Source organism: Sapajus apella, unplaced genomic scaffold (assembly GCF_009761245.1).
Source record: "Sapajus apella isolate SASKATOON/1434 unplaced genomic scaffold, GSC_monkey_1.0 scaffold2, whole genome shotgun sequence".
In the NCBI taxonomy this organism is placed as follows: domain Eukaryota; kingdom Metazoa; phylum Chordata; class Mammalia; order Primates; family Cebidae; genus Sapajus; species Sapajus apella.
Genome location: NW_022436942.1, coordinates 21625143 through 21680761, shown reverse-complemented (window position 1 = coordinate 21680761; position 55619 = coordinate 21625143). Strand labels below are relative to the sequence as shown.

General features: G+C 37.0%; 1 long non-coding RNA gene across 1 annotated transcript; it reads left to right on the top strand.

Annotated features, from left to right (window-relative positions):
* Positions 1 to 8165: 8165 nt before the first annotated feature.
* LOC116560329 lies at positions 8166 to 29508 on the top strand. The gene is made up of 3 exons (XR_004272918.1): positions 8166 to 8176; positions 10035 to 10037; positions 29404 to 29508. It is a non-coding gene; the product is annotated as an uncharacterized LOC116560329 (long non-coding RNA).
* The last annotated feature ends 26111 nt before the right edge of the window (positions 29509 to 55619 follow it).

Genomic DNA, 55619 nt, shown 5'->3' with positions numbered 1-55619 from the left:
CAGCAGGCCAGCCATGGCTCCTGAGGGTTTCACAGCTCTGCCTCCACTTGCCAGTGGCCTGTGGGCCACAACTGACCACTCAGAACCCTGTGGAGTGTTCTATCTCTAACACAAACAAGGACCCACTGAGTAGGGTAGACTGTCCATTGGGCAGGGGGGAGGAGAGGCACCTCATGTTCTAGAAAACGATGTCCTTGATTTTGCTAAGTAAATAGAAAGTGGCATTACTTATGCAATGCCTTGAGGGAGTGGAAAGAGCTCATGGCAACCCCTAGCTCAGGCTACTCCAGGCTCCACCCCAATCTACAGCACAGATAGAGGGTCAAAGAAGGGCTATGCCATTGATCCAGGTTCATGTCCAATTCTCTTGGTGCAGTGTGGTGACCTGGTCCTGGTGAGGCTCTATCCTGATTTCACATTTCCTTCTGCTGCAAGGAAGCCTGCTTTTGCCTACAAAGAGTCTGACTATCTTGCTAGATTGAGCTCTTTGATGAAGGGATCATGTTTTCTTCATCTCCATGTTCCCAAAGGCTAGCCAATGCCCAGCATACACTAGAGGCCCAGTCATTCTCATGTTTTCTTTTCGACTCTACTCTCACTTAGGACATGTTGCTTTCCCCTCTTGACCTCTATATGAAGATCTGTGTATAAGAGTAAGTGGGTAAAGGCCCCTCTAGCTTTAAGATCGCTCCGATATAGAGAGAACTCAGAACAGAACCAGAAGCTAAGGAATGATGAATAGATCGTTTTCCCTGGCATGACGGGTAGGATCTATAGATCTGGCTATTAGGGTGATATCTTGGCCCTTGAATTTGGCCCTGATTTTCAAATCAGACTCAAGAATGATCTTTAGAATTGGTGGTTTTGTGATTCTTTTTTTTAAGACTTTGTTATTGACAACAGCTTCTGGAAATGTTTTTCACAGAGAATATGGGGCTTCTTTGGACAAATTGGGTGGATGCGGGTTCTATCTGCTGGACAGCCGCTGTCTGGGCCACATCATGTCTGCTGCATCCTGCTCCTCTACAGAGGTTTCTTCAGACATTATAGTGTGTCTGACCCTGTCATTTGTCACAGGTGTAGAAACAACAACTGAGAACCTGAAACTGCTGGGATAAGTGCCTGCCACCGAATCCTGTCCCCCCGCAGGCATATCTATCAGGTGCCCCTGTGATCTGGCCCTCTCTTTCCAAGAAGACAGACCATGGGAACTTCCAGAATCATGTTGCCTTGGACACTACAGTCTGTGTGAACAGCAGGACCAAAGTTGTGAGAGTTGCCATGATGGTGAGGGCTGAGAGCAGGACAGTTGCATTAGAAGGGCAGCATCCTAGCTTTCCATGATGAGCTGAGTGACTTGGCCTCTGTCTCCCCATTGGAGCTGCCATCTTATTGCCAGTTCCCTGAAGAGCACTGTGAACTCTTCCCCAGGACCTGCTTCTTGGCTTCCCTTTGCCTCGACTCCCACTGGGCTGTGGTGGCAGCTTCTCTGGCCCTGCAGGGGAGTGGACACAGGGAGGGGAGGGTTAACTGATGAACTTGAGGCCAGTGGGTGGTCTGCTCTGGCTGGGGCACCTCTGTGGGCCTGCCCTGGCCTGGGTCCAGGGCTTCCCCTATTCCACCTCTGGGATCCTCAGGCTGCATCCTGCTGGCACTGCATCTTCCCCCAACTCCTGGATGTATTTTGTATGTGAAAAGAACATGAGTTTTGGGGAACCAGGGGTGGTGTGCTATGGTTTGAATGTCCCCTCCAAAACTTATGTTGAAATTTAATTGCTTTTGGGATAGTACTGCAAAGTGAGACTGTTAAGAGGGTTGTTAGGCCAAGGGGGCTCTGCCTTCATGAATAGATTAATGTCATTGTCATGGGAATGGGTTCGTCACTGCAAGAGTGAATGGTCATAAAAGCGAGTTCAGCTCCTTTTTGCTCTCTCACTTGCTCCCTCTTTTTCTCTCTGTCATTGTTCCTGGGAGGATGCAGCATGAAGGTCCTTACCAGATGCTAGTGCTATGCTCTTGGACTTCCCAGCCTCTAGAACCACAAGTCAGATAAATTTCCATTCATTATAAATTATTCAGTCTGTGGCATTCTGTGATAGCAACATTAAATGAACTAGGACAACACCTATATTCTTAGTTTTCTGAGAATTTCGATCATGATTAGATATTGAATTTTGTCAAATGATTTTGCTGCATCAATTGATGTGATCACATGATTTTTATCATTTAGCCTGTTGATGTGGGGGATTACATTAATTGAATTTCAAATGCTGCACCAGCCTTGCATACCTGGTATAAGCACCACTTGGTATTGATATGGGAATTAAAAAGAAATTATTTAGGCCGATAGCGAGGGTAAGGAAGTCCTTGGTAAGGCTTTCCTTTGAATGAAAAGCAGCCCCCAAATCACTTTCTTTTCTAACAAAGAGCAGCCAGTAAAATTGAGCTACAGACCTGGACAAGTAAGCTGGAAGCATGCATGGGTGAATGACGGCAGTTGTGTCAATAGGAAAGGGGCTACCTGGGGGCTAGGCATGTCCAAAATGATGGTTCCATCTCCCCTTTTCCTTGCCAAACATGTGTGCTGTCAGGAGCAAACAACATGGTGCTCACCAGGCAAAGACACCATTTGCATAATATCGGGGTGGGATGGCCAGCTTCTCCTTGTGCTATGTAAACATCACACCTTGTCCAACCAATCTTTGGGCCTTACGTAAATCAGACACCACCTCCTCAAGCCTGTCTATAAAATCCTGTGCCCTCCACTGTGGGCTGGAGGTCCCACTGTGTGCTCCTCTCTCTGGCAGGAGAGAGAGAGCTAATCTCCTTTTTTTTTTCTTTTTCCTATTAAACCTCCACTCCTAAACCCACTTCTTGGGCATCTGTGTACTCAATTTCCTTGGCATGAGATGACAAACCTCGGGTATTTACCCCAGACAAACGACGCTGCTTCAGTATGGTATATGATTCTCTTTATATGGTTTGGATTTGATTTGCTAATACTTTGTTGATAATTTTTGCATCATGAGAAATATTAATCTTTATTTTTTACTTTAGTTTTTATTACACTGCCTTTGCCTGGATTTAGCATCACAGTAATACTGACTTCACAAAATGAGTTGAGAAGTGTTTCCACACTTTTTATATTCTGGAAGAGATTATGTAAAATTGTTGATAATATCTTTAAATGTTTGGCAGAATTCTCCAGTGAAACCATTTGGACATGGAGACATCTTTAAAGGATATTTTAAATTATGAATTCATTTTATTTAATTGTTATGGCCTTATTCAGATTACTTGTTTAATCTTAAGTTTGGGTAGTTTGTGTTTTTAAGGAATTGGTCTAATTTTTCTAAGCTGTCAAATTTATGAGCATAAGGTTTTTCATAGTATATTCTCTTATTATCCTTTTATTTATTTTCTATTTTATTGTATTTTATATGTGTATATGTATATATACTTTTAAACCTCCCTTACAATGTCTGTCTTTTAATTGGCATATTTGGGCTATTTACATTTATGGTAATTACAATTACATCTGCCATTTTATTATTTGTTTTCTCTGTTTCTTGTTCCTTTATCTCCTTTTTCTTTTCTGTAGATTACTTGAATGTATTTTAGAAATTCATCTTGATTTATTTATTGTAGTTTCCAGTATATCTCTTTGGAGTTTTCTTAGTGGTTGCTTTGGGTATTACAGTATGCATATATGACTTACCATAGTTTAATAGTATCAGCATTTTACCACTTTGAGTAAAGTGCAGAAATCTTATTTCCATTCAGGTCTCTTTACTACTTTTCTTGAGTATCAGATGGTGTTATATATATATTCTTGGTCATCTAGTATGATTTATAATATTTATGCAGAGAAGGATGGTCTATTTTATGTACCCACATTTCTACTCTTTCCATTGTTCTTCCTTCTTGATGCTCCAAGATTTTCTTCTTTTATCAATAGCTTTTTGTTTGAAGAAACCTCCTTAAGGATAGGTAAGTCTGCTAGTAACTTTTTTTTTCTTTATCTGAGAATGTCTTCTTTCTCCTTTATTCGTGAAGAACTGTTTTGCTGGCTATAGAGTTTATAGTTGATGGTTCTTTTTTTCTTTTTTTTTTAGCACTTGAAAAACGTTCCTCTTTCTGTCCTAGCCTTCATAGTTTAGTTTCAGGTGAAAAATTATTTAGTATGTGTCTTTTTCCCTTCTAGATAATATGTCATTTCTCCCCAGCTGCTTTTAAAGTTTTATTTGTCAAATTTTGCTTTGTTTCCAAAATTTTAATTAAAATATACCTTGACATGGATTTTTAAAAAGATTTATCCTATTTGGGGTTCACTCAGCTTCCTTAATCGCTAATTTTATGTCTTTACCCAATTTTAGAAAGTTTTGTTTTTATTTGTTTGAATATGCTTTAAGATCCACTTTCTTTCTCCTCTCCTTGAACACCAGTGATGTGAATACTGGATCTTTAGTTATTGCCCTATTCTCACAAGGCTTAGTTCTTTTCTTTCAGTCTATTTTCTGTCTGTTGTTCAGATTGGATAAATTCTATCGATCTGCCCTGAAGTTCCCTGATTTCATGCTCTGTCATCTCCACTCTACTATTGAGCCCATACACTGAATTTTTCATGTGTTGTTGTATTTTCTAGTTCCATAATTTAAATTCAATTTTTTATAACCTCATTTTTTGCTAATATTTATTTTTCTTCATTTGTGTTAGAAAAATTTTTATTTTTTGAAACATTTTTATGATGGCTTCTTTAATATCCTTGTCAGATAATTCCAACATCTGATTCCTCTCAGTATTGGCATCAATGAATTGTTTTTTCTCATTCATGGTATGATTGTTCTGGTTCTTGGTATCATGATGATTTTTAATTGCATGCTAGATAGTTTTACTATTATGTTAGGAGACTCTGGGTCCTATTTAAATCTTTTATTTTAGCAGATGGTCACTCTGTTTAGGTGTTGCACACAGATTCTGTTTTATTTTTGTGAGTTGTAGTTCTAATTACATTGAATTTCCAAAGCTGTTGAAGAGCTGTTTTGGTCTTCTTGGGTTATTTGGTACTGCTGTGGCTCCCTCTGGGTCCTGCTGGCACTGTCTCAGACCAGTCTACCTGGTACCTGTAAGTTGGGGGAAGAGGGTCTCTGGTCTGTGGGGACAAAGAAGCTTCTAGGCCACTTGTTGTGGAAAGATTCCCCTTGATGTTGTCTCCCAAATACATGGTCTCTTAATAGCAGAAGAGAGTCTAAGGGCTAACAGAAACAAAAGCACAGGTGAGCCAGGTGACTGTGTAGAAGGATTGTCTCTTCCCTCTTCACTGTGAGGTACAAAGAGATTTTTTCTAAGTTGTGATGCTGATTGTGGTGGAGTATTTCTTGCTGCTGTTCTCTGGATGTCAAGTGTCTCTTGGTTACATGGATTCTCAGGTCCAAAAGGAAAGGAGAGCACTTTTCCTGGCTACTGATTATCAGTGGGGATTCCAACAGATTTTTATTGCCAGACCCAACTGGTATTTTTGGGATATCTGGGGGGCTTGGACACCATCTGTTGCTAGGTTTGAGACTGGGAATCTTTAGGCCTGGGTCACCTTTTTCTGTTGGGTGACAGGTGAATGTCCTAAGATGCCTTGACACTATATTGCTTCTCCAGTAATGTGGTCTCTAACCTGTCTAACTTTCCCTTTTTTCCCATTTCAGAGTTAATTGTCTTTTGGTGCCTCTTCTATTATTTCTAGGGGTTACAGTTGTATTTAGCAGGGAGGAGTAGAGAACAATTGTACATCGTATTGTCTGAACTGCAAACTTCTATACCATCTGTTAATCTGTCCATCTTCTTCGTTTGTCCTCAGAATGTGTTTATTGAGCACTGTATTATGCCCTGATATACATTAGTTTAAAAAGAAATATATAATCTCTTCTGTCAGTTCTAACTCCTTGCTGCCTCTTACATTCTGATGGTAGCTCTGTCTCTCATGCAGAGGTAAGGTTATCTAAGATGTGATGGTCAACCTGTATTCTAGAGTTTACAGATCATTCTCTCAGGATATCCATGTGCCTTGCTCAATTTATCTGATGGAGACCTGCTAGCACCTCTTGATAATTCCAGTGTCTGCAGTTGCCTGATGAATTCTCCTGTGAAAAAAAGAAGAGACTTGTTCAGTGTTGCTTCAAAGGGCACATACCACCCAGCGAGTGGGCATTATAAAGTGAGTTTTTCCTTCTTTTTTTTCTGAAAAAGAAGAAACTTTAAGCTACCAGAGTCATCCAGTTGCAGACAATGCTTTTTTGTAACAGGTAAAAAATTCTCTACCTGTTTAGGTGTCTCAGGAAATGTAGGGCAGCAGTTTCTCTGTCAAGCACAATATAGAAGATATTTTACCTTGAGGGCTGTTTATGGTTATGATATGGACATGCCATCTCATAGTTGGCCATCCTGGTGTGTTGTAGCAACTTAAATGATTCTTCCTCTCCTCTTCCAGTGAAGGACATGTTACTTATATTATGGTGCAAAGCTCGATCTTAGCTATTGAAGAGAGACTGGAAACACTGGAAGGAGTTTTTAATGTTATTTTTCCTCTTCCTGGGATACAGTTCCTCTAGACACTGCATGGTAAATTCCAGCTTCTTCAAGTCTTTGTTCAAATGTCACCTGATCAGTAAGGCTTGCTTTAGCCACTCTAATCATTCATTCTTCCTATTTCTTTTTTTCTATATTATTTTTCTACTTATTCCTTATTGCCACTGAATCTACTATGCACTATGTATGTTGTTTATGGCATTTCCTGGAATAGTATCTACATTTTTTGAGGGCAGGAATTTTTCTGTGTTTTCTTTTGTTATTGTTTTTCTATGGCCTAGCACCACAACTGGTACATGATAATGCTTCATAAATATTTGTTGAGGGAGCGAATTAAATGATTGTGAACTAACAAATGTTAGTTAAGTATTGCCATCTTAACAATATGAAGTCTTTTGATCCATAAATCAGGGATGTCCTTTCACTTATTTGGATCTTTTAAAATTTCTTTTAATTATGTTGTTTAGTTTTTAATGTACAAGTTTTGGACATTCTATTAGAGTTCTCTAGAGAGAATGAATCACTCTGGAGAACTCTTATATCTACATCTATAGCTATATCTATCTCTATTAGATATAGATATAGAAGATATAGCTAGAGATAGATATAGCTATAGATGTAGATATGAGAAGGGATTTATTAGGAGAAATGGCTTATGCAGCTATGGAGGCTGAGAAGACCTATGATAGCTCTCTGCAAGCTGGACATCCTGGGATGCTGGTAGCATGGCTCAGTCCAAGTCCAAAAGCCTTGGAATCAGGGAAGCCAATGGTGTAATTTTCAGTTCATGGCCAAAGAAGTAACTAGAGGGCTGGTAGTCTAAGTTATAGAGTCCAAAAGCTGGAGAGGATGGAGTTGTAATGTCCAAGGGCAGGAGAAGAAAGATATCTCAGTTCCAGTAGTGAGTGAGTGAGAGAAAGAGAGAGAGAGAGAGAGAGAGAGAATGGGAGAGAGAGAATGGGAGAGAAAATGGATTGACCTTCTTTCTTCCTTTTAGTTCTGTCAGGTCCCCCAGCCAGTTGGGTGGTGCTTACCCACATTGAGGATGGATCTTCCCCACTGAATCCACTGACTTACACACTAATCTCCTCTGGAAACATCCTCATAACACATCCAGAAATAGTGCTTTGCCAGCTATTTGGGTATTCCTTAATCCATTCAAGTTGACTCCTAAAATTAAGCATCGCATACTTTTTCGGTTAAATTTAGGTATTTCTTTCCTTTTGATGCTATTATAAATGAAATTATTTTCTTAATTTCACATTTGAATTGTACATTACTGATGTTTACAAATGCAACTGATTTATTAATATTTATTCTATTATCCTCAAACATTGCTGAACTAGTTTATTTGTTCTTTTTTATTGTTGTCATTTTTGAGATAGGGTCTCATTCTGTTGCCCAGACTGGAGTGCAGTGGCACAATCTTGGCTCACTGCAATCTCCACCTCCTGAGTTCAAGCAATTCTCCTGCCTCAGCCTCCCCAGTAGCTGGGGTTACAGGTGTGTGCCATCACACCTGACTAATTTATATATTTTTTAGTAAAGATAGGGTTTTACCATGTTGGCCAGCTTGGTCTTAAGTTCCTGGCCTCAAGTGATCTGCCTGCCTCAGCCTCCCAAAGTGTTGGGATTACAGGTGTGAGCCACCACGCCTGGCTAGTTCCTTAGTTCTAATACTTTTTATTTTTTTTTTAGTAGACTCCTCAGTATTTTATGTATACAAGGTCATATCATCTGCAAGTAAAGATAGCTTTACTAATTTCTTTCCAATCTTGATACCTTTTATTTTTTTCTTGTGTAATTGCCCTCACTAGACTTCCAAAGCAATAAATAGAAGGAGTGAAAAGAGACATTCTTGTTTTTTTCCTGATATTAAGGGAAAAGCATCCAGCTGTCACCATTATGGCGTTAGTTGTAGGTTTTTTTGTAGGTGTCTTTTTATCAGATTGAGGAAATTTCCATCTGTGTCTATCTTATCCTCTGTGTGTGTGTGTGTGTGTGTGTGTGTGTGTGTGTGTGTGTGTGTGTGTTTCAATCAATAAAGGGCACAGGTTTTGTCAAATGCTTTTTCTGTGGTTATTGGGATGATCATGAGGTTTTTGTCCTTTATTCCTTTAACATGGTGCATTACATTGATTGACTTTTTCATGTGTTGAAGAAACCTTGTTTTCTGGAATAAGTCTTATTTGGTAATTGTATATCTTCTTGGTTTTTTTCCCCCCCAGCAGTTATGTGCTGGAATTGGAAGTACTTTCTTTTTTATATGTTGTAAAATCCCATTGCCATGAAACATACATTTGTCATGATATTCCCCCTTGAAATAAAGTCTGCTTTAACAAATGCCATAAATATTTTCTTCTTTAAACAGCCATGGTTCCTGTGACTCAGAATCAGAGTCATCATCATTGTACCCTGACCTCTCATCCAGGACCTTACATGTGTACCTTTGAATCCTTTGTCTTCAATCCCAAATGACTGATCAAGAATCCATTGGTGAGTCAGATCCCTGAACCATTGCTCTGGATGACAGTTCACTGAAGCTAAGGACAGATTTTGATTCTTTAGATTCTGAGTATACTACAAAAGCTGGATTAGAGTCTCAGGGCAACAGAAGCTGAATGAGAGGCCCAAGTTTCTTTGTTTGCAAGAAGTTGGGCTATAAGCAGATATTTACAAGAAACTATGTTAGTCCCAGGTAAAACAAGGTGGGTTAGAGCCCTAGGCTTCTTTGCTTGAAAGGTACCTGCTGGGCTAGAAGTCTCTCTTCCTGGCTCTTTCTCTCTGTCTTGAGTGATGATTGATCCCTGACTTCCTGGGTTGGTAGTTTTTCTTCCTGGCTCTCAGTCTTGAGTGGGAAATTTTTCTTGGCTCTTTGTGAGGCCTCCCTGTTCTCTCTATTTTATCCTGTCTCTCTCATGGAAAATTCTCAGTTGGCTGAAACTCTCTTCTTGAACTCCTACTGACTATATGCTCTACCAATCTGTCCACCTCCTTCATGTTGGCATAAATTTGCAGAGAATAATTTGAAACTTCATTGTCCTCTTTGGGAAACTTGTGATCTCCCCACACTGGCCTCTCCCTTCCCATTTTTCCTTTGTTCTTTAACCGCTTTTGATCTTCCCTTCAGCTCCCGTGAATCCTTTGATATGTCCCCCTTTTAACTCTCCCACCTTCATCGCTCTGTTCATTCTGCCAGGCTTTTCATTTCCCATGTCAACCCCTCAGCTCCCAACAGACACTTGAACTTTAGACCCCTAGGCCTCCATTGGGGGCTCTCCTTAAGAGATTGAGGGATCCCCAAAAGCAATGATTAGAGGCTGAAAACAAAAAAACAATAACTATTTGGAAACAAACTGGATGTTTTGTCCACTCAGGTGGGTGTTGGATACATACAGACAGCTTCCTAATAACTTACTTAAATTTTAGCCCACAACTTCCCTAAGACAACAAAGAAAGTCTTAAAAATTTCTGCTACAAATATTGGTGAACAGATATCCTTAAATTGTCCTATTTTCCAGAAACACAATTTGGATAGAAACATAAAGTAGAGGAGGATGAGAAGCAATTACTTTATATAAAACAGAGAATTTTGTATTACTAACTCATGGCTAGACTTTTAAAGTGAAAGCACTAAAATCTCTACAGTCTGTATATTTCTGTATGTATGTTATGTTTATGTGATATTTTTCTACCCCCCCAAATGGTATTATCAAATTAATTTATGGAATTTCTTAGAGGGGTTCTATGCAAATTGACTTAGAGGTAAATGAGTGCTTATATAAATTAAATATCCCTAAAACTCAAGGAAATTTAAAAACTAATTCAAATGTCTTTCAAGTTCATATGACTTGGGCAAGTCTTTAGTAAATAAGATTAGTTTAATATTGTTAATTTAGTAAAAACAGCTATGTGTTCTGGGTTATCAACATTAAGTATAATAGAAACACATTTATATTCTACTTGGGTTTAATTGTCATATAAGGTTAAAATAATTGAGGGAGAATTAACCTGAGATAATGACTAACTTTGCTCAATGTTGCAATAAGTCTACCTGAAAATAGTTTCTTTTTGGTAACTTGAAACCTTAAGTTATACTAAGTTAAATGATGCATATTTATGGAATATCTAGATATTTCCAAATAAGATAACATACTGAAACAATTACTGAGCACAAGTTTAAGTTTATATATTTTTGGCATCTTGCTTTTATACTGTATAAAGAGACTAAATATATTTGAGTCTGTTAATTTCTGCCACATTGAAAAATTATACTATGAGGAAGCATATGTGTCTAAAAATTGTGAAATGGTATATTCATCACATTTGCAAGCTTGCTACAGAATGCTGCTATGTAACAGGCAATTCACAATTATCTACCTAATTTTCTCTATAAAAGAAAGCTTACTAATGGTTAAAAATTACAATTAATATGTGACAATAATTAGGAAAACAATTCTGCATCAGAAGTTTTCAGGGAAAATAGGATATATCTTTGATAAGGAAAGATATGAGGTATGAAGGATGTGTTTTTGTTAAGGGAAAAAGAGAGTAAATTTATCCTAAAGTTAGATGACTAGTTGTTCCAGAGTGAGGAAGAAGAAAAATATAGAGCAAAAACTTAAGGATACAGGAAGTCGCAGAAGGCTTGTGGAAAAGGCTTGTGATCCTGCTTATTCGTGTATTTAAACCTTTTGACATTTTGACAATCTCTAACAATCAGATTACTTATGGGGATTGTTAGAGCTATCACAGACGACACTGAAAAATATCACTGACTGAGATATTACAGACGATCCCTGAAAAATATCCAAGATGTGGATTTTTTTTCATTTTGTGAAGGAAACTGGTAAAAATAATTTAGTTTATTTGATATGTTAAGTTGAATGAAAATGTGTCAAACAAGTGATGCTTAACCTTCCCTAGGTTACATTTGTATGGGTAAAATGCCATTTTCAAGAAATCATATAAAAGTTCTAGAAATTTAGTATGTCTTGGTATAAAGTGATCAGTTATAATTCCAGTTATGATTTTCAACTTTGTATATCACAAGATAAGCAAGTTTTTTTTTTTTTTTATTAAGTGAACTATCATCAGAGCTTTAACCTGGATTCATATTATGTTTGTCTTTTTAAATTCCTGTACCAATATAGCATTATATTGGTTACTGTAACTTTATATTAATTTTTGATATCTAGGAGAGTAAGAACTGCTCATTTGACTTTCCTTAGAGCGATCCTGGCCATTCTGGTCCTTTTTCCTTGGCTTTTTATGTATGCTTTAATAAAGCATATTCTTTTGTGGGTGTATTCATATTCACCTACACACACATCCAACCTTTTGAAATTTTGATGAGTTTTGCATGGAATATATAGACTTATATAAGGAGAATTGGAATTTTCTAATCTATGCAAGTGTTGTATTTCTTCATTAATTTTTCCTTTTATTTACTTTCAGTAATATTTTCTAGCTTTTTTGTATAGATGAGATTCACATATCTTTACAGTTCTACATACGTTTCCAATACTTGGTATTTTCAGTCCATAATATTTCAACCCATCTGATAATGCATAGTGCTAATTGTTTATTTTCTTTTTTTAAAATATATTTTTATTATACTTTAAGTTCTGTGGTACATGTGCAGATCTTGCAGGATTGTTACATAGGTATACACAGGCCATGGTAGTTTGCTGCCTCCATCCCCCTGTCACCTACATTAGGTATTTCTCCCAATGTTATCCCTCCCCAATCTCCCCACCCCCTGCTATCCCTTCCCTACCCTCCCACCTCCCAACAGACCCCAGTGTGTGATGTTCCCCTTCCTGTGTCCATGTGTTCTCACTGTTCAATACCCACCTATGAGTGAGAACATGTGGTGTTTGGTTTTCTGGTCTGTCAGTTTGCTGAGAATAATGGTTTCCAGATTCATCCATGTCCCTGCAAAGGACACGAACTCATCCTTTTTTATGGCTGCATAGTATTCCATGATGTATATGTGCCACATTTTCTTTATCCAGTCTATCATTGATGGGCATTTGGGTTGGTTGCAGGTCTTTTCTGTTGTGAACAGTGCCACAATGAACATACACGTGCATGTGTCTTTATAATAGATTGATTTATAATCCTTTGGGTATATACCCAGTAATGCGATTGCTGGGTCAAATGGTATTTCTATTTCTAGATCCTTGAGAAATCACCACACTGTCCTCCATGATGGTTAAACTAATTTACACCCTCACCAACAGTGTAAAAACATTCCTATTTCTCCACATCCTCTCTGGCATCTGTTGTCTCCATATTTTTTAATGATCACCATTCTAACTGGCATGAGATGGTATCTCAATGTGGTTTTGATTTGCATTTCTCTAATGACCAATGATGAGCATTTTTTCATATGTTTGTTGGCTGCATAAATGTCTTCTTTTGCAAAGTGTCTGTTCATATCCTTCATCCACTTTTTGATGGGGTTGTTTGGTTTTTTTCTTGTAAAGTTTAGTTCTTTGTAGATTGTGGATATTAGCCCTTTGTCAGATGGGTAGATTGCAAAATCTTTTCCCCATTCTGTTGGTTGTCAGTTCACTCTAATGCTTGTTTCTTTAACTATGCAGAAGCTCTTAAGTTTAATTAGGTCCCATTTTTCCATTTTGGCTTTTGTTGCCATTGCTTTTGGTGTTTTAGTCATGAAGTCCTTGCTTATGCCTATGTCCTGAATGGCATTGCCTAGGGTTTCTTCTAGGGTTTTTATGGTGTTAGGTTTTATGTCTAAATCTTTAATCCATCTGGAGTTAATTTTTGTATAAGGTGTAAGGAAGAGTCCAGTTTCAGTTTTCCTCACATGGCTAGCCAGTTTTCCCAACACCATTTATTAGACAGGGAATCCTTTCCCCATTGCCTGTTTTTGTCATGTTTGTCAAAGATCAGATGGTTGTAGATGTGTGGCATTACTTCCGAGGCCTCTGTTCTGTTCCATTGGTCTATATCTCTGTTTTGGTACCAGCACCATGTAGTATAGTGTGAAGTCAGGTAGCATTCTGCCCTCTTTTGCTTAGGAATGTCTTGGCTATGCGGGTTCTTTTTGGGTTCCATATGAAGTTTAAGGTGTTTTTTTCCAGTTCTGTGAAGAAGGTCGATGGTAGCTTGATGGGGATAGCCTCAAATCTATAAATTACTTTGGGCAGTATGGCCATTTTCACGATACTGATTCTTCTTAACCATAAGCATGGAATGTTTTTCCATCTGTTTGTGTCCTCTCTTATTTCCTTGAGCAGTGGTTTGTATTTTTCCTTGAAGAGGTCCTTCACATCCTTTGTTAGTTGTATTCCTAGGTATTTTACTCTCTTCATGGCAATTGTGAATAGGAGTTCACTCATGATAATTTTTTTTCTTATGTCTAACAAATTAGAGCATATTTTCATGAATTTGTTGGTCATAAAGATATCCTCTTTTCTGAAGTCGTATTCAAAACTTTTTTCCAATGGTTATATTGGATTATATTTTTCTAAGGAATTAAAAATAAATAGTCTGCTCAACAGTTCATTGTTAATTACATGCGTTATAACTATACTCTCTAAATGTGTGGCTTGAATAGTGCTTTGGATATAAGTGCTTTTATATTTGTTGTAATTTAACTCATCAATCTATTTCTTCAGGGTTAGTACTTTGATTTTGTTCCATATAAGAAATATTTGCATAAACTCCATGAACTTATTTTTCTATATTCTCTTTTAGAAGTTTTACTGTTACATTTATTATTTAGATAATTATCTGAATAATAAATTATTTATTTGGAATTTATTTTAGTGTATTGAGTGAAGTGGTGGTTAGTATTTATTGTCTTCTGTATGAATCTCAAATTTACCTATGAGTGTTTTTAAACAATCTATCTTTTCTTCACTTTATTTTAAAATTCAGTCACTATGTATTTGTGAATTTGCTTCTGGTCTCTCTGTTTTTTTTCATAATATAATTGTAAATCCTCATCACAAGCCACACTGTTTCATTGGTGTAATTTTATTGTATTTTATTTTTCAAATTCATCTTTAAAGTTTTGTATATTTAAAATGAACATTGTAATGTTTTGATATACACAGCGAAGTTATTACCACAATCAAACTAATTAGCATATCATTCTCTTTGCATAATTACCTTTTTTTGTGGTGAGAACACTTAAAATCTACTCTCTTAGCGAATTTCAAGTGTACAATACAGTATCATTAACTATAGTGACCTAGCTGTATATCTCTAGAATTTATTCATTCTACATGATTGAAATTTTGTACACTTAAAAATAAATAAAGAAATAAATATTTTATTTCAATAATTTTGGGGGTAAAAGTGGTTTTTGGTTTCATGGATGAATTGTAGAATGGTAAAGTCTGAGATTTTAGTGAACCTGTCACCTGAGCAGTGTACATTGTACCCAATATGTAGGTTTTTGTCCCTCACCTTCCTTCCTCTCTCCTCCAATTCTCATTTTCCAATGTCCATTATGCCACTTTGTATGCCTTTGCATACGGATAGTTTAGCTTCCAGTTAGAAGTGAAAACATACAGTATTTTATTTTTCATTCTTGAGTTATTTCCCTTAGAATAATGGCTTCTAGCCCCATCCAAGTTGCTAGTTGCTGTATCCTCTTTTATGGCTGAGTAGTATTCCATGGTGTATATATACCACATTTTCTTTATTCCCTTATTCATTGATGGACACTTAGGTTGATTCCATATCTTTGCAATGGTGAATTCTGCTAAAATAAACATATACACACAGGTGTTTTCTTTTTGTTTTTTCTTTTTTTTTTTTTATATAATGACTTCTTTTCCTTTGGATAGATAGCCAGTAGTGAGATTGTGGGAGCAAATAGTAGATCTACTTTTTTGATCTTTGAGAACTGTCTGTATTGTTTTCCATAGAGGTTGTACTAATTTACATTCCATCAGCAGTATATAAGCATTCTTTCTGCATCACCTCCACACCAACATCTATTGTTTTTTGACTTTTTAATAATGGCCATTTTGGCTGGGGTAATGTGGTGTCTCATTTTAGTTTTAATTTGCATTTCCCTGATGATTAACAGTGTTGAGCATTTTTTCATATATTTGTTAGCCATTTGTATATCTTCTTTTGAGGAGTGTCTATTCGTGTCATGTGCCCACTTTTTGATGGGATTATTTGTTTTTAACTTGCGGATTTGTTTGAGTTTCTTATATGTTCTGGATATTAGCCCTTTGTCAAATGTATGGTTTGCAAATATTTTCTCCCATTCTGTGGGCTGTCTGTTTATGCTGATGACTATTTCTTTTGCTGTGTGGAACCTTTTTAGTTTAATTAGGTCCCATTGATTAATGTTTGTTTTTGTTACATTTGCTTTGGGGGGTCTAAATCATAAATTTGTTGTCTAAGCCAGTGTCCAAAAGAGTTTTTTCATTTGTTTTCTTCTAGAATTTTTATGGTTTCAGGTCTTAAATTTAAGCTTTTAATCCATCTTCAGTTACTTTTTACATATGATAAGAGATAGAGATCCAGTTCCATTCCTCTACATATGCCTATCCAGTTCTCCCAGCACCATTTATTGAATGAGGAGTCCTTTCCCTATTGCTCGTTATTGTCAGTTTTTTCAAAGATCAAATGGTTGTAGGTGTGAAGTTTTATTTCTGAGTTCTCTAACTTGTTCCATTGGTCTACATGTCTGTTTTTGTACCAGTACCACGCTGATTTGGTTCCTATAGCTTTGTAGTATAATTTGAAAACTTGGGTAATGTGATGCCTCCAGTTTTGTTCTTTTTGCTTAGGATTGCTTTGGCTATTTGGGATCTTTTTTGATTTCATATGAATTTAAAAATAATATTTTCTAATACTATGAAAAATAATGTTGTATCTTGACAGAACTTGCACTGAGTCTGTAGAATGCTTTGGGAAGTATGATCATTTTCATGACATTGATTCTTCCCATCCATGAACATGTGATTTATTTCCATTTATTTGTGTTATCTATGATATCTTTCAGAAACGTTTTGCAGTTCCCTTTGTAGAGCTCTTTCACCTTGTTTAAGTATATTCCTAGGTATTTTGTTTTTTTGCAGCTATTGTAAAAGGGATTGAGTTCTTGATTTTATCCTCAGCTTGGTCATTGTAGGCGTATAGCAGTGCTACTGATTTGCATACACTGGTTTTGTAACCTGAGACTGTTGAATTCATTTATCAAATCTGTTAGTCTTTTGGAAGAGTCTTTAGGGGTTTCTAAGTAGATAGTCATATCATTGGCAAACAGAGACAGTTTGACTTCCTCTTTTCCATTGTGGATGTTCTTTTGCCTGATTGCTCTGACTTGGACTTCCAGTGCTTTGTTGAACAGAAGTGGTGAAAGTGGGCATCCTTGTCTTGTTCCAGATCATAGAAGGAATGCTTTCAACTTTTCCCCATGCAGTATAATGCTGGTTGTGGATGTCATATATAGCTTTTATTATTTTGAAGTATGTTCCTTCTATGCCTAATTTGTTGAGGGTTGTTATCATAAAGGGGTAATGGATTTTACTGAATGCTTTTACTGTGTCCATTGGTAATCTAGGTAATGTGATACCTCCAGTTTTTCACAGATGATCACAGATAATCATGTTTTAAATTCTGCCTATTTATAAATTCTGCCACATTTATTAACTTGGATATGTGAAACCATCCCTGCATCCCTGGGATGAAACCTGCTTGATGATGATGAATTATCTTTTTAATGTGCTGTTGGATTCAGGTTGCTAGTATTTTGTTGAGAATTTTTGCATTTGTGTTCACCAGGACATTGGTCTATAGTTTTCTTTTCTTTTTTTTTTTTGGTTATGTCCTGTTGATGCTTTGATACTGGTTTCATAGAATAAGTTAGGGAGAATTGCTTCTTTCTCAACCTTTTGGAATAGTTTCAGTAAGACTGGTATCAATTCTTCTTTGAAGGTCTGGTACAATTTGGCCGTGAAGCTGTCTGGCCATAGGCTTTTTTGTAGTTGTTGTTGGCAACTTTTAAAGTACTAATTCAGTCTAATTGCTTGTTTGTTATTAGTTTGTTCAGGATTTCTATTTCCTCCTGATTTAAGTTAGGAGGATTGTATGTTTCTGGAAATTTATCCATTTCTTCTAGATTTTCTAATTTGTGTGCATAGAGGTATTCATAATAATCTTAAATTATCTTTTGTATTACTGTGTTGTTGGTTGTAATGTCTCAATTTTCATGTCTAATTGAGCTTATTTGAATCTTCTCTCTTTTCTTGGTTATTCTAGCTAATAGTTTTTCAATTTTGTTTATCTTTTCAAAGAACCAACTTTTTGTTTCATTGATCTTTTCATATTTATTTGTTTCAATTTCATTTAGTTCTGCTCTGATCTTTGTTCTTTCTTTTCTTCTGCTAGTTTTGGGTTTGTTTTTTCCTGTTTCTCTAGTTTCTTGCAGTGTGATGTTAGGCTGTCAGTTTGTAATCTTTTGAACTTTTTAACATAGGCATATAGCATTGTAAATGTTCCTCTTAGCACTGATTTTGCTATATGCCAGAGGTTTTGTAACTTGTGCAACTATTATCATTCATTTTGAAGAATTTTTCAATTTTTTATCTTGATTTCATTGTTAACCCCAAAATCATTCAGGAGCAGATTATTTAATTTCCATGTATTTATATAGTCTTGAGGGTTCATTTTGGGTTTCACCATGTTGGTCAGGCTGGTCTCAAACTCCTGACCTCATGATCTGCCTGCCTCAGCCTCCCAAAGTACTGGGATTAAAGGTGTGAGCCACCTCACCCAGCGTGTCTATTTCTTTTCTTAGGTTTAGTAGTCGCCGTTTTATGAATCTAGGATCTCCAGAGTTAGGTGCAATATATTGAGGGCTGTAATATTTTCTTGTTGGATTGATCCTTTTATCATTATATAATGACTTTTTTTGGTCTTTTAAATTTTTTTTACTATTGTTGCTTTAAAGTCTGTTTCATCTGATATAAAAATAGCGACTCCTTCTTGCTTTTGGTTTCCATTTGTGTGGAATATCTTTTTCCACCCCTTTACCTCACATCTGTAAGAATCCTTATATGTTAGGTGAGTCTCTTGAAGACAGGAGATATTTGATTTGTGATTTTTAAATACATTCTGCCAATTTGTATCTTTTAAGTGGAGCATTTAGACCATTTATATTCAATTACATTCATATACTTTCTTAATATTGAGACATGAGGTAGTAGTTTCAGTCATCATGTTGATTACTACCTCCATACTTTGTTATCGTCATTGCATTATTGTTTTATAGGCTATGTGAGTTTTGTGCTTTCAAGGGATTCTATTCTGGTGCATATCCATCTTTTGTTTCAAGATTGGGAACTCCTTTTAGCATTTCTTGCGGGACTGGTCTGGTAGTGACAAAATCCCTCAGCATTTGCTTGTCTGAAAAAGACAATTTATCCTTCATTTATAGTTTTGCTTGATACAGAATACTTTGCTGACAGTTATATCATTTAAGGAGGCTAGAGATAGGATCCTAATTCTTTCTGGTTTGTAGGGTCTTTGCTGAGAATTCTGCTGTTAGTTTGGTATGTTTTCCTTTATAGGTTATCTGATGCTTTTGTCTCACTGCTCTTAGAATTTCTTTCTTCACATTGACATTAGATGGCCTGGTGACTTCATGTCTTGGTGATGTCTTTTTTGCCATGAAGTCCCCAGGTGTTCTTTGAGCTTCTTATATTTGTATGACTAAATTGCTCACAAGGCCAGGGAAGCTTTCTTCAAGTACTATCTCAAATAAGTTTTTGGAACTTTTTGCTTTTTCTTCTCCCTCAGAGGCACAAACGATCCTTAGGTTTGGCTGTTTTACATAATACCATATTTCTTGGAGCTGTTGTTCATTTCTTTATATTGTTTTTCCTTTATTGTTTTTTCTGATTGAGTTAATTCAAAAGTCTTGTCTTTGAATTCCAAAATTCTTTCTTCTAGTTGGTCTAGCCTATTGTTAAAACCTACCATTGCATTTTGTAATCCCCTAAATGTATCTTTCATTTCCAGAAGTTCTGATTTTGTTTTCTTTAAAATATCTAACTCTTTAGCAAAATTTTCATTATTATCCTGAATTGTTTTTTAAAGTTATTTATATTGGGTTTCACCTTTCTCTTGTATCTCCTTGAGCAACTTCATAATCAACCTTTTGAATTCTTTATCTGGCATCTCAAAGATTTCAAATTGGGCTGGATTCATTGCTGGAGAGGTAATGCAATCTACTGGATGGATTACAGAACCCTGATTTGGGATATCGCCAGAATTATTTTTCTGGTTCCTTCTCATTTGGGTAGGCTATTTCTTCTAATTATTTTAAAATTTATTTTTAATTTTACTGGGTTTTCTTAAAATATTTTCCCTTAAGGATGTGACCTTATCATTAAAGTTTATTGTAACTTAATTTGTCTCTGCATGCCTTCAGAGATGAAGACTCTGTAGGAATTCCTTGGTTATAGAGTCTTTGTATAATGGCTTACTCAGTTGCTGGTTGTAATAGCAATAAGCTTGGTGTATGAGCAGGTGGGATTGGAATGGTGGAGGTGTCTTGAAGCTTATCTCATTCTCCAGTGGTATGCACTTATTTATTAATTTCCCCCCCAGTGTTTTATTTACTGGATTGGACAGTTCAGGTTTCTGGCTAGTGTGGGAGGTGTCCATGGGTAGCAGCTGGCTGTGACCACAGCAAGTGGCTAAATGCAATACCCAATTGTGGACAGAGATCCCAGCCTTGACAGAGGCAGCTAGGGGAGGTCTCAGTGAAATGCACTGAACTCTTTTCATGGGGGTATGGAGGGAGCCATCTCATCCTCCTGTCAAGTCACAGGAAAATGATTTGCCTCCCACTCACACTCGTGACCAGTGTTTCAGCTATTTAGATCAGACAGATACCATTTTTCATCTTCAGGAATGCTGATGTTCCATGTAGAGAACATCAGCCTGAACCTGGAGGGTGCTCCTTGTGTGGGGATGTAGTCACCCTGAAGTGTCCCAGAAAGGCTGTGTACAGGTGCACCCATGCCTAGCTACCATGGGAGAAGCTCCAGCTATATCAGCAGTGGTGGGCAAACACTCCCTGAGCACCAGGGCTGTCTGACTGTTGTGGTAGAGCTGCAGACTTTCTTTTGTAAGCCCTGCACTGCACCTGCGCCTTTGCTTAGAGTCACTTCCCACAATCAGAAAGCTCTGAGACTCCAGGCCTGCCATCTGGATTATTTTGTCCTACCCGGTACTCCCTCGATGTGGTAAATTCCCCCTTCCCCTAGAAGTAAGAGTCCTTGAGTGTCAAACTACTGTGAATGCGACTGCTCCTCTGGGTCTAGCTGCCCAGTGGGGCTGCCACACCCCAGGCTGGTGGTACGGAATGTCTGCAAGGGATCCAGTGATGTGATATGTCCTCAAGTCTCCAAGAAGCAGGTACCAGGACCAGTTCTGATGGCAGTGGCAGAGGGGTGATGTAGAGTCTGTGAAATTCCTTGGCTATAAATAGCTTTAGTGTGTTGGCTTTCTCAAATACCAGCTGTAGTAGTAATAAACTGGTCATGTGGACAGACTCAGGATCTCTGGCTTAGCCAGAGTGATACAGACAATGGTGATAGCTGATGATATGAATAAGTTTCCTTCCAGAATGCTGTATTATTCTACCTGCAGATGCTGTAATGGACCCTGTCTGTTGGCCTCTAGCCAGGCGGTGGCACTTGCAAAAGATCACCAGCTGTGGTGGTAGCAGTGGGATTGGTGCTTTCCTTATATGACCCAAGGGAAGTACTCAGGTGTCTCAGGCAATGAGTGGGGTCATAAAGTTTCCACAAGTCTCTGTCCTTTGTGTTAAACTAGCAGGGTCGGTGGAGGGGCAAAGCCAGGTTATGGCTGGGTCAGACAAGTCCCACACTCTGGCTATCCATACGTGGGTGTAAGCAGTGACCCCAGTGGGTGTTGGAGGGCAGTTCCTTGGCCACTGGCATAATATTCCAGGGAGGAGCACAGCTGCCTCTGCCACACAGAAGAATCCACATGGGGAGTGGGGAGTAGCAGGTGGCAGTAAACCCCACCCAGCTCCCACGTATTTGGCAAAGCAGGCCTCACACCTGCAGTGTTCCACTAGTAGCAACTAGCAAGGTTCCAGGATAGTTATCTATACATTTGTATAATACATACGTACTATATGTACTTTATAATACACACTTACTATGTGTGTATTATATACGTACATATATAATTATATATATGTATAGATAACTTACTATGTATGTATTATATGTATTATATATGTACATAGTAAGTTAGCTATACATACAAAGAGTGTTATCTATCTGTCTAAGAATTTCTTTATTCATTATTAACCTACACTTAGATTGTTTTTCATATCTTAGCTGTTGTAGAATGATGCTGCAATCAGCACATGAAGGAGCACAGATACCTCTGTAAGATGCTGATTTCCTTTGGGTTTATACATAGATGTATTGCTGGGTCATAGGTAGTTATATTTTTAATTTTTTGAGACACCGCCAGACAGCTTTCCTTAATGGCTGTACCAATTTATATTCCTACACACAGTATACAAATGTTCCTTTTCCTCCACATCCTCGGCAACTCTGCTGTACTTTGTCTTTTCAATAATAGCCATTCCACTAGGTAGGAGGTAATATCACGTTGTGGTTTGATTTGCATTTTTCTGATAATGAATGATGTTGAACACCTTTTTGTATCCTTATTGGCTAAGTGTATGTGTTCTTTGAAAAAATGTCTACTCAGGTCCTTTGCCTACTTTTTAATTAGATTACTATTAGCATTGTTAGCTGTCAATTTTGAATATTAACCCTTTGTCAGATATGTGATTTATAAATCCCTAGGTTTCCTTTCATGTTGTTGATTGTTTCCTTTGTCGTGCAGAAGCTTTTTGGTTTGATATAGTCCCACTTATTTTTGTTTTTGTTGTCTGTGCTTTTGGTATCATATTCAAAAAATTATCACCATTATCAACATCCAGGAGGTTTTCTCTTATGTTTTCTTCTTGGAGTTTTACAGTTACAGGCTTTAATTAGTCCACACAAAGATTAGAGCAATTTCTACAATTTTTCTTCAAGATTATCTTGACTATATGTGGATTTGAATTTCAATGTAGAAAAGGATCAACTAATTGGTTTCCAAAAACACATTCCCTACAATTTATTGCAGTTGCCTTGAATCTATAAATTAATTTGGAGAGAACAACATCCTTATAATATTGAGTTTTCCTGTTCATTTATAGTTTATTCATCCTCTTATTTTGCATAGCTCCTGCAGAGAAGCTTTGCATATCTGTATTTATTACTATTTACTTGGCTACATTACTGTTAGTGTAAATTGTATCATTAAAAATTCTAGTTGTTTGCTGTATATATAATATATATAAATACAATTTAGTTTTTTATACTGACCTTGAATATAGGAAATGGCTACAGTCAATTTTATTTTTAAAATTTATTTACTTTTAATTGACAAAAATTGTTTATGTTTATTGTGTATAAAACATTTTGAAATGTGTACTGGGGGATTGCTAAATAAGTTAATTAGCATATGCACTGCATCACATATTTATCATGTTTTGTAATGAGAACCTTAAAATTTACTCTCATCAATTTTCAGGTATATAATACATTCTTAGAGTCACCATTTTGTACATTTTTGTAGATCCTTGAACTTATTCTTCCTGTCTAACTGAAACTTTGTATCCTTTGACCAACATCTTACAGTTGATTTTAAATTCTCATTGTTTTTCTGTAGATTATTTTAGATGTTCTGTTAACACAACTGCTTTATCTGTAAGTAATTGCCTTTTCGTAATTTTCTTTCTATTCATCTTTTCTCTTTTTCTACTTCCTGCCTGATTGCCCTATTTGAATCTCTAGCACATTATCAATATACAGTCATGAAACATATAACAATGCTTTGGTCAATAACAGATTATATATAGGATGGTGGTCCCATAAGATTATAATACAATGTTTTTACTGTATCTTTTCTATGTTTAGGTACAGTTAGATACACAGATACTCTCATTGTGTCACAATAACCTATGGTATTCAGTGTAGAAACATGCTGTACAGGTTTGCAGCTTAAGAGAAATAAGCTATACTACATAGCGTAGGTGTGCACTAGGTTATAATATCTAGGTTTGTGTAAGTACAGTCTGAGATGTTTGTGCAATGATGAAATCACCTAATCACCTAGTGATGTATTTCTCAGGATGTATTCCCATCATTAAGTGATGCAGGGCTGTAAATGGTAACCATTGTTGTCCCAGGAGAATGCTTTTGAAGCGTCAGTCTTTAGTACGATGTTTGCTATTAATTAAGACAATACTTTTCTATTTATATTTTTGTAAGAGCTTTAAAATAATGAATGGATATTAAATTTTATCAAATGCTTTTCTGCATCAATTAAGATAATCCTATGATTTTAAGGATTTTGTGAATTAGATGACTAACTTTAATAGACAGAATATTGGAGCCCCAAAGATGACCCACATTTTAATGCCTGAATCCTGCACTTATGTTAGGTGGTATGAAAAAGTGTGATTAAGGTTGTAGATGAAGTTAAAGTTGTTAATTAGCTGAACATATCATGAGGGAATTATCCTGGATTATTCAGGTAGGCACAGTGTAATTGCAAAGGTCCTTTAAATGTAGAAGAGCGAGAGAGGAAAGTCAGTGTTGGGGTCATACAGAATGAGAAAAACTCAAACAACCGTTGCTGCCTCTGAGCTTAGAAAGGGCCCACAAGGCAAGTAATGTGAGCAGCCTCAAGAAACTGTAGAGGGAAATAAAATGGATTCTTCTGTAGGGCCTTCAGAAAGAATGCAACCCTGTTGATACCTTGACTTTGGCCTAGTGAGACCCATTTCAGATTTCTGAACTCCAGAACTGTAAGATAATACATCTGTGTCATTTGAAGGCACTAAGTTGGTGGTAATTTGTTATGCAGAAATAGGAAACTAATACACTGATATTCATTGATTTTCAAATATTGATCCTATCTTGGATTCTTGAAATAAATTGAATTAGATAATGTTTGTCTTAACCTTTTTATTTATCACCAGATTTGGTAATTTATTGTTTATAAATTTTGCTTTTATGGTCATGGTGATGAATGGTTCATAATTTTTCTTTCTTATGACATCTTTTTGAGCCTTTGGCATCAAGAATATACTGGTGTCATAAAATCATATTAGAAGTCTTTCATCTTATTTTTCAACATTTGGGAAGAATTTAGATAAGATGAACGTTTTTTCCTTTTCAAATTTTAGGTAGAAAGTCTTGAGGAAGCTACCTGGGGCCTCAGATTTATTTTTTATTGGGGGATAATGTATTATGAATTTAATTTATTTGATAGATATATGGCGATGCAAATTAAGGTGTCTGCTAGACAGATTTTTTTGATGCCCTAAGAGGTTCTTGAGGAACAATGCCCTTATGATTCCTAGAAGCCTTCACATTTAACAGGGATGACCCATGACACACATTCACAATATCCTAAGACAGCCTAAGGATCTAGATGAAAGCTACTATGTGACACTGAATTTCTGAGATCTTGGCACAACACCTTTATAAATCTCATCTCTTTCTACTTGTGATGTGCACCTAAAAGAAAAACTGATGACACTTTTGACATTTTGTCAGGAAATCTCCTTGTTAGATCTAACAGTTCACTGGGTATGTTTTTATATCTTACCTTTCTTTAGGCAAAAGTGTTGCTAGTTTCTCCTAGCCTTTAATAACATCTTATTCCATTTTCTTTAAGCCCTCAACAAAAAGCTTTAGTCTTGTCAGGTGTTGGACAATTTCCTCCTCATGTCTTTACATCTTCTGTCTTCCCTTTGTCCAAAGCCAAAGCTACATGTTTTAGTTATTACAGCATCCCAATTTTGGCACCAAATTTCATTTTGATCATTTATTTCTGCATAAAAAAACCACTGCAAAATATCATGACACTCTACAAAACCTATTTTAATAGACCTACAGACATTGTGGGTGAAGAATCTGGGTAGGGCACTGAAAGAATGTCTTATCTCTTCTTGACTGTGTATTGGGAACACTTGGGACTATTGAAATGCCCGGAGGCAGAAATCATTTGGAGGATCCTTTAGTCGTATTTCTTGTACTCAGTCTCTGATGACATTAAGGTTGAGCTCAGCTGGGACTGTCGGCCAGAATGCCTACACATGGCCTTTCTTTGCTTGAACTCCCTCAGTATAATGGCCTCAAGGTAGTAACACAATGGAGATGGTTCATCTTCTTAGTCAGATACTTGGATTGGGTATACTTAGTTACTGAGCAATGAGCTCTCTTCCCAATGCATATAGAAGCCCGTTGCATATAATGGGCTCATTTTCTCAAAAGCACTAGCACTAGCTTTTGAGAAAAGGAGGAGCTTTTACAGTGAGTTGACTGGCAAGGAGACAGGAGGTAACACTCAAATTTGTCTCCCTGAGCTGTGGTCTTGGGACAGGTTTTATAGGCAGTGAATAACAATGAGACAGATAGGAAAATACAACAAGGTATGATCGGATTGGTTCCTGTCTCTTAAGTCTGTATTGCAACAAAACAAGGCAGCCTTCACTTAATAATTTGGTCCCCATTCCTCAAACCAAGTACTTAGATTCTGCTTGTGGTTGATTTTTTTGTTCCAGCTGGCTTTGGGGTTACCAGTAGGGTCCACTTGGTTCATCTGGGCTTGTTCATGTTATGTGACCTGCAACTTGAAGGTCATGACACTAAAAAATAACTCATCGTTTGGTTACATCTTGTTACCAACAAAGTGAACCAGACAGGACTAGTTCTGCTGTTATAATTTCTGTACTGCTAAATATTTAGTGTATGCTTTAACCAAAATTCTCTTACATACCTAGAGTATATTGGTTAAAAAGTATTGGTGCAATCCTTTTTTTTCTCCTCTAAACATGTTTCTGATGTTATTTTTGATCTGATGAGGTTCCTTATAAAATTGTTTTTCTCCAGTACACAAACAGGTTCAAGATCATATACTGCATTTAATTGCCTTGTCTCTTTTGTTTCCTTTATTCTGCAAAAAATTTTGTAGCTCTTTTTATGTTTTATGACATTGGTAAATTGAGGAATACATTTTCACCCCCCATTTTAAAATAAATAAAATATTCCTCATTTGTTGGGTGATTTCTCACAATTTGATTTAGGTTACGCATTCCTACCCAGAGCACTACATAAGGGGTATTGTGTAATAGCTGTGGAAACGATCTGTTCTTGAGGTTTTGGTATGAATTCTTACCACCCCAGAGTCTGTTTATTTTATCCAAGACTATAATCCGTTCTTTGGCAAGAGTGCTGAATAAATCAACAACAGTGCCAGGCAGAAACCAGCAGAATGATCAAGAAACTTGACTAAGTTTCTGAATAAATATTTCATAGTGTGCAAAGTAAACATCCAGCAAGTGTGATGGTCGAAGACTGACAAGGCAAGTGTTAGGGGAGACGGAGGTTAGCTGGAGGAAGAGTCTCTCTTCAGTGTATCAAGGTCAGTCTGGCACCCTGTTTGAATGGTAGTGCTACAAAGTGTCAGGAAGGAGACTTGCAAGTGTTGTCAATGCCCAGAAGGGTAAAGTGATGGTCAAAGACTGACAGGGTAAGTGTGACGGTAGAAAGAAGTAAGGGGGAGAAAGAAGGAGGCTCTCTTAAGTATTTTAAGGTGAGGCTGACATTGCATTTGAAAGGATATTTCTCCAAGGTGTTAGGGAGAAGATTCGCAGACTGTAATTATCTTCAGATTTCCATATAGAGAATTGTGGAAGCCTGCGAATGTTGCACAGTCTACAAATTTATTTAAATAAAACAAAGGCAACATGTTAGCAAAGCTTGAGATGGGGTAAAGGATGATCTGACTGATAGGTAGACCGAGTATGAGAAAGACATTCAGAGAGACAGAGAGACATTTAGAGAGAAAGAGGAAGAGCCGCAAATTCAGAAAAAGGAAAAGAATGCAACAAATAATGGAGGAAGAAACAGTGTGATAGTCCTCTGAAAGACAGAAGAAAAGTGAAGGGTTAATGATACAGGAGGGGATCAGGGAAGTGCTGGATAGAGAACAGCAGGGTCCCTGGCAAGGGCTCCACCCTTGGGGCTGTGCCCATTGACCTAAGTGAGAATAGGCACTTCTGGTTTCACCCCCAAATGTTTCATTTTCCAGGTCCACTCTGGCCCATCACATCCCTCATCTTGTGCCCATATCAGCCTGAGACCTTAATGGGCACAGACAAAAGCAATCGAATGTTGAGAGGAGCAGAGGAACAGACCAATAGACACCAGCACACACCAGTAGACCAGCAGAGCAGTGACAGTGGAACCACGACAGAGAAAGACAGAAGGGACATCTGAATGCTGAGGAGAATTATGGGGACAGGCAGAGAAGAGTCTGGCTGCTGGGTGGCCTGACTCCAGGGAAGACTACCTTCCCACTCCATCCTCCCCTTCAGCTCACCATCCATGTCCCTGGGAGCCACCTTCACCATTCATTGAAACCTTGCACTTATCCTTTGAGCTCATATGTGATCCAATTTTTCTGGTACACTGAGCGAGAGCTTGGGATACAGAAAATGGTCACACTGGCTTTCTGCTTGCCAGAGGCAGAGGGTCCATTGAGCTGGTTAACACAAGCCATCTGCAGATGGCAAAGCTGAAAAAGCACACTGTAACACATGCCCAGCTGAACTTCGAGAGTCACAGACACCCACCTCTAGATGCTGCCATGGGGCCAGATCCCAAAACAGCTCCCCATGGCCTGCGCCTGCCAGTCTGCATGTTCCTCCTAGGGGTTTGAGTGGCAGGGCAACTGAAGGAGCAAGGCATACCCCTGTCACATGTCCTGCAAAAGGGATCAGGGAACTCTCCAGTTTCACTAATAGTTGGAAATATTACTCTTCTGATTGTTTCACTTCATGAGAGAGTATTTTGTGGTTTGTTCGGGGATTTCCAGCTTGGGGCAGCCTTTCAACATTAGTGGGAGCAAGACAGGGCAATGATGGGAAATGGGTATATAGCAGTGAGTGGGATGAGTCAAGACTGGGGAAAGAATGACAAATAGGAGAAAGGTTGGATGTTCTTTTACTTAATTACAAAGAACCAGTGGTGGAGAGAATTTGTGTATAGGAGAGGTCTTTCCTGGTGGTAGAATAATGAATCAGGACTCACAGAACTCTGGAAAGAACATCCCTTGGTTTTCATCATAGGAAGTCCTTGTGAGGTTTGTTAGGATGACTGAATAATGACTATGCTTACTTGTGTGAGGAACTTGTACTTTCAGCTTTAGGTGCATGCTGTTTTTCCTGTGTAATAGTGTATTTCCAGATTTCTGGGACTGTACGAGTTTCCAGGCAATAAAACCTTCCTGTACCTAAATACTCTTTGAGTTTTATTTAGTTAATCCTGTTTATGGTTTCCCTACTTGCCTACCCTTTCACAGCCTGAGGTTCTACTTTCCAAGATGTTATCCACATCCTGCTTAGTCCTTATTTTTCATAGGGCCTGTGCTCCTTCCCCAATATTTTATGAAAAGCCATCCCTTTTAATCTTATGCTTATCATACATATGAATTTGTCTTGCTTCTTTCAGCCTGTCTGCTTTCCTTCCTTCTACTTCCTTTCTTTTTTCTTTTCCTCTAGTTAACTCTCATGTATCAAGAACTTATCAAGTGCTTGGCACTCCCCTAAGTATTGTGAAATAGTGTTAAGCAAAGGAATCTCTTTTTCTCTCTCTTTCAGAGCTTATTTACTGTGAGGGAGGCAGAAAACCGACAAGCAAAGAGCAAAGAAAGACCGGGCACGGTGCCTCAACGCCTGTAATCCCAACACTTTGGGAGGCTAAGGCAGGTGGATCACCTGAGGTTAGTAGTTCAAAACTAGCCTGACCAACATGGTGAAACCTCATCTCTACTAAAAATGCAAAATTAGCTGGTTGTGGTGGCACATGTCTGTAATCCCAGCTACTGGGGAGGCTGAGGCTGGAGAATCACTTGAACCTGGGAGGTGAAGGTTGTAGTGAGCTGAAATTGTGCCATTGCACTACAGCCTGAGTGACAAGAGTGAAACTCCATAAACAAAATGCAAAGAGCAAAGAAAGAAAGAGACAAGCAAATATCAGGCAATGATGGGTATTATGATATGAACAGAATCAAATCATGTAATGGTAACTTTAGGGATTACTTTAGTTTGGAAGCCATGGAAGCTTGCCTGAAAATGTATTTAATTTGAGATTGAATGGTAATAATGTATGACAGAAGTAACAGGTCATGCATAGAAGAAACGTGCTATGTCTACATAATCATGCTTGGGGCACACATTCAGATTTCTAATGCTAGACAGTCACTGCACTGCCCTGTGTATGCCTCAGCTACCTTGATGTGAGCACAGAATGAGATCTTACCTTTGGTCCTAACAGCAAATCCTATTTTACCTCCCAACATCCTGGGACTTCCTTTCACCTCAATTCTTTTTTTTTTTTTTTTTTTAATAAGCTCAGTATCTGAACCCATTGTTAATCTATACTTAGTTAATTCTTGTTTTGTTGAAACTCAGCTATATGTCCTTGCTGATCTCAGGCTAGGGCTGCTGCAGGTTCCTACAAATTCTCTGTGGTGTTTGGTGAGGAGTGAGGGGTCTGGTTTTGAACCAAGTCCCTGATGCTTCTTGAAGACCTCTCTTCAGGTTGGGGTTTCTGTGCTGCTTTCTCTAAGAGCCTATCTCCCTTTGTGATATGCTCTAAATTAGAGTGTGCAGTAATGACTAGGGGCAGGTTTGTGATCCTAGAGTAAATCTGGGGATTAATAATAGATATGAATTGTATGGAGGTATATTAAGTTATCACAGTTATAAGATGACCCAGTTGTGTGTTTTTCAAATTGTTTAATGTAGAAATTATAAGGAAAATGATAGTTCCACTTAATTTTGCTCTAATCATATATTGCGAATAAAATTAAAAGGTATTAGATTGGAAAACTTTAATTTTTATAAAAGATAATATGTTAATATTTCTTATATACTCAGAATCCTGAAAGGAACAAATACAGGAAATACAACAGATAAAAAGATTAGAACATGTAAATCATGGAAGAGGAAATTCAAGTTGTCAGTAAGCTCAAATTTACTGCACTCAGGGAAATGCAAGTTAACCTAACAAATATTGCTTCTGGCATAACAGACTGGCAAAATTCAACTGAGATAACCTTTACTATTGGCAGAAATGGTCATAAAAATATGCCCTGATATTTGTTTTTGTTATTTTAATTTTTAGAGCTCTTTGAGAAGGCTGTTGATGATACAGGTCAAATTAAGTATATTCGTATATTGTGATTCAAAAACCTCTGGACATTTACTGCATAGAGACTTTGTACATAAGGGTACATTGAAAAGAATATCAATGGCTTCTTCTGCTATTTGATAATAGCAAAAGAATACAAATGACCTGAATTCCTGTAAGCAGGTAATGCTAAATTATGATATAACAAAGCTATTGAAAGGAATAATACAGATATACAGGAATTGATTTAGAGTTCTAAGAAGTAGTGTTGAATGCACAAAGAAGAATGGTTTATAATTTAACACCATTTTGTACAGCTTTTTAAAAGGATGTTTTATAATTTAATGCCACTTTGCACAAAGAAGAAAGAATGTTTTATGATTTAAGGCCATTTTGTACAGCACTTTAAAATAATTTGTATACAAACACAAATATATGGTCATTTGCATTACATATATTTGCCTATTATAATAGGAACTTGGGAAAATTTATTTAACATTTGCCTTTTGGTAGGGACAACAGCAATGTATGGAATATTTGACATAAAGGAGTAGGACTAAATAACTACATATGAATTCATATATGCATAAAATCTTCAGGAATATATAATCGTCAAGTAAAAATGGTGGTTATCTCTGCATTTGTCCATCTAGAGACTTTTACTTTCTTACGTATATGACTATTTTAATTTTTACAAAAAATGCAAAAATAATCTTGTAATGGGAAAGGGCAGTAGTAAGTTTTGGAGATATGTAATCTAATAAATTTCACTTTTAAAATTATATATATACTGCTATGTAATATATGTATATATATGGAGAGAGATAAGGTTTGGTTATACACACAACACATGATTTTACATAGAATATATTGCATAATATTTGATGGATGTTACAAAGTAGAATAATTTATAGATATTAGAACAATCTCAGTTTAATTTTAATATAACATGCCCTATATATAATGCTGTTCATTTTAATGAAAAAAATCTAGTGTTAGATCTGAGTATATTTTATATACTCACATATGATACTTTATACTTGAATTTTAGATTCCTCTTAAAGTGATTTTATTAAGAACATACAATTTGAAGTATTATAATACTATCAAAATCCAATAACTTCAGAAAAATAAAGCCTTGAAACTATTGTAGGCCTCACGGGGCTCCCTTACACCCTGAGCCTTCATGTCCTCCACACATCAGACCACTGGTTGCAGACTGCCTGCTTCCCCGGCAACTGCAGACCAGCTTTCAGCTTGGGCAAACCAGCACACTTCTCCGCCACCCAGACGGCTGCTTCTCCAATGAGTTCTGAATACCAGCTTTAGGGAAGAGGCCCCTTTCCATGGTTGTTCTTCCTCGGATATTCTCCCTCAACCCTGGGATTTCATAGAACTTCTTTATATCTACTCATTTATCAAACTTGAGAAATTATTTATATCACATTTTTCCTGTTTAATCCAGTGTGTGGTTTTGATCTCTTGAGTGGACCCTAACTGATACATATGTTGAATCTTTTTTCCTTAGCAAGTCAGTCTTTGTCTTAAGTCTGTCTGGTGGGTCTCTGCCTCTGTGGAGGGACACAGCAGGCTCTCAGTGAGTAACTAGCTCCTAGAAGACCCTTCCATTTGTGTCAGTTTTGTTGGGAGGCCTTATGAGGGTAACTGTAGGGTTTATTCCCTACTGGGTATAATCAGATAGTACCTGTCTTTTAAGTCTTCCTTCCTTGTCTCTTTTAAATATTTCTCTTTCACTTTTCCTTCAGAATATGTGTTTTTTCTTAGCATCGTTTTATGCGAAACTCTTGCCATATTATGACAGCTCTGTGCCTCATGACAGATATGAGTTTACCCAGGACAAGGACACTGACTCGCCTTTCTGAGGTTAAAGAATTAACCTCTCGGGAATTTCCTCTGCCTTTCTTCATTCACATGATGGGGACCCCTTTAGCGTGTTTTGGCAAGTAGATTGGTTGCTGTTGTCAGATAGACTCTCCAATAAAAGGAGAAATAGATGTTCAGTGCTGTTCCAGATCGCAGAGATCCTTCCCATGAGGATATGACACAAAAAGGCATACTTTGTGTGAACAAGAATAACTTTAAGGCAAGGGAAATCTTTAAAATGTAGAGAATTCCCTATGATTCTGGGTGTTACAAATGTTCATCACCCCTCTTTGAGGCCTCGGTTGAGTCCAACACTTGGCTGTTCTGCAAATGTGGATTGTTTTCCTCCCTTGCTGTCTTTACTTAGCAGCTTGGGTCCATTATGACAAAGGACAAGTAGTTCGATGTAACTTGGTGCAGTGCTGGGCCCTAGTCGACAACTGCAGAGAGGTCTGGATGACCATATTCCACATGCACTCATCATTCCTTTCCTTTAGAGTGACCATTTTGTTTCCTTTGCATGATCCAAACATACCATGTTGACTCCTCAAGTCCTTAAGACTCTGCTCAAAGATCACCTATTCAGTAATGCCTTTTTTGGTCACCTTATCCAAAATTGCTCTCCACTTTCCATCTCTAAACTTACTCTCCTTTCTTGCTTCCTGCATTCTTTTTTTTATTGGGCCTTATCACCTCACACCTAATACATTGTGTTTTCTCTTTTACTTTTTAATGTATGAATTCCTGCAAAAGCACATGTGAAATAACATTTTTGTTTTGTTCGCTGCTAGTTTTCTAACATGTAGCATTGTGTCTGGCACATAATAATGCTCAATGAATGTTTTTGAATGAAAAAGTTGACTAGATGGATGCATGAATTAACAAATGTTAGTTTAGTATTCTGTATACTTACTTTTTGGTTTTGAATTTTTACACAGTAGTTGCTAAATGCAGTGAGGTCATATTTGGTTCTTTAGATCATTTAGTGTTGGACTCACTCTGCACCAGTGTCAGACAACCTAATTACATGTTCAGGAGGGAGGCCATGACTTGAAGAATGCACAGCCTGAGTTACACGGATGCATCAGGCTGCTCTACCTTGATTATTCCCGTTTGAGGAGACAGAGGGCTAAGCATTCTGTAAGTGTATAACTCCTAGAATCTATGAAAAGAGCACTGCAGATTTCAGGAAGGCTGGTTTCAGGGCATCTCTAACCTGGCAGAGGAGCTGGTAATTATGGAGACACTATACCCTACATGTACGAGGAAGCCCGAAAGAGAAGTTGCCTGGAGCATATTTAATATGAGAGACTCATATTGAAACCTGTTTAGTCAGAGCCAATGATCTGAACTCACAACCTTTCCAAAGGGCCCCTGGCTGTGCTGTTGATTCTCCAGCAGCTTTCCTGGAATTACCTAACCTGGATTCTGGTCGGCTGCTCCTGATTGGTGCTCCCTGCATATATATCGTCAGGATGTGGAATCCTGAAGTCAGCGCCTTGCCTTCTCCTAGGCTTTGAAGCATTTTGTCTGTGCTCCCTGATCTTCAGGTCATCACCATGAAGTTCTTAGCAGTCCTGGTACTCTTGGGTGTATCCACCTTTCTAGTCTCTGCTCGTAAGTAAAGATTCTTACCCGAACATAAGTTTTGTGGGAATATACATAAAATACGTGCTCTAAAGATGTGGGCTTATGATTGCCTAGAACACGCTTTTTGATGTCTCCTCTCCTAACTTGTTCTATCACCATTTTGACTGACCGTTCAAGATGGAGTTGACTGTCCTTAGGCTCTTGTTAATTCACTCAGATTCTAATTCAGTAATAACCTTGGAACCCAACCTTATTGTTACTGTTAGTACAATATGTTTAAGAAGATAATCAGAGGTTTATTTCAGGAAAGGAAAAATGACCACATATCAGGGTTTTTATTGGTTTTCATGGGTTTTACATTATCTGTGCACTTGTTCTTCCTCAACTGGTACACCAAGGCCTGAGGGCCTTCCACTGTCAAGTCTGGAGTGTTGTCCATAATCTCTCTTACCTCCATTCTCTTAACTGGCATTCAGCTAACATCTTACTTTTCTTTCTTCTCTTTCAGAGAGTGCAACAACACCAGTTCAAGAAGAAACGGGTCCAGCTGGTGAGTCTGCACTTGAATCTCATCTTTTTCCTTCAATGACTGTTTTCCATTTCTGGCCTCATGTCAAACAGCCAGTTTCCATGTGGATATTCTCAGTTATAAGGAATCCTAAGCAAAAGCCTGAGGAAGTTATATTCCTGATTTTAAAATTCACCATGAACATAGTGAATCTGCTTATCTCTTATACATTCTTAGAACACATGAAATCTAGGCCATAGATTTATACAAATGTGGGCTTATTACTTGTTGTTTTCCAGCAGAAGGCACAGGAGCATGAGGTCTGATTTATGGACTGAGAATTTTTGAGAGACGCCTTTAATAAATGGAAGGACTAAATATATAGCCAGTGTCAAAAAGAATCCAGTGGGTCTCAGAATGAAGGAAGATACTGTCATTTTGAAATTTATATAATATGAGGCCATTTGGATCACAAGTGAGGATGGTGTGTGGGATGTGAAGTGCTGGGGTCAGGTAGAAGAAGAGGTCTACGCTTTACTCTTTGCAATGGTGTATATTCCTTATTCCCAGGCAGATGCTTGTTTCCCTTCTCCAACCTGAAAATGAAGGTCATGGACCAAAGTCTTAAGTCATTCTTGGGCTTCTCCCAAAGTATTCTTCACATTCTATACTGTGTGTGTGTTGTGCCCATGCACCAGCTAAGGAGGTCTGTCTTTATCCTTCACATGGTGGGAATTTACATCCTTTGGTCACAAGGGCTTTAGCTCTAGTCAGACCTCACATATATTTTTCCTGCCATGTGAGGCCCCATTAAAAAAATATTCTTTCTCTTAAATAAGGCCTGAGACAGCATGGCTAGAGTGTGGGTTTGGAGATAGAGCTACTTATTTGCTGAGGTGGGTTTAACTCACCAATGTGGGGTCTGACTGTTGATCCTTATCAATAGCTATGGTGTAAAGTCTAGAGAGAGAAATAATTTTCATAACTCTTTACCAGTCCCTTTGTACATGTAATAATTGATGGGGCATTTTTGTTACTGTCATAAGTGTACTAATTTCTCCTGTTATATCGAATGTGGCTCTCACAATTACTTCTCTAATAAATGGAGTCCAAGTGTCATAAAGGGTGAGACAAATATGGCTCTTTTCATTCTAGAACCTGATGGAAGATATCTTACTGCACTCTAAGACAGGAGATATGACTCTAAGATGAGATACATCTTCTTAATCTTCCTCCTCTTTCCCTCTAGAGTTCATCCCTTCACTCAGGCTCATTCATGCTGCATTGGAATGTATGCTGTCTTAGGTTATTCTGTGGGAAGGCATCAGAATATCAGTCTACTAGAGATTTCCTTATTGCTTCTGAGCAGCCGTCTCTGTGAATAGGAACACCTGTGGCATTGGTCTTCTGCGCTCATGCCTGGGACAAAGTACTTTCCTGTTTCTTTAATCAGTGTCATTGCCCTTAGAGGGAAATCCCAAATTCCTTCTGTCCCAGCATGGACGGCACAGGGAACAATGAGGCATGAGGAAAGTGGACAGGAAAGCTAAAGGTAGGACAGAGATGATGACAGATTTGCAGAGATGAATTCAGGATGAGGAATGTCTGTCCACCCCTGGATGGGATAAATTTTGTTTCAGGAGTCAGTCTCACCTAGAGCTTTTCCTCATTTCAGCTGGCCCTGACGACACTGATTCTGAAGATGTTACAACCACTGCTGCTGCCACCACTGCTGCTGCCACCACTGCTGCTGCCACCACTGCAACCACCGCGGCTGCAACCACTGCAACCACCGCTGCTTCTACCACTGCTCGTAGAGGCTTTCCAGGTGGTAAGACTCCTCCATCTATGTGCTTCTTTTATGTGGCTCCTTGATTCCTTGGGTTCTCTATTCTCACGGAGACTCTATTTTTGGTGTCAGGGAGACCTCTTCTTTACATTTTTCTCTAATTCCTTGTAGTTTTCTAAGTCAAGTCAACAGATAAATATCAGAAGAGTCAGGAGGTTACCTGACTCCTAGGTTGCAAATTTTACCTGAATGGTAAATATTGAAATATTGGCATTTATTAAGGAAAACTCTTCTTAGTAGAAACATTTTTGGAAAGACCAAAATAAGTGTCTCCATGAAACTAGGTAACTGTTTATTTTTGTTTTTTTATTTTTTAAAATCAGGTAGTGTGTGTGTGTGTGTGTGTGTGTGTGTGTGTGTGTGTGTTTAAATCAGGCAATTTAAAATCAGGTAATCAGGTAAAATCTCTGTTTCCTTTAGAGAATTTTCCTGAAATAGAAAATAGTTTAACAATGAGTGATTTTACAATCTTTCTTGAGGCAGATTATTTTGAATGCTATTCAGGCTCTTTCTGGGATTTTGGACATTCATCAAGGATCAGTGTACATTCTTCCTATTCTGGGTTCACTTTTTCTTGACCTTAACTTTCATGTGGCATTGATTACAACATTTGTTCAATCTGAACATATACCAGGAACTGTGTCATAAAATTTATGTATATATCATAATTTAAATATCACAGTCATTCTATGAAATAAACATCTTAAAAATGAGGAAATGGAAGAGTAGCAATGGGAAACTCCCCTTTGTGCACACAGGCAGAAAGAAAAAGGATTGAAATTGCACTCAAACATATGGAAAGTTACAATGAGAAACTTTCCATTGAGCACATGAGCAGAAAGAAAAAGGACTAAAATTACACTCATACAATCAAAGTCCTTAAGAAATCTTCTTCAAATATTGCTTTATACTTTTTCATGTCTGGGTCAGTGCTTGGCACTCTGTCAATAATCTGTAAAGTAGGACTATGAGTGAGAAAATGGCTTTTTTCTCTTATTAGAAGGCTGGATCTCTTTGTGCCATATTATAGGAAAACTCATATGTACTGACTTTTTTCTAGTTCTGTCTAAAGTTCTAACCTACTTGGGCTTCCATCTAGGGCTATATTTCCAAAATCTTTAAGGACAGGAATTGGTTGTTTATCTTCCTGGAATTAAAATCTCATGTTCCTTTCAGTCTACTGAGTTTAGTTGACATTTGACACTTGTTAGTTCTTTCAGATTCCAAAGAATAAAGCCACATTCTTCATCCTTTGTGAAGCCTCCTGACAATATTTTGTTTCTCTTGCAGATTTACCCAAATGGCTTCAGGATATCCTGAATGGTAAACTGTTAGGCTGAGATGGAATCAGCCTGAGTCCTCCATAACTGGTCACAGCTGTTTGCATTTCAAGTGATTTCATCCAATTACTTAGCTTGCCTACTATATCTCCTTTATCTCTAACCAGTTTATTTTCTTTCAAATAAAAAATAACTATGAGCAACATAAAAATGGTATTTCTTAGGGGTTGTGGGGTGGTTGTCCAATGTTTAGACAATCCAAATGACAGACACTTCAGATTTTACCTAGTACTTCCGTGTGCTCATACTAATAGCACAACTTCCTACTTACTTCAGTTTTTTTTTTTTTTTTTTTTTTTCAAATAAGACACTAGTTTTGGGCATAATACTAAAGGGGTTTCTCTAACATGGGTAGACTAATCAACACTTACTAGGCACAAATGTTCACTTTGATTTTGTCAAACTCTCCTATCAATGGACAGAATTTTTTTTCTTATCTGTAATGACTTGGCATGTGTAGTAAGAAAGAGGAAAGCAACTTCGGACATCCGGGTGCCGTTTTGACACAGCCAAGCTTCAGAGTCGTTAGAGGGTGACTGGATGCTCACAGTTAGGCAATGGTGTTTTCATGTTGAACACAATCTCACAAAACACCAGCATCAGACAAGGTCATTCAGTGACTGTGATGAATTGAGAGTAAAAGGCAAAACCAGTGCATATGTTTTAAAGCACAGACAAAATTGTATTCTATGGTTTTGCAGTTAGTGTGCAAAAAAACATTCCTTTCTCTCATTCAGTGGTGGCTGCTTCACTGTGAATTACAGATTAAGCTTCACTGTAGTCTGCCCTCCTTTTAGATAATGTTTATCAAGACACCTAATCTCAGCATTGTGCATGTTTGCTGACAGCATCCAATCCAGAGGTTATCCTTACTTCCCTGACCCCTCCCGCAAATCTCCTGACTCAAGCTCAAATCCTGAAATACTCTTTTCTAACACCCTGACAATCAGGCAGCCCTCTCAGTTCCCCATGGTGTGTGCTGTATACCACCGAATCAAGTAAGAAATCCAACTTTTTCAATCCAGATGTGCTCCTGGTGGTCATTGGCTAGAAAACTTTGACACCTGAACGCATAATTGGGAGGAGTATAATATAGAATAAGACATGGTATATACATATATTTGTTTACTGACTTGGTTATGATCAGGTTCATCACTGGAACCCTGGACCTCTCACTTAGGAGTCTAATTGTATACTTTGGAGGCTTTGTCTTCACTCCTGACTGATTGATTAGGGATCCATTGGTGGATCAGATTCTTGAAGCATTACTCTGGATGATGTTGATGATCAGTAAGGACAGATTGTTATTGAGATTCTGTGTGTATTCTAGAAACTGGGTTAGAGTCGCAGATGGAGACTGCATTAGGATTCTATGTTTTCTGTTTGTAAAAAGCTAGAGTCCCAGGAAAGCAGAAGTTGTGTTAGAGGCTCAGGTTTCATTGTTTCAAACACCTGTGGTGCTGGAGGTCTTTCTTACTGCTTCTTTGTTTGGAGTAAAGATGATTCTTTTCCTGACTCCTGGCTCTGGCCCTGGTCATAGGCTGGAAAGTTCTTCTTAGCTCATTTCTTTTCAGTGAGGAGGTACTCCATGACTCCTGGGCTGAACATTTTTTTCCCCCTGGTCCTTTGTAAGGTCTCTTCGTTTTCTCTATTTGATCCTGTCTTTCTCATGGAAATTTTTTAGTTGTCTAAAATCCCCTGATGGAACTCCTGCAGACTTTATGCTTCCCCAAATCTGTCTGCCTCCTTCAGTTGGCATGATTTTGCTGAGGATAATTTGGAACTTCATTGACCTCTTTAGGAAACTTACAATCTCCCCAAAGACTTCCCCTTTTCCATCAGTTCCTCTCTTCCTTCTTCTTACCACCTTGAATCTTCCCTTCAGCACCTTTGAATCCTTTGGTATGTCTCCCTTTAAACCCTACCATTTCTCCTCTGTTCACCCCTGCTGGACTTTTCCTTTACACTTCAACTCCTTAGCTCCTCATAATCACTCGAACTCTAAGCCTTCTGCTCTCACTGGAAGCTCTTAAGGGACTCACCTTCTCCCAATAGCAACTACCTGAGGCTTAATAGATAAAAGGCTAGTTGGAAATACACTGGATACTTTATTATCCATTTAGATGGGTTTTGAAGCTATCCAAACAGGTGCTTGATGTCTCCTCAGTCGCTGGACTAGAATGCAGTCCCAGCCTCCATTAAGTTATCCGTCAGTGCAACGAAGATCTTAAAGGTGTTTTCAACAAATAGTGGTAAGAACTTTAGCCCTCATATTGAACGGGATAATTTACCATGTCCCATGTTTTGCTAGAAACACAATTAGGATAAACATGTAAAGTGGTATAAAGATGAGATTCAACTGTTGTATACAAAGCAGTGTTTTATATTATTCACTCACAGCTAATCTTTAAAATGAAAGCTATAAAATATCTGTTTGCATCAGTGAGCCTGCATGTTTGTACATATTTATGTGTGTATGTTATGTATATGTGATATTTTTCTATTATTAGATTAGCAAATTAATTTACAAATGCTCTTAAAGAACTCATATTCAAATTGGCTTAGAGATTAGTCAGGGCTTATATATATTAAATGTTCCCCAAACTCTCAGATATATAAGAACTAACCCAAATGTCTTTCAAGTTCATGTGACTTAGGTGCATTTTGGTAAATAAGACTAGTTTAATATTGTTGGTTAAATAAAAACAGCTACATTTTCTGATTGATAAGCATTAAGTATATGAGCACACATTTCTATTCTTCTTGAGCTTACTAGTCAAACTAATATATATACTGGATGTCTAAGGTTATAACACAAATTCAACCTAAGGACAAATGTATAAGCAAAGATGCAGTAAAAATGAATTACAATTATCTCTTGGTGTGTGCAAGGGATTGGCTCCAAGACACTTCCCATCCACTCACTGCCTACGAATACTGTATTTTCCATCTGACTTTGGTTGAAAAAATTCTGTGTGTAAGTGGACCTGCACAGTTCAAACCTGTGTTGTTCCAGGGCCAACGGTACTTGATACCTATTACTTAATATATCAAGCACAGTAGTAAGAAAAAAACCCCATGTACTTAGCTTTTTAGGTTTTTGCTTTTGTAATGTGTGCCTAACATGTATGTGTTGTAAAAATAATTTAACAGGTACTAATTTGTGAATGATGGCTAGTTTTATTTGGCATTACGGAATGTCTGCCTAAAAAGAGTTTCAAAACATAAGTAACTCGCAACCTAAGAGCTAGGCTAAGTTAGGTAATACATATTCATCAATAATTTCTTTTTTAGACTTGAAATATATTACAATTTAAAGTTTTTCTGTGTATATATGTAAATAGTTTCCAGTATTTCCCATTATAAACAATGATGTGATGAATATTCCTCTACAAGAGTGATTTTACACATGAGCAAATATAGGATATATTTAATGTATATAAATAAATAAAGGTATATATATGTGTGTGTGTATATATATATATATATATAGAAAGGAATGTAGGATAAATTTCTAGGAATAGAATTGGTAAAGTATAGATAGATTTTAAACTATCATATGTGTTGTCAAATTACACTCCACAAGGATTATATTAGGTTGGACCTGAAGAAATTGCTGTTTTATTTCTTGATGCATTGTAATATATCTTTATGGAGCATGATTTGATGTTTTAATACATACATGTTGTCTAATTATCAAATCAGGGCAATTAGTGCATTCATCACCTCATGCCTTTATTTTTTCTCCCAGGTGATAAAATTTAAAAGCCTTTCTTCCTGCTATTTTGCAATATACAATACCTAACTGTTAACCATAGTTACTCTTCTGAGCAATAGAACACCAGACTTGTTCTTATCTAACTGCGACTTTGTAGTCATTTACCAACCTTTTCCCTCTCCTCAACTTTTCCCTCCTCTCCTCAGTGTCTGGTAACACTGTTCTAGTAACTTCTTCTATGATATCAACTTAAACAAAATTAGGCTCCACAGATGACTGAGCTCATGTGATATTTGTCTTTTTTTGTCTGGCTTATTTCACTTAACGTAATGCTATCCATGTTCATCCATGTGGTTGCAGATGATAGGATTTCATTCTTTTTCATGGATAAATAGTATTCCATTGTGTATATATACCACAAATTTTAAAATCCATTTGTCTGTTGTTGGACACTTAAGTTGATTCCCTATCTTGGCTATTGTGAATACTGCTACAATAAACATGGAAGTGCAGGTATTTCTCTGACATAGTGACTTCATTTCTTTTGGCTATATATTTGGCAGTGAGATTGCTAGATTATATGATAGTTCTTTTTTTAACTTTTTGAGGCAACTTCACACTGTTTTCCACAGTGGTTGTACTAATTTACAATCTCACCAACAGTGTTCCAGTGTTCCCTTTTCTTCACATCTTTGCCAACACTTGTTTTCTTGACACTAGCTGCTGTAGCTGGAGTGAGATAGTATCGTGTGATTTTGATTTACAATTCCTTAATGATTAGTGATGTCGAGCATTTAAAAAACATATCTGTTGGCCATTTTTGAGGTGTAGACAACACAGTGGATGTGGTATGTGGGAACACTGAACTCATTGTGCTAGTGTCTCTCAGAGCTAAAGGAATCTGGAGAATTCTGTATGCTGTATTAAAGTTGGTGGATGAAGCTCAAGCCATGGAATACCTTTCCATAGGCGTAGAAAGACTTAGGCATTTGTCAGGTCAAAAATATTCCACTGAAGTATTGTATAGTGGAGCTTTTATGGTAGAGAAAAGTAGAAAGAAGAAGAACAACCAAAACTTACTAGGCCCTTTAGTTCTGTCTCCAGATTTGATCCAGGCATAATACTCCTATTAAGGTTTTTGAGATCATACAAGAAGTCAAGGAGACCTTCCTAAAAAGTAAGGGATTGACTATAGCCTGAGTCCCCATTTCAAGCTGTCTATAATTTTAGTGGTAAGTTGAGGAAATGGTTGATTCCATTCTTTGCTATTGTTAATAGTGCTGAGATGAACGTAAACATACATTTGTCTTTATGGCAGAACAGTTTACATTCATTTGGGTATATACACAGTAATGAGATTGCTGGGTTGAATGGCAGTTCTGTTTTAAGTTCTTTGAGAAATTGCCAAACTGCTTTGCACAGTGGCTGAATTAATTTACACTCCTGCCAACAATGTAGAAGTGTTCTCTTTTCTCTGCAACCTTACCAGTATCTGTTATTTTTTGACTTTTTAGTAATAGCCATTTTGACTGGTGTGGTTTTAATTTGCATTTCTCTAATAATTAGTGATACTGAGCATGTTTTCACATGCTTGTTGACTGTGCATATGTCTCCTAAGAAATGTCCATTCATGTTCTTTGTCTTTTTTTTTTAATGGGGTTGTTTGATTTCTGCTTGTTGATTTGTTCAAGTTCCTTAGAGATTTTGGCTGTCAGACCTCTATCAGATGCATAGTTTGCAAATATCTTCTCCCATTCTGTAGGTTGTCTGTTTACTCAGTTGATAGTTTCTTTTGCTGTGAAGATGCTCTTTTGTTTAATTAGGTCTCACTTGTCAATTTTTTGTTTTTGTTGTAATTGCTTTTTGAAACTTCAATATGAAATCTTTGCCAGGGCTGATGTCCAGAGGTTTTCTTCTGGGGTTTTTATAGTTTTAGGTTTTACATTTAAGTTTTTAATTCATCCTGAGTTGATTTTTGTATACAGTGAAAGAAAGGGTCCAGTTTCAATTTTCTGCATATGGCTAGCCTGTTATCTCAGCACAATTTATTGAATAGGAAATCTCCATTGCTTGTTTTGTTGGCTTCATCAAAGAACAGCTGGTTGGAGGTCTGTGGCATTATTTCTGGGTTCTCTGCCCTGTTCCATAAGTCTATGTGTCTCTTTTTGTATTAGCACAATGGGATTTAGTTACTGTAGCCTTGTAGTGTAGTTTGAAGTCAGGTACCATGATGCATCCAGCTTTGTTCTTTTTGCTTATAATTGCTTTGGCTGATTGGGCTCTTTTTTGGTTTTCATATTAATTTTAGAAAAGTTTTTTTTCTAATTCTATGAAAAATGTCATTAGTTCAATAGAAATAGCATTGAATCTGTAAATTGATTTGGGTAGTATGGCCATTTTGCCAATGTTGATTCTTTCTATTGATGAGTACTAAATGTTTTTCTATTTGTTTGTGTTATCTCTGTTTTCTTTCAGCTTTGTTTTGTAATTCTCATTGTGGAGATCTTTACTTCCCTGGCTACCTGTGTTCCTGGGTATTTTTGTTCAACATTCCTTTTTGTGGCTATGATGAATGGAATTGTGTTCTTGATTTGGTTCTCAGCTTGAATGTTGTTAGTGCATAGAAATGTTACTGGTTTTTAAAAATTGATTTTGCATCCTGAAATCTTGCTAGAGTTGTTGATCAGGTGTAGGAATCTTTGGGAAGAGACTCTTGGATTTTCTATGTATAGAATCATACCATCTGCAAAGAGAGATAGTTTGACTGCCTCTCTTCCTATGTAGATGCCTTATATTTCTTTCACTTGCTGATTGTTCTGGCTAGGAATTTCTAAAATCTTTCAAGTTGGAAAGATTCAAAGACTTAACACATTTATGTCTTTCTTGGAGGTGATAATAGGATGGTCCTCTAAAGAAGAAAAGAATAAATTTATAGTTTTACAGTGTAGCATATCTGGGAAACAATGAGGGAAAAATTAGGAGTATATGGCCTGTTACCCAGTGAATAGTTCCTCACTGAAAAATAACTTGCATCAATAGTTGTGGAGCAAGAGCAGGTTTACCTGAAACCAAACTTTGGTTCCTAAAATGTTTAATATTACAGATGTTTTACTTACATCAAGTAAAGAATGACTACTTCTCTTGCTTACAAGGTATGTTGAGATTGAGTACAATGGAATCTGTGCTACCCAGTGCACACAGTCATATGGATAAAGAAAGGACTTAACATGAGACACTGACTGATGTATAGACTTTATTTATCTCAATCTAATCTGCTCTAGCTGTGTAGACAAGTGTCTGACCTACACTTTCCTTCCTGTACCATCAGGAAGAATTCAAATGCCCAGTTAAATTCAGTTCTCACAGAGGAACATTATTTGGATGGCTAACAATCTTTCTCCATTTAGATTCAATATAAAAGGCTAAACGTGGATCTAAATTGTAAAGCTATCTTTAACTTGAGGGTGAGCACAACCCGAAGTATGTGGTTAGAGAGAATAATGAGACCTGTAACTGGAAAACATAATTAACATCAATCCACCCTCCTTCAATTAGTTAGCTCTCCTTCAAATATGTTTGATTTAGAAAATTAAAATTCTATTTTTGGGGTATTATTTGGATTTATGACTATTTACTAGGAGATTTGTCATGCCCATTGATATCAGAAATGGCAAGAGCTTCATGATTGTGTGTGGCAGGACAGCTCCACTGCTGAGGAAGAGGATAGAAACTGGGTTTCAGGCCCAGCTCACAGATTTGTTAACAGCAGAGAAATACAGGTAGTAGGATGAAACTTCAGCTCTCTTGTGTAATAGGATGGTTCAGCCCAAAAAGAATTGTTTTCAGAGAAACAACTATTTGAACAACTTGACCTGAGAGCGGAAGGCTAGAACACCGGTGTTTGGATTGTAGTGAGCCCTACATTTTGCCACCTGCTGGGCAGTTTTCAACTCTGTTGGCTAGTCACTACCAAGCTGTGTCTCCTTCAACTAAAATATTTGTGTGACCGCAGTCATATTAAATCTTTTTATGAGGATATGACTTCTAGTGGAGAAATTACATGAGATTAATCTCCCAATATTTTTTCCATTGAGTTCTTTCTCCTCCCGTCTTTAATAAGCTTGATATACTAATTAAGCCCTTTAACCCCTTTAAAAAGCTTGCACCTTTTACTCATATAAGTATTCTCATATCTTTCCATTCTTAAAATAATTACTTTCTGTAAATTTCACCTTCTCTATCTACCAAATCATTTATTCTTTTTATGGTTATAATAAACCTTTCTCAGCAGTGAAGGAATGTGGATGTGCTAACTTGACAATATTCAGTCAATAATTATAAAAAGGATTGAAGAAGTCTTGGAAGTTTTATTATCTGATGGGTAAAGTGAGAGTGAATGTCAGTTCATATTCCTTACAATTTCTGTCCCAATAACCTAATGGAGTTGATTTGAATCAGAGGATTTGTGTCTCACGGTTTGGTGAATACTGCAACACTGATACAGAAACTTCTGAAAGCAGCAGGATAGATCTTTGAACAGAAGAGTGCTCATATGAAGTTTGATCCAGTGTGCCACTTAACATCAGGATGCTCAGGAAATTAAACAGTGTCTTAATTTCCATTATGAGCCAAAAAGTAACCAGTCATTTGCGTATGAAGGACAATAGAAAATAATCAAGTTATACTATATGTATCCTACATTTTCAAAGTATGCTATTTCCTTTATTCCCTTTCTCCCATCTCTGTTATGGACGTGATAGTCTGTGGGAAAGATACATACACATACAAACATATATACACACATCCTGAGATAGATGTGCTTGGTTTCTGGACTTTTTATCCCAGTACGGGAGGAAAACAGCAGATATTCCGTCTACAGTTTGGCATCTAAAGGAGTGCTGAGGATTTTTTAAATTCTGAAGCTCTGCCTTGTATAGAAAGAATTTTTTTTCCCTATACACCAGGAGTCAGCAAACTTTAACTGGCAGACAGGCTTTATGGGGGAATATATTGTCACAACTACTCAACAATGCTATTGTAGTGCAGCTGTAGACAACAGGTAAACAAATGGGTGTGACTATGTTCCAATGAAGCTTTCTTTATAAAAACAGGTGGTGGCCCAATTGTCCTGTGACTCATCCTTTGATGATTCCCTTAGACTCAAGCTAAATAGTTTTCCTTTTTAGGAAAGGAAAACTTGACTATGTGCTAGTTTAGTATATGTTCCATTTATCTCTAAGTCAGTCTTTCTAACCTTAGGCCAAACTCTCAAATTTATTTAGTGACATTAATGATGGTTAAGAAGATGATGACATCTAGTAGTTAGTTATTGAGATCCAGAAAACTTTTAGGTTATTTTTATATATGTAGTCAATTAGAAATATTTGCAGGAGTTATGTTTTATAAAGGAACCACAAACTCTTAGTGCATAATGAACCATTGTTCTTAGCATAGTAAAGGGTTATATTCCTGCAAGCCTCTGGCCCAACATCTTTGTCAACTGATCAATGCCAAATGTTATTAAAATAATGTGTGTTTCTGTTTTAAAGATAGTCTATTTAATATATATTCTGATTTATTAACATTAAACTCATGTTCAACAGCGTTATAACTCAAGTCTCAATGACGCTTATCTGACACACCTATTTTTCCCTATGGCCCATCACAGTGTTTTTGTACTTTGAAACACTGGACAGCACTTCAGTACTATGTTTGCAATACATTTTAAACAGTGAAATCACCAAGAAAAGTCACAAAAATGTGAAAACAAGACACAGAGTAGATCACACACAGCAAAACTTTACAGTATGAAAACTGAAACAAGGCAGAGGATTACCTTGTTCAGCTAGACACAAGCACATCAGCGACAATTTTTTCACCAGCTCTGCATGTCCATAAGTGACCATGAAAGTATACTGAGTATTGATTTTGGGCTTAGAAATAAACTTTAGCAAGTAGATAAATTTGCAAATATGCAATCCATGAATAATGAGGATTGACCCTAACTTAAATAGATTATTTAAAATTTGATATTGTATTAATATTCCCATTTAACAACTGAGGAACTAGGAGTTTAATCTTTAAATAAATTTTACAAAATAAATGGAAAAGCCTGTATTTTAGCTTTTGTTGTATGACTGTAAGTAAATAATTTGATTTTATTATGCAGAAACCATGTGTTACATTCGGAATGTTAATATAAATGTATAATTATTTACTTGGAAATACACACCTTGGCCCTCATTAGATTTCAAATTGTATGAGTTCTGGCCATCTGTAAATGTGTGTCCTTTCACTCTGCTTTCTCCTATGCTGTTTGTTAAAAGTGTGCCAATGACATTGAAAGTGAATAGAGCGGGACAAACAAATCATTACATTATTTAAAGGGATTTAAACATAAAAGAGGAGATATTGAGGGCAATTCTTAAATTGTTAATAATGTTAACAATCGTAACATTTGGGCCGGGCGCGGTGGCTCAAGCCTGTAATCCCAGCACTGTGGGAGGCTGAGGCGGGTGGATCACGAGGTCAAGAGATCGAGACCATCCTGGTCAACATGGTGAAACCCCGTCTCTACTAAAAATACAAAAAATTAGCTGGGCATGGTGGCATGTGCCTGTAATCCCAGCGACTCAGGAGGCTGAGGCAGGAGAATTGCCTGAACCCAGGAGGCAGAGGTTGCGGTGAGCCGAGATCGCGCCATTGCACTCCAGCCTGGGTAACAAGAGCAAAACTCCGTCTCAAAAAAAAAAAAAAAAAAAAAAAAAACAATTGTAACATTTTATAACATCATAGATATATGCTAAATCCTTTTCATAGGTTATCTCACTGTTTTTCTCAAAGACTGTATGGTTTACAAGTATTATCATTTTATTTTATAGAAAGAGCACTATGACTCTAAATAAAGTTACATCTTGGCAAGATCACAACAGGTATTAGAAATCAAAGCTTGTTTGTCATCCAACTACTTATCCTGTTATGTTATTTTTACTTTAGATTTAAATATATTTGGGAAATCTTTTGATTATTTATGAAACTTGAAAGAGTCAGAGAGAAAGACACAAGTTGTCATGGAAACAAAAATCAGATTCAGACGTCTTGTACTCTTTTTGGACCTATACCATCACATTCAGCTATCTTCAAAGTTCCATAAAAGTTAAGAAATGGCAATGTAAGTTTTCAGGGTGTATGTGTGCATAATTCTCAAGCTCTCCTTGGTCTTAGAAAATTTTGTGCCCAGGTAGTGGTGAGGGCATGAAACACTCTACACTGTCCCTAAAAGTCTGCATTCTTGTCTTCCTTACAGAGAACAAATATTTTCTGATGCATCTGTAAATTTTGTTTTGTCTTTATCTTTGTAAGACTTTGGGTTCTGGAACCTACCTCGCTCATTATCTTCATAAAGTAGGAGAGACATTTTATTTCTGTTGTCCTTTGGCTACTTTAAAAAATCTCTTGTACCTGTATGACTTCTTAGTGTACAGATGTCATCAATATTTGTTGAAACAAATGAAATAAACAGTCTGAACAGAATGAAAGCTAGAAAGAAAATGAAGGAGGAAAAGAAGAAAGGAAAGAAAGACAGAAGGGAAGAAAGACAGACAGACTGGGAGAAAATACGGAGTGAAAAGAGAAATGAAAAAATAATATCCCTTCCAAACACATTTAATACTAAGGGCAAGAGGAACAAAATATGAAGGATTGTATGAAGAATTTGCCAGAAAATTAATGAGGATAATAAGCAAAAAAAAAAAAATGGTAATGCATTAGAAAGATCTTGAGTCAATCAATTGCAGTCTTTAAAAAATATTTAATTTGAAATGAAGACTGTGGGATTTGCTTTGTAATGCGAATTATTAAATGAGAAGATGTAGTGTGAAGTAGTGAATCATGCACATGCTTCTGGGTTTTTTAAGGCACAAAAAGAAGACACACACACACAAACAAACACAAATGTAATCTGAAATGTAACTGCTGGTGCTATTTTTCTGAAGTCTTTGAAGGATAAATTTATAGGTGAAGTTTGCACTGTCTAGGAACTGTGAGTTAAAGAGGACAGAGGAACTTTGAAGATTATCAGTTCATGTGAAGTGTTCCTAGTTTGCTCTTTTAAAGATGAAGTAGGCAGCTACAAGATATAATGGAAGTTGTCAACTGCACAACAGGGGTACAGAGTTAATGGATAAAATTAAGGATTAGGGCAGGTGTGAGAGCAGGTGTCAGTGGACTTAAACAAGTGGATGAAGGAACTGAGTTCTGAATCCGGAGGGGAGAGGCATTGAGCAGCAGCCAAATATCCTGTGAAGGAGAATTGGAATTTTTGGAAAAGTTGGAGACTGGAGTGGAGATAACTACCTAACCTGCTTTCTACACACACATACATGCATGCTCACACACGTACACACACACTCAAAATCAACTTAGCCATGATTCTGTCTCTAAAAGGATTCCTTTTAGACCACTCTTTAAAAGGAAACCTCAGCTTCGCAAAGAAAGACATACTCACGCCCTACATACAAGAGCATACCAATCACATTATCATAGGCAGGTATGAAGCTGATGATTTGAAAACAAATTTATCTCACCTGTACAATTTTACAACCCTATGGGGTAGCTATGATTTTCCTGTCTGAAAATCACAGGGATGTAAAATTGCCATATACTTCAAGTAATATGGCAGCATCTTAACATCTTAATCCTATGTGTATATTATATATTGCAATAAAATGAAGTAATAAGTCTCTTTCCTTCTTTAAATGATGTTCCATAACAGTAACATTATGTATGTCACTGGGCCTCATGCATGGTCATTAGGATGTTCTTGTTAATACATACAGCATTTCCCTTTTATCCACGGTTTTGCTTTCCAAGGTTTCAGTTACCTGTAGTCAGCCTCAGTCCAAAAATATTATATAGGAAATTCCAGAAATATACAATTTAAATTGTGCACTATTCTGAGTAGTGTGATTACATTTTGAACCATCCTTCTCCATCCAGCCCTAGATATGAGTCATTCCTTTGTCTAGCATAGCCATGCTGTATACACTACCTATCTGTTCGTCACTTTATAGCCATCTGGATAATTTGATTGACTGTCACTGTATTGCAGTGCTTGTATTCATGTAAACCTTATTTTGCTAGTAATAGCCCCAAACCGTAAGACTAGTGATACTGGAAATTCAGATATGTGAAAAAGAGCAATAAAGTGCTTCTTTTAAGGTAGAAGTTAGTGACTTAATAAGAAAAGAAAATAAATTATATGTTGAAGTTGCTAAGATCTACAGCGCAATAATACATTTTGGGAGGGAGAGAAATATTATACATCATTCACATAACGTTACAGTATGTTGTTATTATTGTTCTATTTTATTATTCTTGTTAATCTCTTCTTGTGCCTAATTCATAAATTAAATTTTATCATAGGTATGTATAGGAAATAATGTAATATCTATAGGGTTCGGTACTACCTGTAGTTTCGGGAATCCACAGGAGGTTTTGGAAAGGATTCCCTGCACATAAGGGGGAGTACTGTAATCCCAATCTCACAAGCTGTAGTTAAATCCTTCTTTGTCTCAAATTTCCTTTTCTGAATAGGAATAACAATTCATTTTCTCTGAAATTTGCTAGACCAGGGCAGGTGCAAACATGGCAGAAACTTTCTTCATACAGGGTACTAGTAATTTTACACGTTATCCACTTTTCTGACTAGGTCTATGCCAAGGCTTTATATCCTTTCGAGGCAGTAGAACAATTGCAGTTGTGTGAAACCCTGATCTTAGTTATTGACCAAATCTACAAATTACCATGTTCCCCCATAATTGAGTATGCAATCCCTCTACAATTTCCTGTCTTTCTAAAATACTTAGGGATCCACTTGTGTTTTGAACATACCCACGTGGCTTTTTTTTTCCTTCTGGGAAGAAATGTTCCAGAGGCTCTACTTAGATCCAGAGCTAAGAGCAATAAGTAAAGTATGCCCCATTCCCATCAGACACATTTGTCTATTTCCTTCCCACTAAAACCCCTTATATGCCTCCTAATCTGTTATATCACTAACACTACACAGAAAAGAGAGGCCCAGAGATGTTTCTGCATACTCAGGAGGAAGCTGGACAATTCAGGAGAATTAGAATCAAAATAAATAAATGTTGGTGCAACTTATATGTAGTGACTGTCAGAAGCATTGGCCTCTGGGTCAAGAGTGGGCTCCTGTTCTGTAGCTAAGATGAAAGAGAGACATTGGAAGGAACATATACAATTCTGGTTCTCCTTCAGTAATAGAAAAGTAGATTTTTTTTTTTTTTATATTCACATGAACCCAAAGGCTGAGGGCAGCCTCATGAATACAGAATTGCTTCAGATACATGGCTCCTCCATCTCAGGCAAGTTCCTAATTCTAATTCTTGGTTACTCTGGCCATTTATTAACTTAGGTTGTGACAGTCTGTTCAAACCTCTTTAAACTGCATGTTAATAGTTCATTGATTATCCATTTATGCTCTCTCCTGAACAACATTCAAAAGCCTCCAAAATAACTTTGGGTTGCCTGGGCCTGATATCTAAATATGGATCAACTAACCAGCAAATTCACATATCCACGTGATCCTAATGAGCTCAGAAAAAAATCCTAAATCCTTATTTAAAAACAGATGAATTTAACAAATGAAAATAAGCAAAAACAAATATACTCCACCTCCAATGTGTGTGTACCCACACACACATAGACACATAGGCCTACACACACTTTGCTATGCTGTTATAGATAAGTCAGTTCTTTCTTCTGCACCCAAATAGAAAATAATTAGGGAAATGTGAATAGGCTTTACCATTTGTCTTTCACCGTTCATCTATTTCTCTAGGCCATTGTCTCTTAAATAAGTGAAGAAACATGCATACATATGAATATGCATAAATGTTTTTACACTTTCAAGCCTGTTTTCGAGTATTCTAAAATGTTTCTTTATAGTGTTTTTCTGTATCAGCAAAGATAATTACATTTATCTAATTGAATTTATGGATTATTTTGATTGTATTATTGATGTTGAACTATCCTTGCCATCATAGATCATGTTGTGATTTTATGCAGCATTATTTTAATACAGAGCTCACATTCATTTTCCGTTATTTCACTTTCATGCAGCTAGATTATAAATTGGTTTTTGTGTGTCATTTTATTTTTTATGCTATTCTTGGTTTTTCATAGCATCAAAAAACAAGATGTGATTTTCAGGAGTTCATATTATAGGACATTTTTCATCAAGGCAATTTGCTAAACTTAAGCTAAAGACCTTAACAAACACCTCACCAAAGAAGATGTACAGATGCAAATAAGCATAAGAAAAGATACTCTACATTATATGCGATCAGGGAAATGTAAATTAACAGCAATGAGATACCTATTAGAATGGACAAAATTCAGAACCCTGACAGCACCTAATGCTGGTGATGGTGTGGAGCAACAGGAATGCTCAGTCATTGCTGGTGGGAATGCAAAATGGTATAGCCACTTCCAAAGACACTTTGGCCATTTCTTATAAAACTGATCATACTCATACCATATGTTCTTGCAATTATGCTCTTTGATATTTACCCAAATGAATTGAAAGCTTATATCCACATAAAAGCCTGCAAAGACATGTTTATAGCAGCTTTATTCAAAATTGTCAAAACTTGAAGCAACCAAGATGTTCTTCAACAGGTGAATGGAAAAGTAAACTGTGGTACATTCAGGCAATGGAATATTATTCATTGCTAAAAATAAATGGGCTATCAAACCATGAAAAGTCATGGAAACACTTAATTCATATTATTAAGCTAAAGAAGCCTATCTGAAAATGCTACATATTGTATGATTTCAACTATATGACATTCTGGAAGAGGCAAAACTATAGAGACAGTAAAAAGATCAGTGGCTGCCAGGCCTGAAGAGAGGAGGAATGAATAGGTAGAGCACAGAGAATTTTAGGGCAGTAATTGTATCTGCATGATATTGTAATGGTGAATACATGGCAGTTTATTATTTATTCTAAGCCCATAGAATATACACCAACAGAGAACCCAAATGTAAAGTAAATAAAGACTTCAGGTGACAATAATCTGCCAATGTAGGTTCATCAACTGTAACAAACATACCACTCTAGTGGGAAACATTGATAATGGGGGAGGCTGTGCATGTGTGGTGACAGGGGCATATGGAAAGCCTCTGTGCCTTTTACTCAATTTTGCTGTGAAACCAAAACTGCTCTAAAAAATAAAGTCTTTAAAAAAATCAGCTACACTTTGACAACTGAAGTATTTGTTAAATTTCTTAATCCTGTATTTTCCCAGAAGCAATTTCCTTTAAAATATATTCTGAATTCCTTTCAAGGTTGAAAATGTTTATATCTCTTTTTCAGTTAATTAGGAGATATCAGTGGATTCTTTAATTTATTTTAAAATTTTGAAATCAATAATCCTTGGGTTTACATATTTTTAATGTAAAAGTTGAGTGAGGTATGATATCATAGGAAAATGTTCACAGATTATATGCATGCAGCTTGATGCATAAACACAAATTAAATACAACTTTGAAACCAGCAATCAAATCGACTTTACAGAAATGAGATCATTCAGTAAGTGTTGTTTTGTGTTTATTTTCTTTCATTCAAGATAATGTTTCTGTCATTCATCTGGGGTGTTGGTGTACAGTTGTAATGTTTACAATTTCCCAACTGAATAGTATTATCCTGAATAAATATACCACTATTTATCATTCTCCTGCTGCTGGGTATTGCTGTTGGGTATTTTGGTTGTTTACGGTTTTTTAGCTCTTTCAAATAGTTGCTGTGAACACTCTTGAAAATGTTTTCTGGTTAACATAAATATGCATTTTATTACACTTGGATAAACATTTGTATATATTTTATTGTGTATATGTTGAAGCTCAGAAAATAATACCCAGAAAGGAAGGCCTCAGAAGCAGCCTCAGTTGCAAAGTTTCTCTCTGACCTTTTTCCTCCCTCCTGTCTCTCATCCCTCATTCTTCCCCAAAGCTAGCTGTGGAACCTAGAATCCCTCTTCCCTGAGGTGGGTCATAGAAACCAGAACACCTTTTCCCCAAAGCCAGCCATAGCACCTGACAATATTATGTAATTTCCCCCTACCTTTCTATATAAGAACTAGCCATAAAGAAATTCTCTGACCTGCCTTGTTTGATTGTTGGTCATAAGACCCTCATTCCAGAAAAGGTCCTGCCCCATACCTGGGAGGAAGGAGTGCTGCACAGAGAGGCCAAGAAGAATCTAAACAACAGGCCTTGCTGGGTTTCCTTACTCAGTCGATTCCTATTAGATCGTACCCTTTTTACTGTCTATTCTTCATTGAACTTAAGCACAAAATTCATTAGTTTTCCCTGTATGTTTGGGTCTTCATTCTGAAGGCTTCTGTCTCATGTGGAGCTATGATCAAATAAATTTGTTGTTTTTCTCTTGTTAATCTGTCCTTTGTTGTAGGGGTGTCAGCTGTAATGCTTATGATGGGCAGAAAACACATTATCCCTCTTTTGCCACTATGCATAACCTAGAAGTTACACTGCTAGGTCATCACATATACATAAGTCCAGTTTTAGATGACATCGATAAATATTTGGATAACATCAAATATTTTTTACTGATTTACACTCTCAACAGAGGTATAGTAAGTTCTTTTTCCACATTCTTGCTGACACATGGTATTTGTGTCTTTATCCTTTTAGCCACAGACTATGTAATGGTATTCACATTGTAGTTTTAATCTGCATGTTCTTTGTGACGGTTGAAGTTGAATGCCCTTTCATATGTTTACTGTCCCTTTGCATATCC